The 72,089-nt window shown below is 43.6% G+C and overlaps 1 protein-coding gene and 1 long non-coding RNA gene across 2 annotated transcripts; both read right to left on the bottom strand.

Moving 5' to 3' along the window:
* Positions 1–22,789: 22,789 nt before the first annotated feature.
* LOC139155587 (fumarylacetoacetase-like) lies at positions 22,790–50,862 on the bottom strand. The gene is made up of 14 exons (XM_070730780.1): positions 50,693–50,862; positions 50,352–50,462; positions 48,657–48,778; positions 48,182–48,231; positions 46,491–46,581; positions 45,554–45,651; positions 44,941–44,993; positions 44,081–44,180; positions 42,445–42,575; positions 40,747–40,822; positions 39,492–39,538; positions 38,676–38,777; positions 34,583–34,700; positions 22,790–23,403 (listed from the first exon to the last, which is right to left on the bottom strand). The coding sequence occupies exons 1-14, from the start codon at positions 50,765–50,767 to the stop codon at positions 23,327–23,329; spliced, it is 1,251 nt and encodes a 416-aa protein (XP_070586881.1). The 5' UTR covers positions 50,768–50,862; the 3' UTR covers positions 22,790–23,326.
* Positions 50,863–51,975: 1,113 nt separating this feature from the next.
* LOC139155578 (uncharacterized) lies at positions 51,976–60,845 on the bottom strand. The gene is made up of 3 exons (XR_011557093.1): positions 60,806–60,845; positions 53,485–53,555; positions 51,976–52,066 (listed from the first exon to the last, which is right to left on the bottom strand). It is a non-coding gene; the product is annotated as an uncharacterized lncRNA (long non-coding RNA).
* Between the last annotated feature and the right edge of the window lie 11,244 nt (positions 60,846–72,089).

Raw genomic sequence — 72,089 nt, 5'->3', positions numbered from 1 at the left:
AAAAAAGAAGTGTAAGGAGGACACTCATAACATAAAATGTTGTGTGTGTGTGTGTTTTGAAATACTCCTGGTCGTCGGTGAACCGGTTGCAAAGGGAGTGTGAGGTTGGGAGGGAGGTTTGCTTTAAATTTCTTGGTAAGGCCCATGAAACCAATGAACAATTTATAAATGAGCCTTTATTGGACTTTTGCAAAAAGGCATGGAAAGAGAATTTCATCGTTCCTTCCTCCCTCCATTTCGCCTTCCTTCCTTCCTTCCTTCCTTCCTTCCTTCCTTCCTTCCTTCCTTCCTTCCTCCAGAGGCCGGTCACAGACAGTGGGCGGGCTGCATCCGGCCCCCGGGCTGCCCTTTGCCCAGGTCTGCCTTAGAGCTTTAGGTAGAGGAGAATTTTCTCTGCTTCCACAAGGTACTGTCGTGGGTTTCCTTTTCCTTTCCCCTCTTACCTTGACAGCTCTTTCCTCCTTTGGCTGGGGAGAATGGTCACCCTCACCTATCCAGCATGGATTGGAAGAAAAAAAAAGATTGAATTGAATTAGATACTTTATTTGGCCAACTAAGATTAGACATGGCAAAGAATTCATCCCCAGTGTACAAATTAGAAAATTTTACTTATACACATTTATTGTTGTTGTTATTATAATAATAATAATAATAATAATAATAATAATAATAATAATAATAATAATAATTATTATTATTATTATTATCATTATCATTATTATTATCATCATCATCATCATCATCATCAATGACCTACGCCAGGGTCCTCTTTGTGGACTTCAGTTCAGCATTCAATACCATGGTACCGGACATTCTCTTAACCAAACTAAGTCAGCTAGCGGTACCTGAACACACTTGTAAGTGGATCACAAGCTTCCTAACAGACAGGAAGCAGCAGGTGAAGCTAGGAAAAATCACATCAGATATATGTACAATTAGCACAGGTGCCCCCCAAGGCTGTGTACTCTCACCACTTCTCTTCTCTCTATACACTAATGACTGCATCTCATACGATCCATCTGTTAAACTACTGAAGTTTGAAGATGATACAACAGTGATCGGACTCATTCGAGACAATGATGAATCTGCATGCAGACGGGAAGTTGAACAACTATCCTTGTGGTGTGACCAGAACAATCTTTGAACTGAACACACTCAAAACCGTAGAAATGGTGGTAGACTTTAAGAGAAACCCTTCCACCCTTCCACCTCTCACAATACTAGACAACACAGTATCAACAGTAGAGACCTTCAAATTTCTAGGTTCTATCATATCTCAAGACCTAAAATGGTCACCTATCATCAAAAACATCATCAAAAAAGCACAAGAAAGAATGTTCTTTCTGCTCCAGCTCAGGAAGCTCAAACTACCCAAGGAGCTGCTGATACAGTTCTACAGAGGAATCATTGAGTCTGTCATCTGCACCTCTATAACTGTCTGGCTTGGTGCTGCAATGCAACAGGACCGACACAGACTTCAGAGGATAATCAGAATTTCAGAAAAAACAATTGCTGCCAATCTGCCTTCCATTGAGGACCTGTATAATGCACGAGTCAAAAAGAGGGTGGGTAAAATATTTACTGACCCCTCACATCCTGGACACAAATTGTTTCAACTCCTACCCTCAAAACGTCGCTACAGAGCACTGCACACCAAGACTACTAGAGACAAGAACAGTTTTTTCCCGAACACCATCACCCTACTAAACAAATAATTCCCTCAACACTGTCAGACTTTCTACTAAATCTGCACTTCTATTCTACTAGTTTTTCTCATCATTCCTATCACCCATTTCCTCCCATGTTGACTGTATGACTGTAATTTGTCGCGTACATCCTAAGATTTTTATTAATATTGCTTCTTCATTGCTTATTTGACCCCTATGACAATCATTAAGTGTTGTACCACATGATTCTTGACAAATGTATATTTTATTTTATCTACTTTGAGAGCATATGCAGCAAGACAAATTCCTTGTGTGTCCAATCACATTTGGCCAATAAAAATTCTATTCTATTCTATTCTATTCTATTCTATCATCATCATCATCGACATCATCATTATCATGCCAGACCCATTCTCGAATACAGCTCATCTGTCTGGAACCCACACCACATCTCAGACATCAACACTCTCGAAAACGTCCAAAGGTATTTCACCAGAAGAGCCCTTCACTCCTCCACTCGAAACAGAATACCTTACGAAAATAGACTAACTATCCTGGATCTTGAAAGCTTAGAACTGCGGCGCCTAAAACACGATTTAAGTATTGCCCACAAGATCACATGCTGCAACGTCCATCCGGTCAATGACTACTTCAGCTTCAACAGCAACAACACAAGAGCACGCAACAGATTCAAACTTAATATTAACCGCTCCAAACTTGACTGTAAAAAATATGACTTTAACAATCGAGTTGTCGAAGCGTGGAACTCATTGCCGGACTCAGTGGTGTTAGCCCCCAGCCCCCCACATTTCTCCCTAAGACTCTCCATGATTGACCTCTCCAGGTTCCTAAGAGGTCAGTAATGGGCGTATATAAGTGTACTGATGTGCCTTTCGTCCCCTGTCCAATGGCCTTTCCTTATCTCATATATCATATATTTTCTCTCCTTTCCTTCTACTTCTCTTCTTTCTTACTTTCTATCTTTATATATATTACTTAATGTGTATTCTCTTTCATATGTATTGTATATTGGACAAAGAATAAATAAATAAATAAATCATCATCATCATCAATATCATAATCATCATCATTATCATTATTAATTAGATTTGTATGTCACCCTTCTCAAGATATTTAAAAACATTGGACGTTTTTGTAGTAAATCTATTTTCCATTTCTTATTGTGCTCACACTCCATAACATAGCTATTTTAATGTATTGTTAATAACAGATCTTATACATCAGTCTTACTTCAGTATCTATTTTTCCTTATCACCAAGAAACATATATATATCTCAAACCGGAAGTCCAGTTCCCCCCACCATAGAGTCTCCTCCTACCTCAGCATCCTATTTCCTCCACCTGTCCTAACCAAAAGCCCTATCAATTGTGGAGCCGACTGGCGACAGGGAGCTGCAGCAGAGGGGTGAAAGAGCCACATACAGCTCCAGAGTGGGTTGCCGACCCTTGTCCTCACTATTAAACTCTCTTCAACTGCATTCACCAGCTTAGCACCAATTAGTCAGCAAGCATCTGAAGCTCCATTTCAATGTAAGATTGCAGTGCCCTGCCATGTGCTCAAGGGGGCAGCCCTGTCAATCAGAAAGCAAACTGCTCTAGACTCTTCCTACAGTTGTGGGTTTGGGCAATAGGAAAACCTTTAACTCTTCCTTTCGCCTTAGTCAATGCTATTCAACTGGCAAATTCAGGTTCGCGAAGCAGGAATTTCTCTGCGATTCGCTTGCAGTTCTCTAAACCTGAAGTAGCCCATATGGAGGGGAACTACTTCTTTGAGACATTACAAATTATCCAGAAACACAACTCGCATATATAGGTACATATCACTACTTTAACAGAATATGTAGAGAGGTTTTGTTTCAGAATTCAGCTGATAAGAATTGTACAAGGAACTTCTTCCATCCTTTCTGCGTACAGTGATTTGGGCCAGAATTCAGCCAGAGACGTCTACCACTAGCAGTAACAACAACGAGAGTAACATGTAGTGTATTTTACTAGAATGTGAATGGAATATGAAAACATTTTGGGCCTATTTTTCACTTTAGTTTAGTATTTTTTAAAAATTATCACTATAATGTATTCTGAAAGAAACCAACCACTAACTGATTATACAAATATATAGAGCCTGGGTGCAATTTGCTGGCTCTGTTATAAAAGTGCTTTTGCTAACATGTTGTAAGCTGCCCTTAGTCGAAGGAGAAAAGTGGCATCAAAATCGAATACATACATACATACATACATACATACATACATACATACATACATAAATAAATGCCCTCATCACCTCAAGGTTCGACTACTGTAACGCTCTCTACATGGGGCTACCTTTGAAAAGTGTTCAGAAACTTCAGATCGTGCAGAATGTAGCTGCGAGAGCAATCATGGGCTTCCCAAGGTATGCCCATGTTACACCAACACTCCGCAGTCTGCATTGGTTGCCAATCAGTTTCCGGTCACAATTCAAAGTGTTAGTTATTACCTATAAAGCCCTTCATGGCACCGGACCAGGGTATCTACGAGACCGCCTTCTGCTGCACGAATCCCAGCGACCGGTTAGGTCCCACAGAGTTGGCCTTCTCTGGGTCCCGTCGACTAAGCAATGTCGTTTGGCGGGACCCTGGAGAAGAGCTTTCTCTGTGGCGGCCCCTACCCTCGGGAACCAGCTCCACCCAGATATCAGAGTCGCCCCCACCCTCCTTGCCTTTTGCAAGCTCCTTAAAACCCACCTCTATCCTCAGGCATGGGGGAATTGAAATCTCCCTTCCCCCTAGGCTTATAGAATGTATACATGGTGTTGTGGTTAGCTCTAGCCCTGCTCCTGCCCCAAGGACTGTGGATGTGGGGGAGACATCCACATGCTGGAGGCCTGTTTTGCCCCCGGTGGAGTCTGCTGATGAAGACTCCTCTGACTAAGAAGACATGAGTGACAGGGAGGAGGAGAGTGTGGCAGACAGCTCAGAAGGAGGTCAATTATATAGCTCCTCCTTGGATTCAGAACAAGAGTTAATGATACAGCCACCCATGCCGAGAGCAATGCATAGGCAACAACAACTGAGAGATTATTATCAAAGAAAATGGGGCCACCTGTGGTTGGGTGGGGCTGTGGTAATTAGTGCAGTTGCTATAAATAGCAGCCTGTGAGTTTGGCCATTGTGGAGGATTATCTGATCATTGTGTTTCGTGACTGCTTTGCTGACTTCGATCTTTTTGTGCTGATTTTTCCCCACTTTGAAACTAAACCAGAGCAAAGTGTGTTTCACTTTGTGAAAGAAGGACTGTGAATTGCCTCACAGCTGCAATCTAAGTATCACAGAACTGATAAGGGACTTGTACAAATTACCAGTTTGTTTGGAGACCAGTGCTCTTTGCTATAAAAAAAGAGGGCTTAGTTTTAAGTGAATTTTAATTATAAAGAACATTGTTTTGAATTTTCAAACGTCTGTGTGTCTGAAATTTGTACCTGTGAATTTTTGGGAGGAGTGTACCAGAGAGCCCGACAGAACACATGGTATGCTTGTATGTACGAGTGGTTCTTTCAATTGGGGTTTTTAGATTGTTTTAATATTAGATTTGTTTACATTGTCTTTTTATATTGTTGTTAGCCGCCCCGAGTCTTCGGAGAGGGGCGGCATACAAATCTAATAAATACAAATACAAATAAATACATTTTATGCACAGAAATGCATTCTATTACCTATTCCATCCAGTCCGCTTTCGCAGAGGAATATGACATTCATGTCATCCACTTCTTTATTTCTCCGCTGAAAAAAAAAAGAAGTGTAAGGAGGACACTCATAACATAAAATGTTATGTGTGTGTGTGTGTATGTATTTTGAAATACTCCCAGTCGTTGGCAAAATGGTTGCAAAGGGAGGGTAAGGCTGCGCCCACTCACCCGGATGCCGCCATTTGGCTTCTTTTACCCTCTGCACATGCCCAGAATGCATTGCACATGTGCAGAGGGTAAAAGTCAAAGGAGGGGCTGCATCCAGGTGGGTGGGCGGAGCCTCACGTTCCCTTCACGACCGGCTCTTCGATGACTGACAGCCACGCGTGACCCAGGAGTATTTCACCCCTGGTGTCTGTGTGTGTGTGTGTAAAAACGTCACACACAGGAAGAATACAGTGGTACCTCTACTTAAGAACTTAATTCGTTCCGTGACCAGGTTCTTAATTAGAAAAGTTTGTAAGTAGAAGCAATTCTTCCCACAGGAATCAATGTAAAAGCAAATAATGTGTGGAAACCCACTAGGAATGAAATAAAAAGCTGCGAGGTTTTCTAAAGGAAGTGCAAGATAATAATACCTGATTCTTCCTTCTCCTCCACGGGAAGCAGCAGGTGAAAACATTTGTTTGATGTTTCTCCTATTTGCATGGGGATAAGAAAAAGGATCAGTTACAGCAATAGCACTTGGACTCTAACACTAACCTTTACTCTACCCGAACCCAAAGGAAGGGAGGGAGGGAGGGAGGGAGGACAAGAGAGGAAGGAAAGGAAGGAAGGAAAGAAGAAAGGAAGGAAGGAAAGATAGAAAGAAAAAAGAAAGAAAGGAAAGAAAGGAAAGAAAGGAAGGAAGGAAAGGAAGGAAGGAAGGAAGGAAAGGAAGGAAGGGCAAGAGAGGAATGGAAGGAAGGAAGGAAATAAAGAAAGGAAGGAAGGAAGGAAAGAAGGAAGGAAGGTCAAGAGAGGAAGGGAAGGAAGGAAGGAAATAAAGAACGAAAGAAAGGAAGGAAAGACAGAAAAAAGAAAGAAAGAAGGAAAGGAAAGAAAGAAAGGAAAGAAAGAAAAAGAAAGAAAGAAAGAAAGAAAGGGACGGAAGGAAGGAAAGGAAGGAAGGAAGGAAAGAAGGAAGGAAGGAAGGGCAAGAGAGGAAGGGAAGGAAGGAAATAAATAAAGAAAGGAAAGAAAGAAAGGAGGGAAGGAAGGAAGGAAGGAAAGGAATGGCAAGAGAGGAATGAAAGGAAGGAAGGAAATAAAGAAAGGAAGGAAGGAAGGAAGGAAAGAAAGAAGGAAGGTCAAGAGAGGAAGGGAAGGAAGGAAATAAAGAAAGAAAGGAAGGAAGGAAAGACAGAAGAAAGAAAGAAGGAAAGGAAAGAAAGAAAGAAAGAAGGAAAGGAAAGAAAGAAAGGAAAGAAAGAAAAAGAAAGAAAGAAAGGGAAGGAAGGAAGGAAGGAAAGAAAGGAAGGAAGGAAGGAATGAAAGAAAGGAAGGAAAGAAGGAAGGAAGGAAGGAAGGGCAAGAGAGGAAGGGAAGGAAGGAAGGAAATAAATAAATAAAGGAAGGAAAGAAAGAAAGGAAGGAAAGGAAAGAAAGAAAAAGGAAGGAAGGAAGGAAAGAATGAAAGAAAGAAAAGAAAGGAATGAAAGAAAGAAACAAAAGAAAGACAGGAAAGAAAGAAGGAAGGAAGGAAGGAAAGAAAGAAAGAAAGAAAGAAAGAAAGGCCCCCTGATGGAAGATGGGGGGGAAGCCTTACCATTCCTTGATGTCCTTTGATATCCTCCATTTTCTAGGATCTGCAGGAAAAAAGAGAGACAAAACTTCATGTCTTTTGGCCATTGCTCCAGTCCCATCAGTTTTAAAAGGAGAGAGGGCAACCTTAAACACCCACCCACCCAAACACTTGCACGCATACACACACACAATTAATTAAGGAATAAACACAGAACATCCATATACACACACACACACACAACTTGCTGTTTCAGCAACTGCCTTCAATCCTCAAATGCCCAACTGCGATATTTCAAATCATGGAACTTTGAGGTGTGTTCTAAATTGCAACTGCCATGGCACCAGCCCTGGCTGGAGTGGGTTGAGGCCATAGAGCAGCTATCTGTACAACTGAAGTCCCGAAAATATTATATTTTTACTTTCCTTTAAAAAAAAAAATATTTATTAAATGTTTGAATTATAATAAAACACTTGATTAACAAACATATAAACACATGTTGCCCTAATATTTTTTTTCATTTTTATTTTGTGATTTTGTATTCAACAAGCTTTGCTTATTACTAGCGGTTATTAGTAAAGATCTACTTTGGTTGGAAATGCACTTTTATCTAAGCACAAGTCAAAGGAATCAACAGCTTTAAAATATCCCCATCATCAACAATAAACAGTATAGTAATAATTTAAAACATCAGCCAACACTGATGTTTTAAGGGGTAACCAGTATATATGCAGCTTTCCTAAAATGGTCAAACATACTAACTCTGCCAATGAGCATCAGAAGAAGCCATAAAAATGAGATGTTTAAAGATCACAGGCTTCCAATGCTGCCCCAATTCGCTTCCAAAATCACCCCCCTAGCCACTTCCTATGCCGTCCCAAATCCCGTCCAAAATCAACCCTCTAGTAGCTTCCCAGGTCCTAACGAAGGCAAATGGAGTGAAGAAAGGGAGCGAGGAGAAGCGATGAATTTTGAAAGGAGAGGTGATTTTGGAAGATTTTGGAAGCAATTTTGAGTGGCGTAGGAAGCATCTAGAGGGGTGATTTTGGAAGTGATTTGGGGTGGCATAGGAAGCGGCTAGAAGGGTGATCTTGGAAGCAATTGGGGGCATCTTAGTGTCTGGAGGGGTGATTTTGGCAGCAGGATGGGGCGAAGGATGCAGTAGGCAAGGGGAGATTTTGGCAGCAGGGCGGCTGCCGGGAGCACCATTTTGGCCGCTGCTCTTTGCCACAACAGCAGCTGAGAGAGAAGCGAGGCTTTGTAAATAGAAAATGGTTCATGAGTACAGGCAAAACAGGCTTGAACACACGGTTCGTATCTCGAAAAGTATCTCAGGGACCGCCTTCTGATGCACTAATCCCAGCAACCAGTTAGGTCCCACAGACTGGGTCTTCTCCGGGTCCCATCAACTAAACAATGTCGTTTGGCGGGACCCATGGGAAGAGCCTTCTCTGTGGCGGCCCCGGCCCTCTGGAACCAACTCCCCCCAGAGATTAGAGTTGCCCCCACCCTCCTTGCCTTTTATACGCTTCTTAAAACCCACCTCTGCCATCAGACATGGGGGAATTGAGATACTCTTTCCCCCTAGGCCTTTACAATTTTATGCATGGTATGTCTGTATGTATGTTTGGTTTTTATAATAATGGGTTTTTAACTGTTTTTAGTATTGGATTATTATTACATGCTGTTTTATTATTGCTGTTAGCCGCCCTGCGTCTCCGGAGAGGGGCAGCATACAAATCCAATCAATCAATCAATCAATCAATCAATAAATAAATAAATAAATAAATAAATCGATCAATATAGGTGTCGTAAGAAGAGATTATTTTAAGTTCCATATTTTTTATTTGGTGCTTTACATCGCAGAACAACTGTAACTGTAACTCATCAATGTAACTTAGGATACAAAAATACAAAATAATTGTCAACAGCCGGGTTTTTATACCCGGCTTTTCAAATGGAACAATCAATCACACTCTTGCTTCATTCGCTTGTGATCAGCCATGTAGTGGACAACCGACACATTACCCTCCTTGCCGCTCAGATGGGTCTATGCACACTCTTTTAAGTAAGCAGGCGTTCGCTGGATTCTGCCAGATTTCCTGTCCTCAATTTTGGATTAACCTGGCTCCGGAGCCTCCCTGGATTCATTATTATTAGGTCCACTATTCCTTCTTGTTCATTCGGCCCCTGTCCTCTGCTAGATCCATCTGCTTCCAGCCACCTGTCTCTAAGTCTTGCTCCTAGAGTGGTTGCCCATTCCCCAAGGTCCTCAGTCTTCACTTGTGGACTCTATAGGACAGTGATGGTGAATCTATGGTGCGAGGGCCACAGGTGGCATGCAGAGCCATATCTGCTGGCACGGGAGCCGTTGCCCTAGCTCAACTCCATCATGCCTCTATGGGGGAGAACTGGACTTCCCGTTGGATCCAGAATTGAATGAGGGGTTAGGACCTTTGTGGCTCTTTGCGTGTTTAAGGTTGCTGACTCCTGGTCTAGATTCTTCCAAGGGTGAGCAGACTGTATGTGTTCTCAGCCATGAAGTCATGTTTATTTTTATTTTATTTATTCGGTTTTTATGCCGCCCTTCTCCTTAGACTCAGGGCAGCTTACAGCATGATAGCAATAGCACTTTTTTAAAAACAGAGCCAGCCTATTGCCCCCACAATCCGGCTCCTCATTTTACCCACCTCGGAATGATGAAAGGCCGAGTCAACCATGAGCCGGTGATGAGATTTGAACCGCTGACCTACAGATCTACAGTCAGCTTCAGTGGCCTGCAGTACAGCGCTCTACCTGCTGCGCCACCCCGCATGAAGTCATGTTTCTCTGTTTCCCAACCTTGGCAACTTGAAGATACTTGGACTTCAACTCCCAGAATTCCCCAGCCTGCATTTGCTGGCTGGGGAATTCTGGGAGTTGAAGTCCAGATATCTCCAAGTTGCCAAGGTTGGGAAACACTGACTTAAACTACTTCATTCGTTTCTCCCAGGTTAAACTGCTATTCAAAGTCAAACACATGGGCTTTCCCTCTTCAGTCATATGCAAAGAATAAAAAAGCCACCACAGAGAAGTCCATGAAGCTGGACAGTGTCTTAAAGTAATAATAATAGTAGTAGAAGCAGTAGTAGCAGCAGTAGTTTACCGTGAGCCGCCCAGAGTCCCAGGAGAAGGCGGCAGAGAAATCTGATTAATAAAACAACAACAACAACAGCTACATTTCTACACCTTCTTCCTTACTATATTAGTGAAACCCCAAGCATTAAAAAATCTGTAGTTCCCCAATAGCCTTGGTATTGTTGTTGTTCTTGTTGCTATTATTATTATTATTATTATTATTATTATTATTATTATTATTATTATTATTATTATTTATTAGATTTGTACGCTGCCCCTCTCCGTAGACTCGGGGCGGCTATTATGATATTAAATGGAGATTCTGAAAAGCATTTATTTGATGATGGATCTTGGAACTCACTACCGGACTCAATTGTGTCAACCCCTAACCCCCAACACTTCTCCCTTAGACTCTCCACGATTGACCTCTCCAGGTTCCTAAGAGGCCAGTAAGGGGCGTACATAAGTGCACTGGTGTGCCTTTCGGCCCCTGTCCAATTGTCTTTCCTTTCTTTCACCTATCTTATATATTCTCTTCCTTTCATATATCCTCTCCTCTAAGTTCACCTTCACCCTCTTTTTATATTATCACATGTCTATTTTCTTCCTATGTATTTATGTATTGGACAAATGAATAAATAAATAAATGATTACTTGTCCTATCATGATTTATGGGGGGTGTCAGGTGAGCCATCAATACAAACAAACCTCCAGCTTGAATTACATTTTTTTAAAGGTAGAAATTAGAATAGCCTCCCCTCTTCCCTCCCCCCAAATAATCCCAAGGTTTAAAAGAAAGGAAGAGAATATAAACTCTCTGCAAAGCTAAAGGAAGCCAGAGGGAAAGCAAAGCCTGCGAAAAATAGATGCTATTTTCAACTGGATATAGGAAACTGTCCCTCCCGATGGGCAGCTAGTTTTAGGAATTGATAAATTAAGTGATGGTGGAAGGTCTTAAGCATAAAACGTATCAGGAAAGACTTAAAGAACTCAATCTGTATAGTCTGGAGGACAGAAGGAAAAGGGGAGACATGATCAAAACATTTAAATATGTTAAAGGGTTAAATAAGGTTCAGGAGGGAAGTGTTTTTAATAGGAAAGTGAACACAAGAACAAGGGGACACAATCTGAAGTTAGTTGGGGGAAAGATCAAAAGCAACGTGAGAAAATATTATTTTACTAAAAGAGTAGTAGATGCTTGGAACAAACTTCCAGCAGATGTGGGTGGTAAATCTACAGTAACTGAATTTAAACATGCCCGGGATAAACATATATCCATTGTAAGATAAAATACAGGAAATAGTATAAGGAGATGGACCATGATGGACCATGATCTCTTTTTCTGCCATCAGTCTTCTATGTTTCTATGTTTCTAGGTTCACGTTGTGGATATATAGCTAACAGCCCAGCCCATTTTCATTCAAGGTATGGTGATGGTAGTGTGGAAAAGTTTGTGTACGTGGATTTATCATATTAAATTTGCTGTACCAGAGAACAAGGACACTATGATCCTGGAGTCTACACCTTCTTTGCTCCCTATCTGGCTTCCAGGCGCCCAGATTGTTGGGGGCAATATGCTGACATTGTAAAGCACATTGCTATTGCTATGTAAAGCACTCTGAAGCGGTATATAAGTCCAAGTGAACATAAGAATATAAGAACCTAAGAAGAGCCATGCTGAATCAGGCCAAAGCCCATCGAGTCCAGCATTCTGTGTCACACAGTGATCCACCAATTGTCCATGGGGACCATGAGCAGAAAGAGAAGGCAAGACCCTTCCTTTCCTCTAACCCCCAACAAATGGTACTCAAGGGAATCCTGCCTGCCTCAACCAACATAGAGGCAGCACATGGACATCCATTTCAATAACCACTAATACATTTGGCATCCATGAATCTGTCTAATCCTGCCTTGAAGCTATCAAGTCTGACAGCTGTCACGACCTCTTCTGGAAGTGAATTCCATAAACCAACGACCCTCTGGGTGAAGAAATATTTCCCTTGATTTGTCCTCACTTTCTTACCTATGAGCTTAGTCCAAGTATTGTGTGATAGAGAAAAGGATCCACCTTTTCTATCCCATGCATGATTTTATAAACTTTGATCAAGTCACCCCTTAAATGCCGTCTTTCAAGGCTGAAGAGACCAAGGCATTGCAACCCAGTTTCATAAGGGAGGGGCTCCATTTCCTTGATCATTCTTGTTGCCCTTTTTGCACCTTTTCCAGTTCCATTCTATCCTTCTTGAGGTGCAGAGACCAGAACTGGACAAGTGATATTGCAATAGGACAGAAGGGAAAGGGGGGACATTATCGAAACATTTAAATATGTTAAAGGGTTAAATAAGGTTCAGGAGGGAAGTGTTTTTAATAGGAACGTGAACACAAGAACAAGGGGGCACAGTCTGAGCTTAGTTGGGAGAAAGATCAGAAGCAACATGAGAAGAAAAATATTTTACTGAAAGAGTAGTAGATGCTTGGAATAAACTTCCAGCAGATGTAGTTGGTAAATCCAGCTTTGCTGAAGTCCAGATAGGCAATATCCACGGCACCACCTTGAGCCAACACCTTTGTGACATAGTTAAAGAAATCAATGAGATTAGTCTGACATGATTTGCCTTCAGTAAAGCCATGATGATTTGGGTCCAATAAGTTATTGTTTTTTAGGTACTGATTTATCCTCTGTTTGAGTAGAGTCTCCATCATTTTAACTATAACTGATGTTTTTTGTTGTTCAAAAAACCTAAATAATAATTTAAAAAAGATTTGGTTTTTAACAAACCATGGTTAACAATGCCCGGGGTATACCATCTGCATGTGAATCTAAGTCAATTACCTTTGCAAAAGATTTGACATAAAATGGTGTCATTGCAGGATCACACATTTAAAAGGAAATAAAAGGAAAGCAACAGCCAGCCTTAACAAGGATGCCATTCAATTCCTAAGAATCAATTTTCCTGAATTTTGGTGAAGCTGCCTTCCTCCAGAAACTGAGCAACAAAGCCCAAATCCAGGGTAAGTATCAAAGACATGCACTTAGAAACGGGACATTGTATTAGATATTAGTAATTATCCAGTCAAACACAGAGATTGATTGATTTGATTTGATTTGATTTATATTCTGTCTATCTCCAAAGACTCGGGGCAGCTTACAACATATAAAAGGACAGTAAAAACATCCTAAATCCAAATTTAATTTAAACTAACTAATCTAAAATTCCTATTCATTAAAAACCAATCACTGGAAGTTTTTAAACAGATGTTGGATAACCATCTGTCTGAAGTAGTGTAGGGTTTCCTGCCTAAGCAGGGGGTTGAACTAGAAGACCTCCAAGGTCCCTTCCAACTCTTTTGTTGTTGTTGTTGTTGTTGTTGTTGTTATTATTATTATTATTATTATTATTATCATTATTAGTAGTAGTAGTATCGTTCAAACAGTCAAACATACATTCCATTCATCAGCCGGGGGCTAATGTCTAATTGTCCCAGGCCTGTTGGCACAGGTGGGTCTTTAGGCTCTTATGGAAGGCGGTGAGCGTGGGAAAAGTCTGAATCTCTGGGGGGAGCTGATTCCGGACAGTCGGGCCCCCCACAGAGAAGACTCTTTCCATAGGCCCCACCAGGTGACATTGTCTAGTTGACGGGACCTGCAGAAGGCCGACTCTGTGGGACCTAATCAGTTGCTGGGACTCATGTGGCAGAAGACGTTCCCACAAGTAATCTGGTCCAATGCCATGTAGGGTTTGATAGGTCATAACCAACACTTTGAATTGTGTTCGGAAGCCAATCCAAAGGCAGGTTGCGGAGTGCTGGAGAGACATGGGCGTACCTGGGAAGGCCCATGACTGCTCGCGCGGCTGCATTCTGCATGATCTGTAGTTTCCGAACACTCTTCAAAGGTAGCCCCATGTAGAGAGCGTTGCAACCCGGTTTCATAAGGGAGGGGCTCCATTTCCTTGATCATTCTTGTGGCCCTTTTTTGCACCTTTTCCAGTTTCATTCTATCCTTCTTGAGGTGCAGAGACCAGAACTGTACAAGTGATATTGCAATAGGACAGAAGGGAAAGAGACGTACATGATCAAAACATTTAAATATGTTAAAGGTTTAAATAAGGTTCAGGAGAGAGGTGTTTTTAATAGGAAAGGGAACACAAGAACAAGGGGGCACAATTTGAGGTTAGTTGGGGGAAAGATCAGAAACAACATGAGAAGAAAAATATTTTACTGAAAGAGTAGTAGATGCTTGGAATAAACTTCCAGCAGATGTGGTTGGTAAATCCACAGTGACTGAATTGAAAAATGCCTGGTGTAAACATATATCCATCCTAAGATAAAATACAGTATAAGTATAAGGGCAGGCTAGATGGACCACGAGGTCTTTTTCTGCCGTCAGTCTTCTATGTTTCTATGTTTCATCAATATTGTCACTTCCTGCAGGTAAAAAAACCATGGTAGCAGCAGGAATTAACCCTAATGTGGAGAGACACAAGCAATGGAAGGACCAACTCCCGAACCCGCCTTTGTCGATGTGGATAAAGGATTAAAATAAAATAAAATAAATAAATAAATAAAAGGTGGCCTCCAAGCCCTCTGGACCTATGAACCGACCCATGGACTTGGCGCCAGAAAGCACAGGTCAAGTGGCCACCTTATCAGGATGAAAGCACTAAACAGGATTCCTCTTCACACCAAGATGCTTCCAGCAATGGAGATGTTTTGAGAGAACATTGGTTACAGTTCTGCCTGCAGAACTACTTGAATTCTTCAATTTGTCCTTCTGATTTATTGCTACTCTCTCTCTCTCTCTCTCTCTCTCTCTCTCTTTCTTTTTCTCTTCCAGGTTTTCATGAGAGAGGAACTATGACGGTTCTATTACATCAAGTAGCACAAAATTTTCTTTAGATACTACATCTCAAGTTTTCCCTAGAGCAGTGTTTCCCAACCTTGGCAACTTGGAGAGATCTGGACTTCAACTCCCAGAATTCCCCAGCCAGCGAATGCTGGCTGGGGAATTCTGGGAGTTGAAGTCCAGATCTCTTCAAGTTGCCAAGGTTGGGAAACACTGCCCTAGAGTAATCTGTACTTAGCAACGTTGGCTGCATTTGAATCCAATGTGTACAGCTTTATCCAGGCTTCTTAGCATTTGAGTAGGGCCTGGGGGGTGTCATCCTTCCCCCAAAGAGGGCAAAGGATGCGTGGGGCGCAAACGCAAATAATGTTGGTGGGTTCATGTCGATTTAGTATTTATGAGATTACATTAATTAGATCCAGCTAGTATGCTTATTCTCTTTGTATCTTTCATAGAATTAAAGACTGGTAGCAATAATACAAAACTCTCTTTAGGCCACTTTCAAAGTTTTACAGCTTCAGGTTATGTGCCTACGATTTAAATCATTATTTCCAATGAAACCATAAAGATTTCAGTTGTCATTTCAAGTGAAACCATAAATATTTCAGTTGTCATTTCAAGTGAAAATATAAAGATTTCAGTCGTTATTTCACATGAAAACATAAAGATTTCATTTATTATTTCAAATGAAAACACAAAGATTTCCATTGTCATTTCAAGGCGAATGATACTGCAAAATCTCCATTTCCTCCCGATCAGCTGGGACTTGGGAGGCAGATAGTTGGGGGCACAGCCAGTCAGAGGTGGTATTTACCGGTTCTCTAAACTACTCAAAATTTCGGCTACTGGTTCTCCAGAATTGGTCAGAACCTGCTGAATCCCACAGATCTGTTTTATTTCTTGGGCATCATTTAGAAAAAAAATCAAAGGGCCAGCAGAAATTTGCACACTTGACAATTGTAGCTCGGCTTCCATCCTGCCTATTAGTCATTTTATTGCCTCTGCAATAAAATGAGAGCTTGACCACATTCAAGGATAAGGGATGAGAGCTTGACCACATTCAAGGATAAGGTCTTTTCAGCTCACGAGGAAAGTTGGACGATGCACTTAATTTGATTTGCTGGATTAGGCCATTTTTATATCTTAGCATAATTGTGCAAAAAAAGTGGGGGGCATGTAGACCATAATCCACTGACACATGTACATGTACACATACTTTGTTGATCAATCCATGCAGCTAGGTGGCTTCTAGATTCAGAGGATCTGTAGAGATCTTTGCTTTGGTGCCATCTATTCCCTCCTGAATAAGGTCCTATCAAGAGCTGCAAAGATATTTGGTTTGTAAAATTCTGGAGGTAATTCTAGAATACTCTGAACTGACATTGTGGCACTTTCCATTACCGTACTCCCAAAAGAACAGATCTCCTTTGTTTATTTCATGGTTAAAAGATGGAATGCCTGAACAGAGATTTGCAAAAGCTCTAGCAATGATTGGATGTCTCTCATTGAAGAGAAGAAAGACAAAAGAAATGAACAAATCTTCAGCATTAAATGTATTGGCAGGAAAATGTTAATACCACTTAATAAGGCCTTGGCAAGGCCACACTTGGACCACTGCATTCAGTTTTGGTCACCACGATGTAAAAAAGATGCTGAGACTCTAGAAAGAGTGCAGAGAAGAGCAACAAAGATGATTAGGGGATTGGAGGCTAAAACATACAAAGAACAGTTGCAGGAACTGGATATGTTTAATTTAATGAAAAAAAGGACTAGGGGTGATATGAGAGCAGTGTTCTAACATCTCAGGGGTTTCCACAGAGAAGGTGGAATCAAACTATTCTCACCTGAGGGTAAGACAAGAAACAATGGGTGGAAACTAACCAAAGAGAGAAGCAACTTAGAACTAAGAAGAAATTTCCTGACAGTTAGAACAATCAGTGGAACAGCTTGCATAATAATAATAATAATAATAATAATAATAATAATAATAATAATAATAATAATAATAATTTATTAGATTTGTATGCCTCCTCTCTCCATGCTCCAACACTGGAAGTTTTAAGGAAGATATTGGATAACCATTTGTCTGAAATGGTGTAGGGTTTCCTGCCTAAGCAGGAGGTTGGACTAGAAGATCTCCAAAGTCCCTTCCAACTCTCATATTATATTAAAGTCTTTGTAATCCTGCAAATAAATCTAACTAAGATGATAGATAGCATCCTATGGGCATTCCTTCTATTTTGGGAAATGGGTATTTTGCCATTGGCCACACCCACCTTAATAGCCTTTTTGTGAGTGCAACCACAAGCTCTCAAGCATCCAGAGATGCCCTTGGACCAATGATACACAATTTGTTTGTGAAACAATCTGGCCAGCAAAAGAAATTTTATGACAGTTCAAGATTGATCGGAACATAAATCAGAAGGAGTCCAAGGTCCACCTGATCCTTGGTTAACCTGGTTTATATCTAGATGTCGGCTAAGATGTTGGGAACAAGAAGAGAAAAATTGGGTAATGCTTTTTAGAACTATTCAATACGTACTTTGTTTTAACTAACTTACATGGCTAAAGATGAATTCACATCTGCACATTTACAGTAGGGCGATATAATTTTTTAGAAACAAAATTATGAAAACCAGACCTAAGTGAAATGCAATGCTGAGAACCTGATGCACAACGCTTTGGTCGCATTGATGGATGATCTCTGGCGGGCCCGGGACAGGGGTTTATCCTCTGTCCTGGTGCTCCTTGACCTCTCAGCGGCTTTCGATACCATCGACCATGGTATCCTTCTGCACCGGCTGGAGGGGTTGGGGGTGGGAGGCACTGTTCTCCAGTGGTTCTCCTCCTACCTCTCTGGCCGGTCGCAGTCGATGTTAGTGGGGGGTCAGAGGTCGGCACCTAGGTCTCTCCCTTGTGGGGTGCCTCAGGGGTCGGTCCTCTCCCCCCTGCTATTTAACATCTACATGAAACCGCTGGGCGAGATCATCCAAGGACATGGGGTGAGGTATCATCAATATGCTGATGATACCCTGCTCTATATCTCCACCCCATGCCCAGTCAACGAAGTGGTGGAAGTGATGTGCCGGTGCCTGGAGGCTGTTGGGGCCTGGATGGGTGTCAACAGACTCAAACTCAACCCGGATAAGACGGAGTGGCTGTGGGTTTTGCCTCCCAAGGACAATGCCACCTGTCCGTCCATTACCCTGGGGGGGGAATTATTGACCCCCTCAGAGAGGATCCGCAACTTGGGCATCCTCCTCGATCCACAGCTCACATTAGAAAACCATCTCTCAGCTGTGGCGAGGGGGGCGTTTGCCCAGGTTCGCCTGATGTATCAGTTGTGGCCCTATCTGGACCGGGACTCATTGCTCACAGTCACTCACGCCCTCATCACCTCGAGGTTCGACTACTGTAATGCTCTCTACATGGGGCTACCTCTGAAAAGTGTTTGGAAACTTCAGATCGTGCAGAATGCAGCTGCGAGAGAGTCATGGGCTTACCTAGGTATGCCCATATTTCACCATCACTCCGCAGTCTGCATTGGCTGCCGATCAGTTTCCAGTCACAATTCAAAGTGTTGGTTATGACCTTTAAAGCCCTTCATGGCATTGGACCACAATATCTCCGAGACCACTTCCTGCCGCACGAATCCCAGCGACCGATTAGGTCCCACAGAGTGGGCCTTCTCCGGGTCCCGTCAACTAAACAATGTCGGTTGGCGGGCCCCAGGGGAAGAGCCTTCTCTGTGGCGGCACCGGCCCTCTGGAACCAGCTCCCCCCGGAGATTAGGACTGCCCCTACTCTCCCTGCCTTCCGTAAACTCCTTAAAACCCACCTTTGCCGTCAGGCATGGGGGAACTGAAACATCTCCCCCTGGGCATGTTTAATTTATGCATGGTATGCTTGTGTGCGTGTCTGTTAGTATATGGGGTTTTAAAATCTTAAATATTTTAAATTTGGTCGGATTATTTATGATTTGTTCCACGTGTTGTGAGCCGCCCCGAGTCCTCGGAGAGGGGCGGCATACAAATCCAAATAATAAATAAATAAATAAATAAATTGCTGTTGTGTATAGAGATTCTTAATCATCCAGATCACGGTTGCCCCTTTTTTTAAAAAAAAATATAATTTGTATTGATTTTTATAAAATGGTTACATAAAACAAACATGTAACAGTGCACAGTGCGTGTGCCCATCACCTAACAGACAAAAACACCCCCCTTCACCACCACCACCCATTACAAGGGTTTCAAAAATTTTCTGGTTTGTTTATGTGTATTTCCTTGGCTCTACCTTGCATTAGATATTACTAAGAGTGATTGCAGTTTATTTTTCACATTTACATCACAGATTCTACTCAACATATAATCTTTCACCTTATTCCATCGTACCATCAGCTTCTCCAATTTGTTTTCATCAAAATTGTTTAATCTTATTTCCATAATTTCAAAATGTATGTGATCCACCATGTACCAGTACCAATTCTGTAATGTCCATTTTGTAGAGTCTTTCCAACCCAATACCACTACTGCTTGAGCACTTTCCAATGCTGCAGTTTTTATTTCCTTGAATTCTCCTAATTTTCTTTGTTTAATTAAAATCGCTATTTCTTTTGTAATTATCCAGTTGATATTTAACATTTTATTAATTTCATTCTGTACTTCCTTCCAAAATGTCTGAATTTCTACACACTCCCAGAACATATGCATAAAGATTCCCTTCTTTTGGCAACCATGCCAACAATTACCCTTCTCTTTCCCTTGGAAGTGTGCAAGTTGTGCCGGTGTGTAATACCATTTGTGTAAGATTTTCCTTCTCATCTCTTTAACTCTTGTATTTTTAATCTTATATATATTTTCTACTATTTCTTTCATTTCACTTTCATCTATTTGTAATTCATTTTGCCAGCATCTTGTCAAACTTTTTGTTACTTCCTCTTCCACCTGCAATAACATTCTATATATGTTACTGGCTTGGGCTTTTGTCTCATTGATCTTTTCTTTTATTATTTTTTCTAATCTGCAGCCACTTCTGTTGACCAAGCCACCATTCCAACCGAGTTCTGCTAACTATTCTGTCCTTCTCATATAATTGTTCAATTCTCATTATCCCTTTGCTATTTAATACTTTTATAATTCTGCTTAAGTTAACATCGTAACCTGTATTCAATACGTGTAACGTTGATAATTTGGAATTTCTGGTTCCACATTTTCCCTGCCATTTGGACCATATTTCTAAGCATGCTTTCAGAGGGTCGGTTAAATTACTGATTTCTATTCTACTCCAATTTTTAAATAATAGCTCTTTATTATTTATATTATTAATTTCCTTTTCCAATTTCACCCACTTCTTTTCCCCCCATAACTGTAATTCCACCTGCTGTTCTGTTCGGGTCGTATGTGACCCGAAGCCAAGTTTGAGTCCCTGTAAAAAAATTTCCCTGCATATCTGAAACTTGAAATTTCATGACTTTTCATCATTTCAGGGGTTCTCTCTATGAGAATTTTTTTGGGGGGGTGGGGGGCTTAGTTTTTGCTGGGCAAAAAAAGTTCCTAATGTTATGTTCGGGTCACATACAACCCGGACCGAAAACACTTCATTTGAAGTGCTTATGTTTGGTCAATTTGAAAACTTTTTTCACTTGGAAAGTAGTCTGAACATTTCTGCACACAATGATATGAAAATTGAAATGAAAAAATTAATCCTTATTGGTTTATTTTGCACATAAATGTGCCGCCCCCCCCCGTTTTTGTAAATTTTTTTCAATTTATGGATAGTTTTGCTTGCAAAATCCATTCTATTTTACTGGAGTTGGTGTGGGATTGGTAGCTTGAACATTTCTGAATATAAGAAAAATATAAAGGAACTGAAAAAAATGATTCTTACTGGTTTTTTAACATCAGAAATAAGGCCTCCCCCCCCCCCTCGGCTGCTTGCAATCATTTTCAGTTTTTATTTTTTTATGCTCCAAATCCGAAATATTCTTTAAAATCTTAGGCATTCATTTACTCAATTTAACAATGCTGATCATCAAAAAATATTTTTGGGGTGATGGCTAATTGTTTTCTGGGCAAAACAAATTCATAACTTCAAATCTGTTTCTGTTCGTATATGACCGGACCAAAAATATTTTTTTTAGGTACTTGAATTTAATCTTTTTGAAAACTTTTTCAACTGGAAAACTAGTTTGAACATTTATGAACATAATGATATGAAAATTGAACTGGAAAAATTGAGACTTATATTTTTATTTTGATCAAAAAGCCCCTCCCCCATCCTTTCTGAATTTCGTGTCAATTTATATTTTTTTAGGCTACGAATCTCTAAGGAATATTCCCCCAAAAGTTTTGATATACTAAATTGAACAATCCTAAACATAAGAAAAATAGAAATGAACTGAAAAAAATGATTCTTATTGGTTTATTTTTGAATATAAGACCGTACTGTTTTATACTCGAGTATAAGCCTACTCGAGTATAAGCCTATTTGAGTATAAGCATGGGGGCCCATTTATGAGCAAAATAAACCAATAAGGATCATTTTTTTCAGTTTAATTTTCATATCATTATGTTCAGAAAGGTTCAATCTACCAATCCCACACCAACTTTAGTAAAATAGAATGGATTTTGCAAGCAAAACTATCCATAAATTGAAAAAAATTCACAAAAACGGGGGGGGGGCACATTTATGTGCAAAATAAACCAATAAGGATTAATTTTTTCATTTCAATTTTCATATCATTGTGTGCAGAAATGTTCAGACTACTTTCCAAGTGAAAAAAGTTTTCAAATTGACCAAACATAAGCACTTCAAATGAATTTTTTTCGGTCCGGGTCGTATGTGACCCGAACATAACATTAGGAACTTTTTTCGAACAGAACAGCAGGGTTAATCTTTCTATTTGAAATGCTTCTCTATATAGTACTAAGCACGGGCTCCCCCATCCCCCCTCTTTCTCGTGGGCAAACTGCCATTTTTTTCTTATTCTAGGCCTTTTGTTTCCTTCAATCCAAAAATTTAGTTTACTATCCCATTCTCTCAGTTTTGCCCCAGGGAAGGTGCCTGGTAAAACCTGAAATAAGTACATCATTTTTGGTATTATCATCATTTTAAGGGCTCTGATCTTAGCTATTCTCCCCAACCTTTTTCCCCTCCAATGTTTTATCTGCTTCTGAATTCTCTTCCATATTAAATTATAATTGGCTGTCGCAATTTTAATCGGATTCTTAAACAACCAAATTCCTAAATATTTCATTTTTTTACATAATAGTTTCAATCCTGATACTTTTTGTATCTCAATTTGCTCTTTAGGGCCTATATTTAAGCAAATTATCTCCGATTTCTCTATATTAACCATAAGTCCCGATTGGTCTTTAAATTCCTGGAGCAAGATCTTTATTCTTTTCATCATTTCAATTGGGGTTTCAGACATCACTATAGCATCATCTGCAAAGAGATTTAATTTCAATTCAAGTTTTCCTAGTTGATAACCTCTCCATTCCTTATCATTTCTAATTTTATTTGCTAAAACCTCAATTGCCAATGCGAATAACATTCGCAGATCATGGTTGCCCCCAAAGTTTTTTTTCCAAAAGGCAAAAATCTGTTAAGTGCCAAAAATATTTATTAAAAACCTTGACAAAAGAAAAAAAAAAGGGGGGGGGGGACGACTGTAACTGACATAATTCTTTATTTCTTTTTTTAAAAATAGTTTTTATTTGAATTCTTTAAAAACATAACAACCAAAAACAAAGAAACATACATTTACAAAATACAAAAAACAAAAAACAAAAACAAAGACAACCTTTGGTACAGTTCAAGGCATACAGTATCATTATGAATTATTATGTAACAATATTTTTTATTTTCCTACATCCTCTTGACTTTATGTACCCCTCTTCCCCCTTTCCCATTTCACCATTTGAAACTGAATAAACTATTTTTCCATAAGAAAAAACAAAAACAACCTTTTCTACAGTTCAAGGCATACAGTATCATTATGAATTATTATGTAACAATATTTTTTATTTTCCTACATCCTCTTGACTTTATGTACCCTACTTCCCCATTTCACCATTTGAAACTGAATAAACTATTTTTCCAAAAGAAAAAACAAAAACAAACAAGAAAAAGAGAACAACAACAGATTAGATTATGTGTATCATTTTAAAGGTAGAATTATCTCCAAACTTCTCCATTTTGTATGTATTGTCAAAGACACCCTCTTAGATCATTCTGGCAGGAAGGATTTTTCCAGAACATTCACCAAAACCAATCCGGTGACCTTTTCCCTGACAGTACCCTGAAAGAAAAGGAAAAAAATCATATTAGCAATCGTTAACCATTTTTAAAAAATGTCCTTGTCTGGTATGGACCGTTGAACTTACCTGAACGGTCTTCTCGATGCACTGCAAGGAGAGTCCAGGATGGGTAATTCTTCAGTCTGATTGGTAGGGACTGAGTTTAATTTAAATATTAGGCAGGTGCCGCCCCCTTAGCCCTCCAGTCTAATTAAAACGAAGGAGCAGTAAAGTCCAACACATTTATTGAACCATACGAAAAAACACAACAACTGTAAAGAAAGGAACCTTAAACCATAACATGCTCCCTGGTCCAGAACTGGGTGGGTCTGGACTCTCCTTGCAGTGCATCGAGAAGACCGTTCAGGTAAGTTCAACGGTCCTTCTCCAATGCACTTGCAAGGAGAGTCCAGGATGGGATATGCCCAAGAAAAACTCAAAGGGAGGGAGAAGGCTGGACCAGTGGCTCGGCAAAGGAAAAAACCTCCTGTAGGACCCTCCTCCCAAAAGCTGCTTCTGATGAAGCATATGAGTCTATACGATAGTGTTTTATAAAAGTTGAAGGAGCAGCCCAAGTGGCCGCCCTGCAAATGTCCTCTAAAGACGCCTGTGTCCTCCATGCCGCCGAGGTGGCAGCACTGCGAGTCGAGTGCCCCGTGATCCCATGTGGCACCGGCGAACCTCTAGCTCTGTAAGCCTCCGAGATACAGTCGCGGAGCCAACGGCTGATGGTCTGGGAGGAAACTCTGGACCCCATAGAACGTGATGAAAAGGACACAAACAAAGCCTCTGAAGCCCTAAAGGACTGAGTCCTGCGAATGTAGATTTTAAGGGCTCTCCTCACGTCCAGCTTGTGCCATCTCAACTCTAATCGGTGAGTTCCATGGGTACAAAAATCCGGCAGCACGATGTCTTGTGCCCTGTGAAAAGTGGTATTCACCTTAGGCAGGAAAGCCGGGTCCAGCCGAAGGACCACTCTGTCCGGATGAAATCGACATAAGTCCGGTCTTGTAGATAAGGCCGAAATCTCTGAGACCCTCCTGGCAGATGTAATGGCTACCAGAAAGGCAGTCTTCAGAGTCAACAGTCGTACAGAAACCTGTCGTAGAGGCTCAAAGGGAGGGGCTGAGATGGAATGAAGCACCAAGGACAGGTCCCATGACGGGAAGTGATGAATGACTGGCGGTTTAAGATTAGCCGCCCCTCTCAGGAAATCTCTTATCCATGGATGTTTGCTCAAGGGGCGATGACTGTCTAATGGAATGATACTGGATAAAGCCGCCACATGCCGACGAAGAGTATTCGGGGCGAGGCCCTTGTCCAGACCTGCCTGCAGGAATAACAGTACCATAGGAGGAGAAGCCCTCTGAGGCTCCACCTGTCGTAGTGCACAGAACTTAGAAAAGGCCTCCCAAGTGGCCTGGTAGACCCTCCTGGTAGAAGGCCTACGGGCAGCCTGTATGGTATCAATAACCGTGTCTGGCAGAGCGTGACTCCTCAGACGTTCCCGCTCAAGCGCCACACGGTTAGCTGCCACCACTGAGGCTCCGGGTGTGACATGGTCCCCTGAAAGAGGGAGATTCGGTGGTCCGGAATCCGCCATGACGGAGTAATTGAGAGTTGCATCAGGTCTGTGAACCAGATCCGACGAGGCCAAAAGGGGGCCAGCAACAGCACCTCTGCCCGCTCCTGCAATATTTTCCGAATTACTCTGGGAATGATGGAAACCGGTGGAAACGCATACAAAAGACCCGGAGGCCATCTGAGGCGCAGAGCATCCACTCCTTCCGCTCCCTGGGATGGAAATCGGGAGAAGAAGCGGGGAAGCTGGGAGTTGAGACACGTTGCAAACAAGTCCATAACTGGCACCCCAAACCTCCTGGTGATCTCCTGGAAGATCCCGGGTTCCAGTTGCCATTCCCCTGGATCTAGTGTCTCCCTGCTGAGCCAGTCTGCACAAACGTTCTCCACCCCAGAGATGTGTTCCGCTGAAAGCGATGCCAGATTGTTCTCTGCCCACCTGAAAAGAGACTCCGACTCTGCCATCAGTCTCCCTGACCGAGTTCCCCCCTGTCGGTTGATGTGGGAACGCGTGGCTACGTTGTCGGTCATAATTAATACGTGCTGATCCTTCACCAGGTGAGCAAAGCTGTGGAGGGCCAGTGACACTGCCTTCAGCTCCAAGAAGTTTATGTTGACGTTGCAAAGGTCCTGCTGCGACCACAGGCCCTGGGCTATTTGTGAGGAAAGATGTGCTCCCCACCCCCGCAGACTCGCATCTGTCGTCACCGTGAGGAATTCCTTGTCCAGAAAGGAGGAACCGCTGCTCAAGGCTGGAGACACCCACCACCGGAGAGATCTGCGAACCCTGGCATTGAGGAAAACCCTCCTGCGAGAATGGCTCGATTTCTGCTTCTGAAAGGGGAGAAGGAACCACTGTAATGGTCGAAGGTGGAACCTTGCCCATGGCAGTATGCCAATGCATGACACTAGCGTCCCTAGGAGTTGGGACAGGAATAGCAGACTTGGGTACTGCTGGAGGCTCAGCTCTCTCACCAACCTCCTGATTGTAGATTGCCTGTCCCGTGACAGAAAGACCTCGCCCAGTGCGGAATCTATCGTCGTCCCCAAATGGGCCAGGCGAGTCGTGGGCGTCAGGTGGCTTTTGTCCCAGTTTATGGAAAAACCATGGTCTTCCAGGGTCTGTATGGTCAAGTGTAGGTCCTTTAGTGCCCGATCCGGTGTTCTGGACAAAATCACGATGTCGTCCAAATACGCCATGAGGCGTACCGACTGACATCTGAGGTGCGCCGTAAGGACATCCAGCAACTTTGTAAATGCTCTTGGGGCTGATGATAGGCCAAAGGGCATCGCCCTGTACTGGAAATGTGCTCCGGCAATGCAGAATCTGAGAAATTGTCTGTGAGGAGGAAATATCGGGACATGGAGATATGCCTCCTTCAGGTCTATGGAGGACATGAGGTCTCTGTGGCGGATGGCTGCCAGTATTGATCTGAGAGAGTGCATCTTGAACCTCCGGTATTTTACATAGAGGTTCAAGCGCCTCAGGTTCAGAATCAGCCGCACTCCCCCCGACGACTTGGGAATGAGAAAGATCGCCGAGTAGAAGCCCCTGCCTTGCTGTGTCAAGGGAACCTCCTCTATAGCTCCAATGTCCAGTAAGTGCTCGACTTCTTTGAATAGGAGTCTTCGTCTCTCCCCATCTGATGGAACTCGACATGGGAGAAACCTGTGAGGTGGAGGGGAGAAGAATTCTATTCTCAGGCCCTGGCCAACTGTAGATACCGCCCAGGGGTCTGAGGACGTCGCCGCCCATGCTGCATGGAAGGACATCAGTCTTCCGCCCAGACAACCTCCGAGCTCGGAGTCACTTCGACTTCTTGAAGCCTCTGTTTCCTCCTCTAAAGGGGCGGCGGCCTTGATAAGATCTATTCCTGTCCGCTTGGAAAGACCTATCCGCCCGAAAGGACCCCTGGCCAAAGGAGCTCTGAAAATACGGCCTCGACGCCTGGGTTCCCAACGAGGAGGGCTCAGACCGAAAGGACTGCCTTCTCTGATAGGGAGTGAATCTCCTATCCTGCTTCCTGTTTGCCCTAGGCATGACCTTTTTCTTATCTTTATCCTCCACCAGGACGTCGTCCAGGACCTCCCCAAACAGTTTCTTGCCTTTGAATGGGGCAGATGCCAGGCTCCATTTGGACTTAACGTCCGCCTGCCAACTCCTGAGAAAATTAGCCGACGGGAGGCCACGGAGGAGGCCATTGCACGGGAAGTAAATTTGGCGGCGTTGAGCGTAGCGTCCGCCGAAAACTCCATGGCCGCCAGGAGCTTGTTGAGGTCTTGGCAGAGTCTAGTATCTTCCGGATCAACCCTAGATTGCAGTTCCTGGATCCAGAGCATCGTGGCCCTATTGAAGAACGATGCCGCCGAAGCGGCTCGAAGAGCCCAGGCCGCCATCTGGTGAGTCCTGCGCACCACATTTTCCGCTCTCTTGTCCTCTGCTCTCAGCCCCTCCTGAGATTCTGAGGGAACCAGGGCATTGGACACCAGGCTCGTCACCGGTTTATCCACCACTGGAAACTCCAGCAGGTCCTCCATCGCCTGGTCAAATGTATAGAATCTGCGATCCAGGTTAGATGGCCCTTGTGCGGCGGCTGGGTTCTCCCACGGGCGCTGGATAGTTTCTCTGAACAGGTGGGAAGACGGAATGTGGACCGTCTCCTGCTTGGGGAAGACAAATAGGCCCCCTGCCGGTTGGGCCGTCTCAGTAGCCGCTGCCTGGTCCCCCTCACCTGCCTGCTCGATGGTCATCTTGGCTTTATTCAAAAGAACCCTGAAAAGTGATGACTTAAAGAGTCCAGGAAAACTGGGTGGTTCAGGGGGCTGCTCATCACCAGAGAGTTCATCCTCAGCCCCACTGAAATCATCTCTAGATGACCGCTCCTCATCCATTGAGCCTTCCATGGAGAGGGTGACAGGGGCAGTCCAGGGGTCTCTAGACCTCATTGGAGGGAGTCCCACTGGAGACTGCTGATGTTGTTGAGTCCCCACCGCCACACCTTGGGTATAAACTGTGGCAATGAGGTCCTGCAAGGACTGAGGCATGCTCTGCCAGGCATTGTTGGAGCTGCGCAGGCCTGCAGCTGTAGGTGTAAAGGTGGCTGCCTGGCCAGGCTGGGTTGCTGGAAAGGCTGGATATGCAGACAGTCCTGCAGCACATTGTCTTTCAGCCCTGGGTGCTGGCAGCCTCACTCTCTCTGGAGACCAATCCCTCTCCGTGGCTGAGCCTACCACCCCTGGCAGGAACGTGGGGGAGGCCATCAAAGGACCGGGTTGACTGGCAGAAGGAACAGGGCCCATTACCTTCTGAGAAGCCTCCAATTGCTTCTCCAGGGCCCGGATGCGCTTTTCTGCTTCCCTCAGCGAGGCCCCTTGCGATACCTTAGCCTTCTGGGGCTTTTCCTTTGGAGTGCTAGGCCCTGCAGAGGGCTCCTCCACCAGCTGGCCCGCCTGATCTGCCATAATGCCACGAAACAAAAGGAGATTGCCTGAGACAGAAAGAAATCAAGGCCAAAACTCCTCAACTGCTCTGACCAGAAAATGGCAGAATGACAGGCAACTGCTCCACTGCGCCTGCGTGTAGCTAGGGCAGATTCCAGTTGTAACATTAGCTCGCCCAAACAGGCCGGCTAAGCCCCGCCTCGCTGTCAACTTTCCCTGAAGAAAATGGCCGCCGGCCGGTTGCCCTGGCAACCGCAAACACTTTGGGCGCGAAACCTCCGACCTCGGCCTCCAACAAACATGGCCGTCGGAACTGACAGGCAAACTGCCAGAAGGCTCCTTGCTCTGCCTCAGGCAGCGAAATCAGCCCGATTTCTTTGTAGTGAGCGGGGCGATCGGGGGGGCGGGGTGGGGTGGGGGCGCGGATGTCCTCCGAGGCCAGTTCTGCGCCCCCTCCCCTTGGTGTATTCGCCACGGGGGAGGGCGGACCCCCCCGCGGCGTCAACCGGCTCCTCTCCTCCGGAGTCTACCTCGGAGGTAGTTTCCCCGGGTGCTCACTCCTGAACCCACAAGCCAGGCCCTTGTGTGGGTTCACAGACAAGGAGGAGCTGCAGTCAACTGGATTAGACCCACTGGAGGTCTGAAACCAGAGCTGCCTGAGGAGAAACCCCCAGCTGCACCTAAGAAAAAAGGAAAAAGAAAGAGACAGATTTAATAATAACAAACACAAATACCAATGTAATTAATACATCAAAAAAACATCAAATAACATTTAAAGCCTAAACCTCTCAAACCAATACTATTGGTAGAGCAAAAACTCAAAGTCCCTTTACTGCGACTGAGTTTTTAAGACTGGAGGGCTAAGGGGGCGGCACCTGCCTAATATTTAAATTAAACTCAGTCCCTACCAATCAGACTGAAGAATTACCCATCCTGGACTCTCCTTGCAAGTGCATTGGAGAATCTCCGTGACATTCTCTCCTTTACATGCATTTCCCTTCCTTCCACCTCAATTCTGACTTGTGGTTTTTTCTTTGGGGGGGGGGGGGTATTCCTCCATCTGAAAGATGATAGATATTATTATTATATTGGTAAAAGTTCTGAATTAGCCGCCCAGTGTCTCTTGGGATTTGGGTAGCATACAAATTTGAATAAATAAAATAAAAATAAACTAAATTTCCTCAAATTGCTTTTAGAATAGAATAACATAGAATATAAATCTGAATAGAATAGAATAGAACAGAACAGAATAGAATCCTGAACAGAACAGAACAGAATTCTTTATTGGCCAAGTGTGATTGGACACACAAGGAATTTGCTACTACTACTAATAATAATTAAATAATATAAATATTAATATAAATCATAAAGATACAAGCAACAAGTTACAGTCATACAGTCAGAGGTGGGAGGGTGATCGGAACAATGAGAAAATTAATAGCAGTGCAGACTTATTTATTTATTTATTTATTATTTGGATTTGTATGCCGCCCCTCTCCGAAGACTCGGGGCGGCTCACAGCAAGTGAAAAAACAATCCAAAACGTAATTCAATTAATTAAAATATTATAAATTTAAGAAAATCCCCTATACTAACATACACACACACAAGCATACCATATATAAATTCAACGTGCCCAGGGGAGGTGTTTCAATTCCCCCATGCCTGACGGCAAAGGTGGGTTTTGAGGAGTTTACGGAAGGCAGGAAGAGTAGGGGCAGTTCTGATCTCCGGGGGGAGTTGGTTCCAGAGAGTCGGTGCCGCCACAGAGAAGGCTCTCCCCCTGGGGCCCGCCAACTGGCATTGTTTAGTTGACGGGACCCGGAGGAGGCCCACTCTGTGGGACCTAATCGGTCGCTGGGATTCGTGCGGCAGAAGGCGGTCTCGGAGATATTCTGGTCCAGTGCCATGAAGGGCTTTAAAGGTCATAACCAACACTTTGAATTGTGACCGGAAACTGATCGGCAGCCAATGCAGACTGCGGAGTGATGGTGAAACATGGGCATACCTGGGTAAGCCCATGACTGCTCTCGCAGCTGCATTCTGCACGATCTGAAGTTTCCGAACACTTTTCAGAGGTAGCCCCATGTAGAGAGCATTACAGTAGTCGAACCTCGAGGTGATGAGGGCATGAGTGACTGTGAGCAATGAGTCCCGGTCCAGATAGGGCCGCAACTGGTGCACCAGGCGAACCTGGGCAAACGCCCCCCTCGCCACAGCTGAAAGATGGTTCTCTAATGTGAGCTGTGGATCGAGGAGGACGCCCAAGTTGCGGACCCTCTCTGAGGGGGTCAATAATTCCCCCCCCAGGGTAATGGACGGACAGGTGGCATTGTCCTTGGGAGGCAAAACCCACAGCCACTCCGTCTTATCCGGGTTGAGCTTGAGTCTGTTGACACCCATCCAGGCCCCAACAGCCTCCAGGCACCGGCACATCACTTCCACCGCTTCGTTGACTGGGCATGGGGTGGAGATGTAAAGCTGGGTATCATCGGCATATTGATGATACCTCACCCCATGTCCTTGGATGATCTCACCCAGCGGTTTCATGTAGATGTTAAATAGCAAGGGGGAGAGGACCGACCCCTGAGGTACTCCACAAGGGAGAGACCTCGGAGTCGACCTCTGACCCCCCACTAACACCGACTGCGACCGGCCAGAGAGGTAGGAGGAGAACCACTGAAGCACAGTGCCTCCCACCCCCAACCCCTCCAACCGGTGCAGAAGGATACCATGGTCGATGGTATCGAAAGCCGCTGAGAGGTCAAGGAGCACCAGGACAGAGGATAAACCTCTGTCCCGGGCCCGCCAGAGATCATCCATCAACGCGACCAAAGCGGTTTCCGTGATGTAACCGGGCCTGAAGCCCGACTGCTGGGGACCTAGATAATCGGCTTCTTCCAAGACTTACTAAATAGTTTGACAGTGTTTAGGGAATTATTTGTTTAACAGAGTGATGACATTTGGGGGAAAAACTGTTCTTGTTTCTAGTTGTCTTGGTGTGCAGTGCTCTATCTGTAGCATCATTTTGAGGGTAGGAGTTTTAACAATTTATGTCCAGGATGTGACATAAATATTTTCCCGGCCCCCTTTTTGACTCATGCGGTATACAGGCCCTCAATGGAAGGCAGGTTGGCAGTAACTGTGTTTTCTGCAGCTGATCTGCCTTGAGTAGAGTATATTATGCTTTGGCTACACAACAATAATCAAAAGGAGTTTGTACCTATTGGGAATCAGGTGACTTAGCAATGAAGAGTTAAGCTTGTTTCACCAGCGAACAAGATCAAAGAAGCATAAGCATGTGGAACAAATCAAACACCTTTTCCCCCATTCCCTGCAACTATATTATCTATTTGAGTGAGAAGAAAAATGGCAATCCGGCTCAGCCTTTGACTCACTATGTCAGCAGTGCCTGTGAGAGAGAACAGACCCACCCCAAGCTGCACCCGGAATCAATATTTCCAGAGCACAAAATCAGGTACAGTGGTACCTCGGTTCTCGACCACAATCCGTTCCAGAAGTGTGGTTGAGAACCGATTTGGTCGAGAACCGAATTAATTTATCCCATAGGAAATAATGGAAATGGATTTAATTGGTTCCCAGCCCATTGACTTGTTGGGAACCAATTAAATCTACAGTATTTCCTCTATTTCCTATCGGATAAAGATCTGAGGGGACGGGGTGAGAGGGAATGGGTGCCGTAATCCCAACACGCCCCTCCTGGCCGCCCCCTTAACAGCCTCCCAGTCTCTACCTTGTAACTGCTCCAAGCTGCAGGAGGGGTAGGGCTGGCTGCAATACCGGAAGCTTTAGGGGGCTCCTTTCCTCAGCGGTTCATTACCTCCAGGCAGCTGCCTCAACCTTTTCTTTCCCAGCGGCGGCTCTGGTGGCTTCCCTTCAACACGTGACGTTCCTGACGCTGCTGCTGCTCCTCGAAGGGAAGCCGCCGGAGCCGCCACTGCTGCCGGGAAAGAAAAGGTTGAGGCAGCTGCCTGGAGGTAATGAACCGCTGAGGAAAGGAGCCCCCTGAAGCTGCCGGTATTGCAGCCAGCCCTACCCTTCCTGCAGCTTGGAGCAGTTACAAGGTAGAGACTGGGCAGCTGGAGGAACAGCAGCAGCGCCGGGAACATTGCGCAGTTCAGTTGGTTGCCTCCAAGCAGCTGCACGAACTTTTTCTTTCCTGGCGGCGGCGGCAGCTTCCCTTCATCACGTGACGTTCCCGGCCACCAGGAAAGAAAAAATTTGTGCAGCTGCTTGGAGGCAACCAACTGAACCGCTGAGGAAAGTAGCCCCCCGAAGCTGCTGGTATTGCAACCAGCCCTACCCTTCCTGCAGCTTGGAGCAGTTACAAGGTAGAGACTGGGAGGCTGTTAAGGGGGTGGCCAGGAGGGGCGTGTCAGGATTCCGGCACCCATTCCCTCTCACCTTGTCCCTTCTTACATTTTGTATAGTAAACAAAATTTTCTGTTCAGTATCCGAATTTTTGTTTGGATACTGAAGCAAATTTTTGCAGAAAATTTTGTTCGGTATCCGAAATGTACGAAAACCAAAGCGTTCGAGAACTGAGGTATCACTGTATTTGTTTTCACCCCATTCGGACCGGTTTAGGCAAACCGATAGTAATGACCTGCGGATGGGCTGGTCCACCCCATCCCAAGTGCTATACTGTCCTATTTAGGCACATGTTCAAGCCACTCATATGAGCATAGCTCATTTGTGCTTACACTGAAGTGGCGCATGTGAGCGAAATCAGCACATGTGCGCACTCATATTTGTGAATCGGTAGCGAAAGTAAGTTAATACCACCCCTCGACAAAATGTATGAATATTTATTTACAGAGTCAACCGTCAGCCCAATGAGACCTTGGACAGCGAACAACATAAAAAGTACCTGTTAATGACTACTTCACCTTCAACCGCAACAACACACAAGCACGAAATTGATTTAAACTAAATGTCAACAGCTCCAAACATGACTGCAAAAACTACAACTTCAGCAACAGAGTAATCAATGCCTGGAATGCACTACCTGATTCTGTGGTTTCTACTCCTAACCCCAAAACCTTTAACCTTAGACTATGTACAATTGACCTCTCCCCCTTTCTAAGAGGTCTGTAAGGGGCGTGCATAAGTGCACCACTGTGCCTACCGTCCATGTCTTATTGTCTTCTTTTGTTACTTTTTATCCTTACTTATCTAATGTTTTATTTGTACAAACTATCACCCTATAATTGTTTGACAAAATAAATAAAATAAAAATAAATAAATAAAAACACGAATAAAAGCAAATTTAGGTGTTCCAGGATAATGTTGCAAGATCGGATCTGAGTCCGTTTTTCTGAGCTTCTGGACTTATGCTGGAGCCCATCCTCGGGAAATTTCTCTGTGTTAGAATAATTGTGGGAGCTTCATCATTGGAGGCTTTCAAGAAGAGATAGGCGTGCCATTAGTCAGAAATGGTGTAGGGCCGTGATAGCGAACCGATGGGATGCGTGCCAGAGGTGGCAGGCAGAGCCCTCTGTGTGGACATGCGTGTTGTTGCTAGCTGGTGTTTTGGTTTCCAACGTGCACATGTGTGCCAGCCAGCTGGTCTTTGAAGGTACTGGAGCACTGGAAAACAGCTTGAAAACAGCCAAAAGCCATGCTGGTTTTGGGGCTGTTTCTGGGTCATTTTCAGTGATCCAAAAACATCCCAAAAAGAGCCTGAAAGGGGCCCAAAACAAGGCATGTTTGGACTGTTTTCCATGCCAAAAATGGCCCCGAAAATGGTCTGAAAACAGCTCCAAAAATAGCCTGAAAAAGGGCCCCAAAACAGCCTGAAAATGGCCCGAAAAACAGCCAAAAAACAGGCATGTGTGTGTCAGCCAGCTGGTCTTTGGTTTTCTGGTGCTCAGGCGCATGCACATGTGCCCTGTATCCAATCCATATCCAGGTTGAAGCCCGTTAAAATCTCAATTCCCCAAATATTTCAAGGACATGCTCCAGAATTCCCATGAATTAACATCCTGCCACCAATATTAATGAATAAACAATTCCTATGATTTCATATCAGCTTGTGTCTTCCCGTCCAGGTGTTTCTTCTCTTCCAGGCCTTCTCCAAATCCAGCCTAGGCTAGAGATGCACCGCTGTTTTCACCGCCTACATTGCCATCTGCTTACCTGTCATAATGACCTCATCCCCATCCTGCAGAAATGTTCGGGACTGACCATGCCCAAGATCGATACTTTTTGTACCATTCCAGGACAGCTCCAACATGGACCCAAAATTCTCAGGTTCCTTCAAAAGCAGAAATCCAAAGAAGAAAAGTCAGCAGCGATGGACTATGTAAACTATTGCCCTGGCCTCTGTTATCCAGAAATTAAGACCACTGTGAGATTTGAAGAAAGAAACTTCACCTTCACCATAAGTTAATTTTATTATCTGGAAGGGGAGAGAGCTGAGGGAACTGTTGGCATTGTTATTTTTAGCTAAATAAAATCTCAGAATCATGATAGAATAAATGCTACCAAGGAGAATCCTAATTAAGGTACAGTAGAACCTCGACATACGAGCTGCTCTATATACGAGCATTTCGAGATGCGAGCTAGGAGGGGAGAGATATTTTTATTCTACTTACGAGCCCAAATTCGGGGTACGACTGTTCCTTCCGCCGCCGCCAGGCTCCGCCCAGCTGTCATTTTGCAGAGAAGCAAGAAGCGGAGGAAGAGCTGGATGCTGACGGCGGCAGAGGAAGGCGAATGCGGCTTGGAAGCTGGGAGGGGGGCGGAATATGGGAGGAGAGAGGCAGCCTCCACGCTTTCCTTTCGGAGGAAGAGCTAAGTGGCCAAAGACGTTCCGCCCCCCTCCCAGCTTCCAAGCCGCATTCGCCTTCCTCCGCCGCCGCCAGCCGGAGCGAGCTGCTGGGCTGCGCGTGGCGGGAGAAGCCCGGACAACACCGGAGCGCTGGGCAGCACTACCGCCGCCGCGGGGAGAGACGGGCATGTGGGCTGGCGTCATTGGGCTTGGTGGAAAGTCCGGGGGCAGCTCCAGCGACTCCCCTCCCGTGGCTGCTCGGTGGAAGGCAGAGGGCGCGAGGAGGAGGAGGGGGGGCGAAAGCCGACGCAAGGAGAAAGTGGAGGGGTGGCGGGGAGGCATAAGAAGAGAGGAACCCCCCTCCCCGCACTCACATTCTCTGACTAGCTAGAGGCGCACGCGCGCGCACGTGTGTCGGTGTGATTGCGACTCCCCTCCCGTGGCTGCTGTTGAGGCGGCAGCGGCGTCCGCCTCCGGCGCGCGGCTCTCTCTCCATTCTTCTCTTTCCCCCTCTCGGGCTCCGAATGCGGCGGGTGGCGGGAAGAGGAAACGAGGCAGTCCCGGATCGCTTGCTTCCCCAGCCAGCAAGCAGCCACGGGAGGGGAGTTGCAATCACACCGAAACACGCGCGCAACTCCCCTCCCGTGACTTCTGTTGAGGCGGCAGCGGTGGCGGCGGGCGGCGGGAAGAGGAAATGAGGCAGTCCCAGATCGCTTGCTTCCCCGGCCAGCAAGCAGCCACGGGAGGGGAGTTGCAATCACACCGAAACACGCGCGCAACTCCCCTCCCGTGACTTCTGTTGAGGCGGCAGCGGTGGCGGCGGGCGGCGGGAAGAGGAAACGAGGCAGTCCCAGATCACTTGCTTCCCTGGCCAGCAAGCAGTCACAGGAGGGGAGTCGCAATCACACCGACACACGCGCGCGACTCCCCTCCCGTGGCTGCTGTTGAGGCGGCAGCGGCGGCGGGCAGCGGGAAGAGGAAACGAGGCAGTCCCGGATCGCTTGCTTCCCCGGCCAGCAAGCAGCCACGGGAGGGGAGTCGCAATCACACCGACACACGCGCGCGACTCCCCTCCCGTGGCTGCTGTTGAGGCGGCAGCGGCGGCGGGCGGCGGGAAGAGGAAACAAGGCAGTCCCGGATCGCTTGCTTCCCCGGCCAGCAAGCAGCCACAGGAGGGGAGTCGCAATCACACTGACACACGCGCGCGACTCCCCTCCCGTGGCTGCTGTTGAGGCGGCAGCGGCGGCGGGCGGTGGAAAGAGGAAACGAGGCAGTCCCGGATCGCTTGCTTCCCCGGCCAGCAAGCCGGCTGCCTGGGAAAGCAGCGCATTTGAAAAACGCTTTCCCAGGCAGCCGGCTTGCTGGCCGGGGAAGCAAGCGATCCGGGACTGCCTCGTTTCCTCTTCCCGCCGCCCACCGCCGCTGCCGCCTCAACAGCAGCCACGGGAGGGGAGTCGCAATCACACCGACACACGCGCGCGACTCCCCTCCCGTGGCTGCTGTTGAGGTTTCAGCTCCCCAATCCTCCACGTTACTTCGCTCCTGTCCTGGCTAAATCGTGTGGCAGCAAACATGCTTTGGGGGTTTGGCTGGGGGGGAGGGAGTTAGGAAGGTGCTACTTCTCCCCCCCAGCCAAACCCCCAAAGCATGTTTGCTCCCACGGGGAAGGGAAAAGGCGGCGGCTTAAGCCCTTCCCTGTGCTTTGGAAGCCGCTGATGCGCCCCTCTGACGGCGTTCGGCGGCTTCCGAAGCACAGGGAAGGGCATTGAAAAGGCGCGATGCTTTTCCGGGCAGCCGGCTTGCTGGCCGGAGAAGCGAGCGATCCGGGAATCCAGGAGGGGGGAGAAAGAGAAAGAGAGAGGGGGGAGAGAGAGAAAGAGAGGGATAGAAAGAGAGAGAGAGTGAGAGATGCTCAGTGAGCCTTTCTTTGAAGTTGCCTTTCTTTCTTTCTTTCTTTCTTTCTTTCTTTCTTTCTTGCTCTTTTTCTTTCTCTCTTTTACCTTCCCTTCCTCTATTTCTTCTTTTCTTTCTCCTTCCCACCTTCTTCCCTCCCTCCCTTCACTCATTCCTCTCTTACTCTCCCCTTTCATAAGTTTCCTTGCTTCCATCCTCTGTTCCTGTCCCTTCCCCCTTTCTTTCTTTCTTTCTTTCTTTCTTGCTTTGTCTTGCTCTTTTTCTTTCTCTCTTTTACCTTCCCTTCCTCTATTTCTTCTTTTCTTTCTCCTTCCCACCTTCTTCCCTCCCTCCCTCCCTTCACTCATTCCTCTCTTACTCTCCCCTTTCATAAGTTTCCTTGCTTCCTTCCTCTGTTCCTGTCCCTTCCCCCTTTCTTTCTTTCTTTCTTTCTTTCTTTCTTTCTTTCTTTCTTTCTTTCTTTCTTGCTTTCTTGCTTTCTTTCTTGCTCTTTTTCTTTCTCTCTTTTACCTTCCCTTCCTCTATTTCTTCTTTTCTTTCTCCTTCCCACCTTCTTCCCTCCCTCCCTCCCCTCATTCCTCTCTTACTCTCCCCTTTCATAAGTTTCCTTGCTTCTTTCCTCTGTTCCTGTCCCTTCCCTCTTTCCTTCCTTCCTTCCCACCTTCCGTCCATTCATTCACCCATTCCTCTCTTGATCGCTTAAAGCCGGTCCCTGGTGCAAAAAGGGTTGGGGACCTCTGTCCTACAGGATTGGGTGGCAGAGAAGTTGAACATATGTAAATTTAAAAGTTTAAGAAAGTTTACAAGTTAAGTGAAAGAAACTTCATTATTCATTTATATGTACATGTACATTTCTTCATTAAAAACATGTCTTTCTGCATAATTTAGACTAACTTTGTGAGTTTTTTGAGGTCTGGAACCAATTAAAATTATTTACATTAATTCCTATGGGGAAAAGTCGTTCGAGATAAGAGCTGCTCGACTTAAGAGCCCAGGTCCGGAACGAATTAAACTCGTATCTCGAGGTACCACTGTATATCTAAATTCTACTTTTCCTGGGTGCCTACCAGTTTTTCTATTTTTCATCCTTTATGTTATCTTCTCCAAGCAGAAAATGAAGAATTAGCAAGGACCCAACCTTGATAAAGCACATAGAAGGATCTTCAGCAATGGCTGTACTTACACATATACTGCAATTGGGGATACTGGAAATGAAGAACTACATGTCCCATGGTGCCATCTTGCTTGATATACCACTAAGGCCTTCAAGTACGACTATAGTCATAACAAGTAATGACACTTTCTCTCTTTCTCTACCATACTTCGGTGGAGCAGAAAACAACCCAATTCCTTAATTCCTCATGCTGAAAGTTGCGATTCCCAAGTTCTGCTTTGCCCCAATTTGGAGATTATAAAGGATCTATCGAAATGCATTTTGAAATAATTTTTAAACCTGCTTTAAAAACCTGGTTTAGTTCTACGGCTATTGCAGGTTTAAGTTTAATACAAATATTTTGATAACCGTACGATCAGTTCCATACTTACTGGCCCGCTAATAGTTCCAGAGGCCAAAAGATCTCCAGGTTTGAGGTTGCAACCGTTAACAGTGTGGTGAGTTAGCTGCTGTTTCATGGTCCAATACATGTGCTGTGTATCAAGAAAGAAAATGATAGCCATGAAGATGTATGAACATACTGTACATCCGTTTTCCATAGGTTGTATGAGAAATTTAATTTGATTTGATTTAATTGTATTTCTATGCCACCCAACTCCCGAAGGACTCTGGGCATCTTACAACAGGATATAGAAAATACATTTTTAAAAATCATAAAAAATTAAAAAACCATTAAAAATCACATACGTGCATATCATTCAAGCCGGATCTCACAAATTGCAAGATCAACAGCCCCACGCCTTTCAAAAAACCCAGGTCTTCAATGCTTTCCAGAAGGCCAATAGAGTGGAAGCAGTCCAGATCTCAGGGGGCAGTTGGTTCCAAAGAGCTGGGGCAGCCACAGAGAAGGCCCTTCCCCTTGGGCCCACCAGCTGACACTTTTTAGTTGGTGGGACCTGGAGGAGACCAGCTCTGTGAGATCTTATCGGTCACTGAGAACTATGAAGTAGAAGGTGGACTCGGAGATTGCATTAGATAGAGTCCACGGAGAGGGGCAGCATGCAAGTCCAATTATTATTATTATTATTATTATTATTATTGTTGTTGTTGTTGTTATTATTATTACATAATAGTAGTAGTAGTAGTAGTAATAATAATAATAATAATAATAATAATAATAATAATAATAATAATAATAGATTATAATAATTTATAATAAATTAGATTATAATAATTTTTTCTCTTACCTTAAAGTTAGACCTACAAATATTTACTGGCTCGTTCACACCATCTCCTAAAAGAAAGCAAATGTTATTAAGGAAAGCAAAGAAAGTCTGTATCACCCTACATTTTGAACATGATCAAACACTCGCACCAGGGAACTTTAATCTCCTTAAGCGCAAATTAATTATATGTACAGGGTGTTTTGCTTTTCGTAAGTACAGGGCACCCCCTTTGTATGACTTCCATCTGATATTCACATAATGCCTACAATATATTTAAAGGTATGTGGGGATTAACTTGGAAGACAAGAGGAAGGGCCATAGACAACCAGCTTGTACTGATGATGCTCCCTAGTTGAGTAATGAAAACATCTGAAAGAAAACAACCAAGTTCAGAGAGCACCAAGGATGGACGCCTCATTTCAACCCTGCACTATAATATTCTCCTTCATTGAGACTCGATAACCATCGTGCAAAAGGACTCTCTCAATCCAGAGAAGAATAAGGGGCATGGGAAATGCTCCCTAGTTCTCTAGGAAGTAAAAAGAGGGGAGAAACATTTTCAGTCTTGCAAGATTCTATCATTGTAGCTCTACCATAAAGCTGTAGACCAGTGTTAGTGATGATGGCTTCTGCTACTTTTAATAACACCACAACAGCAGCCAGGTGGCACAGTAGTTAGAGTGCAGCACTGCAGGCTACTTCAGCTAACTGCTAGCTGTAGACCAGCAGTTCAAATCTCACCACCGGCTCAAGGTTGACTCAGCCTTCCATCCTTCCGGGGTGGGTAAAATGAGGACCCAGATTGTGAGGGGCAATCTGCTGATTTTGTAAACCGCTTAGAGAGGGCTGTAAAAGGACTATGAAGCTGTATATAAATCTAAATGATATTGCTAAAAATGCAATAACAACAACAACAGAGTTGGAAGGGACCTTGGAGGTCTTCTAGTCCAACCCCCTTCTTAGGCAGGAAGCCATACACCACTTAAGACAAATGCTTATCCCACATCATCTTAAAAACTTCCAGTGTTGTCTGAAAACCTGTCTGAATTACATCAAAGGGCTGGGAATAGGGCAGAGCTAGCTGCCATCAAGAAACTTGACCTCTGAGGTCAAATTAACTGATTGGATAGAGGACAGATCCCTCCACTCTTCTCAATAAGAAAGTACATAGATTCAAGTCATGTTTTCAAGTCACGTGTCATTATCATGCTCTCATGAATTTGCTCCTTGGGAACTCCCCAAGTTAGAAGCTGACTTGGACCCACAACATACATACCTTTTATAGCAACAGAGAGGTTTATGTCAAAAGTATAAGGCTGGTCATCACAAAGGTAAGGCAGGGGTTTGGGGTCCTTAAAAGAATATAAGAAATATCACCCAAAATAATAGGAAACTGGGAAGTTAGACTTTTAATCATTTATGTTTATGCAACACAGAAGTAGAAACCAGCCAAGCACTTCCACCCCTTTATTATTTATATATTTATATATATTAATTAGATAAATAGATGGATGGATGGACGGACGGACAGGCAGATATTCAAAGATTTTCACAGGTATAGGTATGTAGGTCTTGGCATATTCAGGTCTTTTCCCATGTAAGATTGATAGAATCCTGGCGACATTTCAACAAGGTCCCACTTGTCATCTTCAGGCAAGATGATGAGTGGGACTTTGTCGAAACGTCGCCAGGATTCTATCAACCTTACACTGGAAAAGACCCGATGGTTGCTTTTATCTAGTGCTGATTGTTAATTAGATTCTTAACGTGGGCAACAAATCAACTTAACTAGAACATAATAGGTGGTCCTGAATTTTTGTCTGACAATAAAACAATTATAGATAATTATATTTCTATTGTTTAAAAAGCTTAGAAGAGCACCATGTTAAAGGTTTGTCAGTATTAATTATAATTTAGGATGTCAATATTTCAAGCATAGAATTATATAGCTTTCCATCCAAAGTTAATATTAGAGAAAGAAAAAGAAATGATACAATTCATATCCAAAGTTTTAATTACATGTTAATAGTTTCACTTAAACTGATTACAGAATATTGAAATCTCCATTGTATTGTGCACATGTACCATATTTTTCAGAGTATAAGACACACCCTTTTCCTCCCTAAAAGAGGCTGCTAATTTGGGTGCATCTAATACTCTGAATGTAGCTTTATTTTTCCAGCTCTAACTAGCTGCTAATGATCTTTCCAGCACTTACCTTGCAAGCTCTTTCATTGTTTCTCTCTGCAAAGAATCTTTTTCAAGCCCTAAGTCTTTGCAGGGTTGTTTTTCCATTCAGCTACTTGTTCCAAATGTTTCTTTCCAGGTGCTAATGATGTTCCCAGCTCTTACTGGCTTGCAAGCTCTTTCATTGCTACTCCCTCTCCGAATAAGGTTTTTTTAAAAAAATAATGTGTTGAAGCTGACTAGACTAAGGACGCCAGCCAAATGAATATATAGTAAGCAGATTCTTTTCGTGGACAGTTTCATTTACTTGGAGTTATATTGTGTTGTTTAAGTGTTCCCTTTATATTTTTTAAGTAGTGTACATATGTAGGAATACATTTGGGGTGTTTGTATCAGTGGCAGACTGCACTGGTTTAACAACCAGTTCGGTGATTGCGCGCAGCATTCAAAATATAGCAATTTGAAGCTCAGCTGCTTATCTTCTAAGGCAGCCGTGCTAAGTAAAGCAGTGGAAGCATGGAAATCAGCTATGCCACGTGAATCAGCTGTGCCAGAGAGAAAGAAATATAGGACAGGGTAGGGCAGGGGCAGGTGAGTGGGACTACCAGCTGATCGTTGGAATTACCAGTTTGCCCAAACTGATTCAAACTAGCTGCAGCCTACCACTGGTGTGTATAAAGCTAAATTGAATTTTGGAGAGACAGTATCTCCCCAAAGTGGTAGGGTCTGGTAACTTGACTACTTTAAGTTCATAAAGGTGTGCCTTGTGTTTACACTTTGTACCAACCTGGATAGGATTTGGCAATGCAAAGGGCATCAGTGCTTCCATAGTGACCACCCATGGAGAGATAGAGGTGGCAAAACTCTTGCCCAGGAATGGACCTAAGGGGACATACTCCCACTTCTGCACATCGCGAGCTAAAGGAAGAAAAAACAACAACAGAGAAACCTTCAGGATGAAATCATTTCCACATCACAATTGCATCCAAAAACTCTTAATTTGTTTATGAGCAACTGAATTCTGGGTTCCATAAGTCCAATTATATCAGAAAAAGAACATGAACATGGATTCACACGGAGAGCAGTATCATACAGGTTACACATGTTTGAAGATTTCCAAATCTCTTACCTAGATCCCTAAAAATTGGTTCCACTTAATCTGGTAATACTTGCTTCTGAATGCATAGATTAAAATCCAGGGTAGGCACAGTTGGCTCTTCTATGACTTGTGGACTTCAACTCCCAGAATTCCTGAGCCAATCATGCTAGCTTAGGAATCCTGGGAGTTGAAGTCATAGAAGAGCCAACTTTGCCTACTCCTGATTCAAATAATTAGTGGAACGATTGTTTAGAAGAGAAAATTTATTTTTGGTAGAATGTTCATTTTGATTGTTGCTATCCTTCCAAGAAAAGATAGATGTAATTTATCCCATTTCTTTATATCTTTTTAAATTCTATTCACCAGTTTGTCATAATTATCCTCTTTCAGGCTTGTGACCTTCGCTGATATGTCGATCCCTAAATATTTAATCTTTTTAGTTATTTGGATATTTAATTTTTTGGAGAGGATTGTTTTTTGTAAATTATTATCAGATCAAGTAAGATAAAGTTATGATTTATTAAGTTAGACCTTTATTTGTATTTCATGTTATATTTATGTTTGCTTCTATTCTTTTTTGCTATTCACAAGAGCTAAACAGATTTTCGAACTTAGCCATAAACGGGCCAAAGAAAATGTATATAGTTCAGAAGAATATTCAGACGTGTCTTGTACTCGCCTACATTTTATTCTGCTTTTTGATGTATTGATTCTTGTTGTTTTTTCTTTTTTTTTCTTTTCTCTACTGTCTTTGTATGGTTTAGTGTTTTTCTTTTTCCTCTGTATCCATAATTGTAAATAAAATTTTATATTAAAAAAAAATCAGTGGAACGACTTGCCACCAGAAGTTGCGGATACTCCAGTCCTAGAGGATTTTAAGAAGAGATTGGATATCCATTTTTCTGATATGATATATAGGGTCTCTTGACTGAGCAGGGGGTTGGAGTAGAAGACCTCCAGGTTCCCTTCCAATTCTGTTATTCTATTAGTTATTAGATGCATGTTAAGCTCTGTCAGCCAGTAGGATAAGGGCGGTGCATCGGGAGCGAAAATTGAGCTGCTTGTGCAGCTTCGTTTCTGCTGTGGGTGCACATATGCGTCCCAGCAATATTTTGCTCCTGCGCATGGGCAGGAAGCGAAATCTCATGAGGGGATGCATACGCATGCGAGTCTACGGAGAGGGGCGGCATACAAATTTAATAAATAAAATAAATTTTGGCGCATGCACAGAAGCAAAGAATACCAAAATTTCAATGAAATCTAGATGGTTCTGGAGCAAATCTGGAGCAAAATCATACAAGGAATAAGATTAATGGTGCATTACCGCTCCAGTCGTTCATGAGCACCATTCCAAAGATGTGCTTGTGAGCTTCGCCAATGGGGATGGGTTCTCCAAGCTCATTTCCAGGTCCTACGAAAAACGCCTGAGAAAGAGAGAAGGAAGCTTGGTCGGGTGTATCAGAAAAGCAGATCAAAAGCAGATGTTCCGACCAGTGACCTGGGGATGGAATAATGAATAGAATAGAATAGGATAGGATAGGATAGGTTTTTATTGGCCAAGTGTGATTGGGCACACAAGGAATGTGTCTTGGTGCATATGCTCTCAGCGTACATAAAAGAAAAAGATACATTTGTCAAGAATCATGTGGTACAACACTTAATGATTGCCATAGGAGCCAAATAAGCAATGAAGAAACAATCAATATTAATAAAAATCTTAGGTTATAAGCAACAAGTTACAGTCATACAGTCCTAAGTGAGAGGAAAAGGAATGATGAGAAAAAACTAGTAGAAATAGAGGTGCAGATTTAGTAAAAAGTCTGACAGTGTTGAGAGAATTATTTGTTTAGTAGAGTGATGGTGTTCAGGAAAAATCTGTTCTTGTGTCTAGTTGTCTTGGTGTGCAGTGCTCTGTAACGACGTTTTGAGAAATGCTCCTAAATCAATTATTGTATTAGCTGAAGGCTACAACAAAAATTGTTTCGTGTGTATATATATATATATATAGATCTATCCTAGTCTCCCTTAATTTTCAAATTCAGCTTAAACATGTGACATATATATATATATACATACATACATACATACATACATACATACATACATACATACATACACACACATACACAAGGGGATGTTGATAGTGGCAACGAAAGAACAATCTGTAAGAAAATACAACCTCACCATTTCTAATTCAATGTCCAAGCGTTTGGAAGCAGCAAGAAGTGGACTTGTACCTGAGATTTAAACAGAATTTATAAATATGAGGGGGGGGGGTTTCATTAAATCAAGAACAATTATCATATTTATCAGAGTATAAGGTGCACCTTTCCCCCTGCTAAAAGATGGTGAAAATCTGTGTGATTCATGCACTGAATGTAGCCCTGCCCAGCCTCTCAAGTGGAACTTTGGAAGGCTGAAAAAACAGCCCCTGAAATGGAGATTTGAAAGGCTGAAAAAGCAACCTCTCAAGTGGAACTTTGAAAGGCTGAAAGCAACCTCTCAAATGGAGCTTTGAAATGCTCAAAACAACTTCTCAAACGGAGCTTTGCAAGGCTCAAAACAACCTCTCAAATGGAGCTTTGCAAGGCTGAAAAAACAGCCTTTGAAAAGGAGCTTTGCAAGGTTAATATACGGTACCTGTTCCGAGCTGTTTGCTAAGGATGCTAGCCAGATGGATGCTGGTAGGCAGAATATATTTTTTTCTTATTTTCCTCCCCAAAAAGTAAACTCCGAAAAATAGTCCGAAAAATATGGTAAGTACCCAAATTTGCAAGTAGAGATCTAAAAGACTCACTGTCATTAGGACAGATTTGGCCCACCGGTCTTCTGATTGGTGTCCCAGATATGACAACAGAAGAAGCACGTCCATGGTACCCAACAGGTAGGTGCAACCTTGGAAAACATGAATCATGTGTTAAAAGCACATCTTGCTTCTAATCTCTGGAGGGATATAAGTCAGTGATGGCAAAACTTTTTTGGTTCACGTGCCAAAACGTATGTGTGTGCTAGAATGTGTGCAGGTGCCCACACCCCTTCCCTTCCCACATGTATATGCACTCTCCCTTACACTGCCCCCCCATTTGCTCACATGCTTTTCTGAAGCCTGGTAGGCAGTGGTGGGTTCATATTGGTGTGGTCCAGAGTGCCGCACCGATATGAACCCACTGATGATGAAATTTTTGGTGATTAAGGTGGGCATTCAGATGAGGGCAGGCAGGAAGGCTTCTTCCGACATGAAGACGCCAGGAAAAAATCACCAAAAATTGCATCGTCAGTGGGTTTATACTGGTGAATCACTCCAGATGCATAAAGAAGGCAACATGGAAACTAACAACCCAGACCGATAGATAACTCTTGGGTCCTGCGACAGATAACTAGACCAAGCTGCACAATTTTGTGGACCACAAAACCCTAAAATTTGGTTCCCAAATTTTATTTATTGCTTCATTCCTAGATTTATTTTTATGGTCCACAAATTGGACAGCAAATTGCCCACCCAACTGACATTTTCAGAACGTTAATTCGGTCTCCATTCAATTAAGTCTGAATAACAATTGCATGAAGCTTCTTCCAAGGTTTGTTCTGGCCCCAACCAAAGGTCAACCCCCTCAAAAATGCAGCATTTACTCTAGAATGCAGACAATAAATTACTGCAGATATTCGCCCAAATCAATCCGATAAATCAGGTCCCCCGTATCTTCTTGTTCAGAGAAAGAAAGAAAGTTACTGACCAGTTGGGCATCAGCGCATTCGCCTTTCCTCTAAACATCATCCCAACGTTTGTAGCATGTTGTCGAGAGGAATAGAAATCTGTGTAATCTCCTAGAAGGAGAATGAATGAATGAATGAATGAATGGATGGATGAATGAAGATAGATAGATGGATAGATAGATAGATAGATAGATAGATAGATAGATAGATAGATAGATAGATAAAACCAGCTGCTCCCCAAGGTCTATACTGCCCCCACCCTGCTGGCCTTCCTGAAGGCTGTGAAGACCTGGCTTTGCCAGCAGGCATGGGCCATTGAGCAACTTGATACCAGCTTGATCTGGCCATTAAATGAGATGAATGGGTTTTAATGGGTTTTAGACTGCTTTTTATACTGTCTTTCCAATGTTGTATGTCACCCAGAGTCCAGAAGGAGTTGGGCAGCCTATAAGTGTAACTAATAAATAAATAAATATACATGGGAAAGAAAGGTAGGCAGACAGGCAGATAGATACATGAGGTCGTTAGATAAAACAGACAGACCAACATATAGTATACATACATACCAATCCTGCAAAAGGTTGCGGAAAATAAGAAAGCTAAGCTCCTATGGGACTTCCAGATACAGATAGACAGCAGGCAGGTATTGGCTAATCAATCAATCAATCAATCAATGTCTTAAAATGAATTTGGATTTTTACGCATGTGAGATTATGCTTCTGGCCCATGTGCAGAAGCAAAATTTCATGGGGTGTGTCCGCAGGCACATCGGGGATGTGGAGCATGTGCCATTTTCCCTACCGTAACACCACCACCACCACCACCACCCCTCCCTCCTGGAACCCATTATTGATTGTAAGTTGAGGATAACCTTGTGTTTGCTTTTAAAGGAACTTTTGATAAACGCAATTCTTCTACTGCCCTCTGGTGTTCTTCAATGGAACCTCTTGCTTATTCTTATATTTGTGTTTATGTTTGCATCCATGTCCGTGCATCTCCCTCCCTGCCCACCCCAATTCTCTTCTTTTTGATTGACATTACCGGCTGTAAAAGTTATGCAGGAAAGTGCACCATTTTTGCCACCTTTAAAATTTGGTCTTATCAAGTCAGATCTGAGAAGCAGGTCAGAGCAACAGAGTTGGAAGGGACTTTGTAGGTCATTTAGTCCAGTGAATGCTGTCTGGGGAATTCTGGGAGTTGAAGTCCAGATATCTTCAAGTTGCCAAGGTTGGGAAACACTGATCTAGTCCAACACCCACCCTCAGGCAGGAGTCCCTACACCATTTCCGAGAAATGGAAGTCCAATTTCCTCTTGAAGGGTCTCCACAACTGGACACAACACACTCCAATAAATTTTCCCTGCGAGCCAAACGCTAACCCCACAGGAATAAGGTCACGTTCAAGTCTCCTTTTATACAGAGGAAAGTATACTGCTCAAAAAAATAAAGAGAACACTCAAATAACACATCCTAGATCTGAATGAATGAAATATTCTCATTTGCACAACTATTCCATTTGCACAACTGCATGTGGAATTGACTGTCAATCAGTGTTGCTTCCTAAGTGGACAGTTTGATTTTACAGAAGTTTGATTTGCTTAGAGTTATATTCTGTCATTTAAGTGTTCCCTTTATTTTTTTGAGCAGTGTAGTTTATCCTTTCTTTTATAAAAGAGTTTGAATGGCAGAGAGGCTCCACAGTCAGAACCTACCAATTTCAGCTGGAAGATGCATTACTGCAGACGCTTGAGATATAAAAGCTCTGGGGAAGAAAGGAAAGGAAGCATGATAAACATTTGATTCCCAAGAAACAACACTTCTGAAGTGGCCTTCACTAAGGGGTTGCGCAGTGGTTAGAGTGCAGCACTGCAGGCTACTTTAGCTAACTGCTAGTTGTAATTCAGCAGTTCAAATCTCACCACGGGCTCAAGCTTGACTCAGCCTACTCCAAGGTGAATAAAATGAGGACCCAGATTGTTGGGGGCAATGTGCTGATTACAGAGGGCTGTAAAAGCACTATGAAGTGGTATATAAGTCTAAATGCTATTGCTAAGGGCACATTCCAACTAGCTAACAAGCTAATTCTTTGATTCTGACATTTTGGAAACCATTAGCACGGCACTCCCACTAAATCGCACATCACTCATACATGCACCAAATATACCCTCTAGGTCTGTATCCAAGTACCTTTTGCATAACTCTGCGTTATCTCTGAGTGTTGGCTCTTTGTCAGAGAGAATCTTTTGCAGCCATGATCTGGCCTCAGTCCAAGCTTCCCAGCCCAATGCCATGAAAGCATTGAGAGTTGACTGCAACAAAAGTAAAAGGAGAGAAATGTTTTTCCTGGGCTCTGATATAGGATACTAGTAGATGGATACCCATGCTTTGCTAAATAACTATGTGATGATCGGGCTTGATAAATTGACAGTTAAAGCTTGAAAATCTATGTAGAATGTTTAACAGCATCAGAGCATGTTAATATAAGGTAACTGGCAGTTGGAACAGAGTTCTTTTCAGATGGAGAGGGGAGTAGATATCTAACTGGTTTAGGAAGACTCTGAAAACTCACCTCTGCCAGCAGGCTTGGGGCTGCTGAGTGTTACGCCTAGCTCCGGCGAACAACTAGAATGTATATGAGATGAATCTGGATGATTGTTTTTAATGAACTGTGGTTTTAGAATATAATTTTAAGTTTAGATTTCTTATTCGTTGTGTTTTTGTATTTATTCTATTTATTTATTCTACGCGGAGAAGGGCGACATGGAAATCTAATAAAGAAATCTAATAAACAAACAAATAACCATTGTGTTTCAACTACTATGATTTTCAGAAGAAGCAACATCATCTTTCGGCTGTGGCGAGGAGGGCGTTTGCCCAGGTTCGTATGGTACAACAGTTGCAGCCCTCTTTGGATAGGGAGTCTCTGCTCATGGACACTCATGCCCTTATCACCTTGGGGTTCGACTACTGCAATGCTCTCTACATGGGGCTGCCTTTGAGTAGTGTCCAGAAACTGCAAGTTGTGCAGAATGCAGCTGCACGAGCAGTCATGGGCTTGCCCAGACACTCCGTGGTCTGCATTGGCTGCCAATTGGTTTCCGGACTCAATTAATCCCCTCCCCTTCTGACTAGTAACATTTGAGGGTGGTGTGATTGTGTAGCATTGATTGTTTTTGGTAATAATGGGTTTTAACTTGTCCTTTTTAATATTAGATTTGTATTATATTGTATTGTTATTGTTGTGGTGAGCCGTTCCAAGTCTTCGGAGAGGGGTGGCATACAAATCTAATATATTATTATTATTATTATTATTATTATTATTATTATTATTATTATTATTATTATTTCAAAGTGTTGGTTATTACCTATAAAGCCCTACATGGCATTGGGCCAAAATAATTGCGGGACTGCATTCTGCCGCACGAATCCCAGCGACCGATCGGGTCCTACAGAGTCGGCCTTCTCCAGGTCCTGTCAACTAGACAATGTCGCTTGGTGGGTCCTAGGGGAAGAGCCTTCTCTGTGGGGGCCCCGGCCTTCTGGAATCAGCTCCCCCCCGGAGATTTGCACTGCCCCCACCCTCCTCGCCTTCCGTAAGAGTCTTAAGACTCATCTATGCCACCAGGCTAGGGACGATTAGATACTTGCCCTCTGGCCAATGAATGATTTGAGAGAAAGTGGATTGAATGAAACAACTGGTTTGGGGGGGTTTTTTAAAAATTTTTTAAAGTAAATAATTGGATTAAGATATGTTATATTGTTTTATTGTATGTTGTGAGCCGTCCCGAGTCCTTGGAGAGGGGTAGCATAAAAGTCCTTAAAAATCTAAGAAACCCACCAATGGTTAAATTTGACTGAAGATGATGAAAAAAACCCCAATACCTGCTCAAAGACATGCCGTTGCTTAGATAGGACAGGTCCATTAAAGAGATCTTTAACCGCGTTGAGGTCCAGCACCTGATCCCCAATGGCTACACCTATTCTGTGCCTGGGCTGCGAGAGAGAGAGAAATATACAGGAGAAAGATTCTTTTCATAAGCATCTTCCCTTAAAATCAACAGCGGGGTTGCTGACTGTTCTCCGCTGATCGTTGGACTTAGCGGTGTTGCAATTTCCCAAGGCAGAGTACCCGAATTGGACTCCTAGGATCCATCGGAATCAACAGACACAGAAGGAAAACAAGAGAGATGAACTCAAAGTTTAAAGTAAATTTGTTCGCTTACCTCCTCTTCGGTGGAAAAGATTCCATAAGGGAGATTTTCAATTGGGAAAAGGGAATTCTCATCCACCTTAAACATGCTGCTTTGATCTATCAGGCACAAGGGAGAGAAAGAGAGATTTTCCAGATGTCCTTGCGTTGCCAAACCCCTGGTTGGCCCCTCCTTTTTCCCCCCAATACAAAACAGCCAATCAGTCTCCTTTCTTCTATCCCACCCTCCCTGAATTTTCAATCTACAAAACCAGGAAGTTAAACATACACAGATTTGCACATGACATCACAGCAGCTCCAGCTGCAAATTCCCTCCCTCCTTCACTCAAATTCTCCTCAGCAGATTCAACTCAGAGCTGCTGGATTAGTGAGTCAGGCAGCATAGGAATTAACACTCAAGGGGCCCCCATGCCTGCCTGCAAATTTTATCTGCATAAAATTCCCGGCCCATGTTATGAGTGGCTAATCCAATTGGATGAATGTGGATAATTGTTTTTTGGGCAAATGGGGACTTTTTGAGAATTTTTTATTAAAAAATTAATATTAGACTTCTTACACACTTTGTATTTTTTATTTATTTCTGTTGTAAGCCGCCCTGACTCTCGGGCGGCATAGAAATCTTAATAAATAAATCTGATAGATAAATAATTGTTTTCAGAAATACATTCCATTACCTATTCATTCTAGTACACAAATCGGGGGATTTGGGGGGGGAGGGAAGTTAAATAATGTCACATCAACACTCCGCAGTCTGCATTGGTTGCCGATCAGTTTCCGGTCACAATTCAAAGTGTTGGTTATGACCTATAAAGCCCTTCATGGCACTGGACCAGAATATCTCCGGGACCGCCTTCTGCCGCACGAAATCCAGCGACCAGTTAGGTCCCACAGAGTTGGCCTTCTCCGGGTCCCGTCAACTAAACAATGTCGTTTGGCGGGACCCAGGGGAAGAGCCTTCTATGTGGCGGCCCCGACCCTTTGGAACCAACTCCCCCCAGATATCAGAGTTGCCCCCACCCTCCTAGCCTTTCGTAAGCTCCTTTAAACCCACCTCTGTCGTCAGGAATGGGGGAATTGACATGTTCCTTCCCCCTAGGCTTATAAAATTTATGCATGATACGCTAGTGTATATGATTGGTTTTAATTGTGGTGTTTTTTAAAGTAATTTAAATATTGGATTTGTCTTACATTGTATTGCTATTGCTGTGAGCCGCCCCGAGTCTGCGGAGAGGGGCGGCATACAAATCTGATTAAACTTGAAACTTGAAACTTGAAGTTACTCACAATTACGGATGAGGAGGAGTTTCTCCTATTCCTCCACTTTCTCCTCCTGTTCTTCGTCTTTCTTCTCTCCCTTCACTTTCTTTTCCTGTTCCTCATCTTTCTCCTAAAAAAAAAAAAGAAGTGTAAGGAGGACACTCATAACATAAAATGTTGTTTGTGTGTGTTTTGAAATACGCCCGGTCGTCGGTGAACCGGTTGCAAAGGGAGTGTGAGGCTCCGCCTACTCACCCAGATGCCGCCATTTGGGTTCTTTTACCCTCTGCGCATGCCCAGAATGCTTTGCACATGTGCTTTGTACATGTGCAGAGGGTAAAAGAAACCTAAAGGGGCTGCAGCCAGGTGGGTGGGCGGAGCCTCACGCTCCCTTGGGGAGGGACTGGCTCTCCGATGACAGACAGGCACCCGTGACCCAGGAGCATTTCACTGCTGGTTTGTGTGTTTGTGTTTGTCTCTCTGTGTGTAACAACAGCGCACACAGGAAGAATACAGTGGTACCTCTACTTAAGAACTTAATTCGTTCCATGACCAGGTTCTTAAGTAGAAATGTTTGTAAGTAGAAGCAATTTTTCCCATAGGAATCAATGTAAAAGCAAATAATGTGTGCAAACCCGTTAGGAAAGAAATAAAAGCTCGGAATTTGGGTGGGAGAAGGAGGAAGAAGAAGAGGTGGAGGACAGTTGCTGCCCAGAGCGAAGGGACCATTTCTTTTCTTTGGGGGCTGGCAGAGATTTATTCCCTCTCCAAGCGCCCAGAGAAAGGAAAATGCTTTGTTCGCTCTAGACTGCCAAAGCCTCCTTAAACACCACCGAAAGGCTCCTATGGCAGCCCAGATGGTATTTAAGGCCCTGCGCTCAAATACACCAAATTACTTGGCAACCCATTTATCTTGGTATACATCATCAAGGGAGGTATGTTTGGCAGGGAAGATTCAATTTAATTTAATTCAATTCAATTCAATTTATTAGATTTGTATGTCACCACTCTCCGTAGACTCGGGGCGGCTCACAACAATAATAACACAATATATGACAAATCTAATAATTAAAAGTCATTAAAAAACCCTTATTTAAAAAAACATACACTCAAACATACCATTCATAAACTGTATAGGCCTGGGCGAGAAGTCTCTGTTCCCCCATGCCTGGCGGCAGAGGTGGGTTTTAAGAAGTTTACGAAAGACAAGGAGGGTGGTGGCAGTTCTAATCTCCGGGGGGAGCTGGTTCCAGAGGGTCGGGGCCACCACAGAGAAGGCTCTTCCCCTGGGTCCTGCCAGATGACATTGTTTAGTCGACGGGGCCTGGAGAAAGCCAACTCTGTGGGACCTAACCGGTTGCTGGGATTCATGCGGCAGAAGGCAGTCTCGGTTGACTGTTCCACAGACAAGTACAGCAACATCAAAATTGCAGGTCTTTCAAGATCTGTCCCCATGTCTCTCGATCAGTCTTCTCTTAGAGCTTCAGGTAGAGGAGAATTTTCTCCACTTCCACAAGACACTCTAGTGGGTTTCCTTTTCCCTCTTACCTTGACAGGTCTGTTTTTTGCTTTATATGGACTAGAATATACACCGTCGCTTATCCAACAGGGACTGGAATCTTAAGGGTGGAGAGGGAAGAAAAAAAAAGATTGAATTGAATTAGATACTTTATTTGGCCAAGTAATATTAGTCAATGCAAGGTATTTGTCCCCGGTGTAGATGCTTCTTTTAATTAGAAATTTATTATTATTATTATTATTATTATTATTATTATTATTATTATTATCATTATCATCATCATCATCATCATCATTATCATTATTAATTAGATTTGTATGCCGCCATTCTCAAGATATTTAAAAACATTGGACGTTTGTGTAGTAAATCTGTTTTCCATTTCTTATTGTGCTCACAATCCATAACATAGCTATTTTTAATGTATTGTTAATAACAGATCTTATACATCGGTCTTACTTCCGTATCTATTTTTCCTCATCACCAAGAAATATGTTTTATTTTCCTCTTTTTAAAATATATATATTTATATCATATATCATATATATATCATATCATATATCATACATATATATATATCAAATCCCAGTAAGGGTATTGCTAGCTGATGAGGTCAGAACAAAGCCGAAATAGTGCTATCCTAGTCTCCCTTAATTTTAAAATTCAGTGAAAACATGTGATACATTTTCCTTTTTTCCAACCAATAACAGAACTTGCCCCAACAGTCATAGTATTCTGGATCTTAATTTAATTCCAATGCTAATTTACCCATCTCCACTCACATTAATATTTTCTCTATTACATCTTCCTCAGTTGGTACGTTTTCATTTTTCCAATATTGAGCAAATATCATTCTTGCTGCAGTTGTTATGTGCAAGATCAAATATATCTGACTTTTTTCAAATTTTTCACGCATTATTCCCAGTAAAAAGAGCTCTGGGGTTTTTTTCCCTATTTTTCTTTATAAGATTTCTGATAACCAATTTTTCATTTTTTCCCCCAGTAGCTCTTTGCCCTTTTACAATGCCACCATAAATGGTAATAAGAATCAAATTTTATTTTACACTTCCAACATCTGAGCGTAAATTTTTATCTATTTTGGCTAGTTGAACAGGTGTTACATGCCTTCTATAAAATATTGTATATCAAATTTCTTTATAGGTTGTGGCTGGCGTCAATTATTTGTTTATGTCCCATAACAGTCACATAGTTTTTCTTAAGTATAAATCCAGGCAAGTCCAGTTCCTCCCACCATAGAGTCTTCTAGCGGGACAGCCTTTTTCCCCTGCCGACCGGAAGTCCGGTTCCCCCCACCATAGAGTTTCCTCCTAGTGCAGCATCCTATTTCCTCCACCTGGCTTAACCAAAAGCCCTATCAATTGTGGAGCCGACTGGCGACAGGGAGCCGCAGCAGAGGGGTGAAAGAGCCACATGCAGCTCCAGAGCGGGTTGCCAACCCTTGTCCTAGCTATTAGACTCTCTCTTCAACTGCATTCAAAAGCTTAGCACCAATTAGTCAGCAAGCATCTCAAGTTCCATTTCAATGTAAGATTGCAGTGTTCTTCCAGGCCCTCAAGGGGGCAGTCCTGTCGAGCGGAAAGCAAACTGCTCTAGATTCTTCCTTCAATTGTGGGTTTGGGCAATAGGAAAACCTGTGATAGGTTGACTTTTAACCCTTCCTTTCGCCTTAGTCAATACTATTCAACTGGCAAATTCAGATTTGCAAAACATGAATTTATCTGCGATTCGCTTGGAGTTCTCTAAACCTGAAGTGGCCCATGTTGAATCCCTATGTAAATGCCTGTATCTAACGGAAAATAGTTAAAAATAGAGGTCGCGCCTGATTGGCTAAGGCGTGACAGTTCGGTTTTGGCGGGAGCCTAAAATGTATATAAGGAGCGCTTTTTCCCTGTAAACCTTAGACGCGTTCCAGCTGAAGTCACTTTCTAAAAGACCTGAAAATAAAGGAACCATCTGTGCTACTCGCTGCCTCAAGACTCTTCACCTGGCGACGACGTACGTACGAACCTTCGCTTCCTGCCATGGACAATCTGCCTGTCGGAAGAGCTCCGGAATTCTTCGACCCGGAACAGTCCGCCTGGGACGCCTACATCTCGAAATTAGAGATCTTCCTCGAGGCTGCCGGCATGAGGGACGCCGACAACGATCGGAAGAGAGCGATCTTCCTGAACTACTGCGGCTCGGAGATGTATGATCTCGCCCAGACCCTGACAGATCCGCTACCAGCCAACTCTGTCGCCTGGGACGCCCTAAAGACCAAACTAGCCACCCACTTCAAGCCCACAAAGCCTGCCATCGTTTTCCGGCATCAGTTCTCGAGAATGGGCCAACTCGACGCAGAAACCATCAACCAGTATGCAACGCGTCTTCGAACGGTTCTGTCAAAATGTAAATTTGACAACCCAGAAGCTCGCCTAATAGATGCCCTCATTTCCGGCATGAAAAATGCTACCGTCAGAAACAAGCTCCTCACCGAGGATGAGCCTTCCCTGCAAGCTGTCATCAAATTGGCACAGACTGCTGAAGTCGCCGAAGCTGCTGCCAAAGAGCTTAAAAAGAATGACAAGCAGGAAGTCGTCGCTCAAATCGACTCTCAAACTTCCCGCACCGAGTCCCCAGACGACCTCTGTCAACCGGTCTCCTCCGATGACAGCTGTTTCCTGCTCCAGCAAGACCACTCCAGACCACTGAGGCAACCTCGCCCCATCGTTCCTTGCTCCGGCTGCCGAGGAAACCACACACGCCAACGCTGCCCCTTCCGGGACGCCATCTGCCGCCGCTGCAACCGCAGGGGCCACATCGCCGAAGCCTGCAGAGCCCCCATGCCGGAGGAATCGTTCTCCACACAACGTCCTCCCCGGTTCCAGAACCAGCCAGCACAACCACGCGACAACAGGGGTTTTCGGTATTTCGGCCGAAGGAACAACCCCAACTTCAACCGCGACTACGCAAGAGGTAACGGGGATCTTTCCATCAATAGCACGGTAACGGCTAACAGAGGCAAGATTGTTGTATCTTTCCTACTTAACTCTAAGCCGTGCCAGATGGAACTGGACACTGGTTCAAAGTATACCATCATGCCTTGGGGGAAGGTCAAAATGTATATGCCTCATCTCACTGAGGCTAATCTCAAGCCTACTGACTTAATTATTAGAGATTTTCAAGGAGGTTTAATTCCGGTATTGGGGAAACTGTATGTACCAATTTTGTTTAAAATTTTTAAATGTAACCTTCCTTTAATTGTGGTCTCAGGAGCTAGGCATTCCCTTTTGGGTCTAGACTGGATGGCTCCCCTGGGTATAGAAATCTCTGGTATTTGCCATGTAAGCACCAAGTGTAACCCAAACTTCTTAAATGAGTTTCCGGAGGTCTTTAGCTCCACTTTGGGGTCCTACAAGGGGCCACCACTCTCCTTCTCTCTCGACCCTAAAGTTCCCCCTGTACGTCTCAAACCAAGGAGGGTTCCCCTGCCACTTCTTCCTAAATTAGATGCCCAGCTGGACAAGCTCATAAGTCAGGGCATTCTGGTCCCAGTAGACCAAGACCCTTGGGAAACACCTATAGTTACTCCTCTGAAGCCTGATGACTCACTGCGAGTCTGCGCCGACTACAAATCGACGCTCAATAAGGCATTACAGCACCATCCATACCCTATACCAGTGGTACAACAGCTCCTTCACTCCCTGGGGGAAGGGAAAGTATTCGCAAAGATTGATTTGGCACAAGCTTGTCAACAGCTCCCTGTCGATGAGCCAACTGCCCTCGCGCAGACAATTGTCACCCATAGAGGGGCATTTAAATGCACCCGATTACAGTTTGGGGTTAGCGTAGCCCCTGGTATTTTTCAAAGTCTTATGGAAGATTATTAGCAGGAATTAAGGGCACCATTCCCTACTTTGATGACATCTTAGTTTCAGGGGAGAATCAAACCCAGTTAAACCAGAGGATAAGGAAGTATTGACTAGGCTGCAAGATAAGGGTCTCAGAATTACACCAGACAAGTGTGTTTGGGGAACCAGCAGTGTGGAATTTTTAGGGTATAGGATTGATGGAGATGGCATCCATCCAACCCCTGAGAAAGTAAAGGCCATCAGGGAAGCCCCAGAGCCACAGAGTAAGACAGAATTGCAGGCATTCTTAGGCCTTCTAAATTTCTATTCTGTTTTTTTAAAGCAGAAAGCAACAGCAGCAGAACCTCTACACCGGGTGCTACAGAAAGGAGTTCCTTGGACATGGGGGAAAACTGAGCGTGAAGCTTTCTCACAAATAAAGAATTTATTAACTTCTAAAAGTGTAGTCGTACAGTATAGCACTTTGCTACCCGTACGTCTTACGTGCGATGCGTCCCCTTATGGGATCGGGGGTGTCTTGGCCCATGTCTTGCCTAATGACACAGAAGCCCCAATGGCATTCTTTTCAAGAACTTTGTCCAGCACAGAAAGGAACTACAGTCAGTTAGATAAAGAGGCCTTAGCATTAGTGGCCGGGGTTAAAAAGTTCCTCAACTATCTTTTTGGCAGGAAGTTTGAACTGATAACCGACCACAAACCATTGCTTGGCCTTCTGGCCCCCAACAAACCCACTCCTCCTTTTATGTCACCACGGTTAATTAGATGGGCTATATTCATAGCAGGTTACAATTATGATCTGAAGCATAGAGAAAGATCTGCGATAAATCATGCAGATGGCTTGAGCAGGTGCCCCATGGCAGAAGCAGTAGAGGACCCAGCCCCTTCTGCGGATGTATTGATTATAGAATTGGAAGACAACCCACTAACTATAGCCAAAGAGGTAGCTGAACATACCCAGCAAGACCCTGTATTAGTAAAAGTAATAAATTGTGTATTAAGGGGGTGGCATAATGCATCTTTGGGGGAAGACCTGTCAGATTTTAAAAATAAGAGACTTGAACTGTCATATGTCAAGGGATGTCTATTGTGGGGAGACCGGGTAGTAATTCCTGTAAGTCTAAGAACCAAGGTTTTGACTATGTTACATGTGGGGCATCCAGGCATCGTAAGGATGAAAGGTTTAGCTAGGGGGCACTTCTGGTGGCCTGGTCTAGATGCAGAAATTGAAAAGTGGGTGGCCAAGTGTGACCCATGTCAGGAGTCAAGGCCAAAACCCCCCAAAACCACAGCAATGGATTGGGAGCAACCCAAGGGGCCATGGTACAGAGTGCATATCGATTTTGCAGGCCCAATTGGGTCACAATACTTCTTGATAGTGGTTGATGCATATTCCAAGTGGGTCAAAATAATTGTTATGAATAATATCACCACGAGTGCAACTATTAAAGCCCTGCGCCATCTCTTTGCCACCCATGGCTGTCCTGACATTTTAGTTTCTGATAATGGGTCCCAATTGACTGCCAGACAATTTGAGTTATTTCTAGACCAGTTGGGGGTCAGGCATGCCCTCATCTCGCCTTACTCGCCATGGGCTAATGGATTGGCAGAGAGGTACGTTCGTGTGGCAAAAGAAGCATTGCGTAGGTCTGGACCTGGAGAGGTACAAGAGCACCTAGACAAATTCCTTTTGGCCCAGCATATCACCCCTAACGCAACCACCCACAAAAGTCCTGCTGAAATCCTGATGGGGAGAAAACTTAGATCCCCACTTGATAGACTGCACCCCATGTATTGTACAAATAATTACATGTCTGTAAATCCTGAAAGACACATGTATTTGGGGCAATGTATTTTTGCTAAGAATTTTGATGGGGGTCTGAACTGGCTGAAAGGGACTGTTGTACAACAAACCGCGCCTAAAACTTATCTTATATGTTTAAACGATGGCCGAATATGGACTAGGCATATCGACCATTTGCGGAGGTGCCCAGAAAGAAACTCTGGGCAAAATTCTAATACGGACTCTTCCCCCTCGCTAGACGGCGACGCGCAACCAACTTTTATGGACTTAAACATGGACTCACCGCAACGGAGAACTTCAGCCAGCAAAGCCAGACCATCTTCGTCAGCAGAGGTCGGTGTTGTGCCAGCCGACTCGACCCTGGGGGCCGGGGCACAGCCTCGGCCCTGGACTACCAGTGGAGGTACCAATGAACCGACCTGCTCTTCTGCCGACGGCGACGACTCGACTGATCTGCGCAGGTCGGAAAGGACTGTACGCAGACCCAGCCGATTGGAGGACTTTTATCACATGGCTTTCTGACTAAATGTTTTTTTGACTAAGGAGGGAGGGGTGTTGAATCCCTATGTAAATGCCTGTATCTAAGGGAAAATAGTTAAAAATAGAGGTCGCGCCTCATTGGCTAAGGCGCTGACAGTTCGGTTTTGGCGGGAGCCTAAAATGTATATAAGGAGCGCTTTTTCCCTGTAAACCTTAGACGCGTTCCAGCTGAAGTCACTTTCCAAAAGAGCTGAAAATAAAGGAACCGTCTGTGTTACTCGCTGCCTCAAAACTCTTCAGCCCATATGGAGGGGAACTACTTCTTTGAGTCATTACCAATTATCCAGAAACACAACTCACACATATAGATACATATCACTACTTAAACAGAATATGTAGAGAGATTTTGTTTCAGAATTCAACTGATAAGATCTGTTAATAACTAGGAAAGGTCAGCATTCTTTAATAGAATTGTACAAGGAACTTCCTCCATCCTTTCTACGTACACTGATTTAGGGCAGAAATCAACCTGAGAAATTTACTACTGGCAGTAACAACAACAATAATAATAACATGTAGTGTATTTTACTAGAATGTGAATGGAATATGAAAACATTTTGGGCATATTTTTCCTTTTAGTTTAGTATTTTTTAAAATTATCACTATAATGTATTCTGAAAGAAACCAACCACTATCTGATTATACAAATATATCGAGCCTGGGTGCAATATGCTGGCTCTGTTATAAAAGTGCTATTGTTAACATGTTGTAAGCCACCCTTAGTTTAAGGAGGAGGGTGGCATAAAAATCGAATACATAAATAAATAAATGAATGAATAAATAAATAAATTTTATGCAGATAACATTTGCCGGCAGACATGGGGGGCCTTGAGTGTTGAGATCTAACTCCGGCCGATGTTATGAATGGCTAATGCATTTGGATGAATGTTTTTTTAGGCAAATGGGGATTATTTAAGAATTTTTAGAATTTTTTTTAAATATTAGACTTCTTACATGCTTTATATGTTGTACTTATTTCTGTTGCAAGCCGCACTGACTCTGTTGAGAAGGGCGGCATAGAAATCTTAATAAATAAATCTGATATATAAATAATTGTTTTCAGAAATGCATTCTATTACCTATTCCTTCCAGTGCACAAATCGGGGTGGAGGGGGTTTGGGGGGGAGGGAAGTTACTCACTATCAAAGACGAAGGTGACTTTCTTCTGCTCCTTTTTATCTTCCTGCTAAAAAAAAAAAAGAAGTGTAAGAAGGACACTCATAACATAAAATGTTATGTGTATGTGTTTGTATTTTGAAATTTTTTTGTTTGTTTGTTTGATTATTTATTGCCAAGGTTGAGAAACACTGCCCCAGACTGTTTTCCAACTCATGATCTAGAAACTCCCAAATTTTCTTCAGGAAGTCCAAGGTAATAATACTTGAGTCTTCCTCCTCCTCAACCAGGGGAAGCAGCAGGTCCAGCGTTTTGGCCTGTGATGCTTCTCCTATTTCCATGGGGGTTACAAAAATGATCAGTTACAGCAATAGCACTTAGACTAACTCTAACACTAACCTTTACCCTACCTGAACCTGAAGAAAGGAAGGAAGAAAGGAAGGACGGAAGGATGGAAGGAAGGAAGGAAGGACAAGAGAGGAAGGAAGGGGGGGAAGACAAGGGAGGGAGGGGGAAGGGAGAGAGGAAAGAAGGACAAGAGAGGAAGGGAAGGAAGGGAGGGAGGAAAGAAGGAAGGACAAGAGAGGGAAGGAAGGAAGAGAGGGAGGGAGGAGAAGGGAGGGAGGAAAGAAGGACAAGAGAAGAAGGGAAGGAAGGGAGGGAGGGAGGAAAGAAGGAAGGACAAGAGAGGGAACGAAGGACAAGAGAGAAAGGGATGGAAGGAAGGAAAGAAGGAAGGACAAGAGAGGAAGAGATGGAAGGAAGGGCACGAGAGGAAGGAATGAAGGAAAGAATGGGGAGGAAGGGGTGGGAGGGAGGGAAGGAAGGAAGGACAAGAGAGGATGGGAAGGAAGGAAGGAAAGAAGGAAGGACAAGAGAGGGAAAGAAGGAAGAGAGGGAGGGAGGAGAAGGGAGGGAGGAAGGAAGGAAGGGAGGGAGGGAGGAAAGAAGGAAGGACAAGAGAGGGAATGAAGGACAAGAGAGAAAGGGAAGAAAGGAAGGAATGGATAGGAAGGGGAGGGAGGGAAGAGAGGAAGGAAAGAAGGAAGGACAAGAGAGGAAGGGAAGGAGGGAGGGAAGGAAGGAAGGAATACAGGAAAGAAGGACAAGAGAAGAAGGGAAGGAAGGGCAAGAGAAGAAATAAGGAAGGAAGGAAGGAAGGAAGGAAGATATGGAGAGGAAGGGGAGGGAGGGAAGGAAGGGAGGAAAGACAAAAGAAGGGAAGGAATGAAGGAAAGAAGGAAGGACAAGAGAGGAAGGGATGGAAGGAAGGAAAGAAGGAAGGGCAAGAGAGGAAGAGATGGAAGGAAGAGCACGAGAGGAAGGAATGAAGGAAAGAATGGAGAGGAAGGGGAGGGAGGGAGGGAAGGAAGGAAGGACAAGAGAGGATGGGAAGGAAGGAAGGAAAGAAGGAAGGACAAGAGAGGAAGGGATGGAAGGAAGGAAGGGCACGAGAGGAGGGAATGAAGGAAAGAATGGAGAGGAAGGGGAGGGAGGGAAGGAAGGAAGGAAGGAAGGACAAGAGAGGAAGGGATGGAAGGAAGGAGGAGGAGAGCAGGAGGAGGAAGCAGGGGAAGGAGAAGAACAAAAGAAAGGGGGAAAGCAGAGGAGGAGAATTCTAGTAGGAAAACGTTGCACAGAGCCATAACCTTAAATTTTTGCAACGCTTCATGTTGTGTGTGTCCATCTACTTACTCTCCGTTGTAATATGTGCCTGGTTTTTCCCTGCACTTCCAACATAGAAGTGACAGATTGAGGTACATTTTAGCAAGTCTAGCTGGTGGCAGGTGCCAACTGTAAAACATTTTATAATGAATCCGGTACACAATTATTAAAAGAAATAAAACAAATTGGAAAAGGGATTTAAAATTAATAAAGTCAAGACAAAAATATAAACTAAAATCTTACCAAAAAATCTGGTAAAAGACTTAACTGGGAAAACAGAATTACAGATCACAACAAAAAACAAAAATTTAGGAATTTGGCTTATAGTAAGATATTCATCACTCAAGGAAGATAACGAATAATAATAACAGAGTTGGAAGGGACCATGGAGACTTTCTAGTCCAACCCTCTGCTTGGGGAGAAGACCCTACCCTACTTCAGACAAATGGTTATCCAACATCTTAAAAACGTCCAGTATTGGAGCATTCACGACTTCTGGAGTCAAGCCCTTCTACTGATCAATTGTTCTAACTGTCAGGAATTTTCTCCTCCGTTGCAAGATGCTTCTCTCCTTGATTAGTTTCCACCCATTGCTTCTTGCCCTGCCTCAGGTGCTTTGGAGAATAGAGGGAGGGGAGGATGAAGGGGAAGGGGGGAGGGGGAAGGGAGGGGAAGGGGGAGGAGGGGAGGGGAAGAGAAAGGAGAAGGGAGGGGAAGAGGAAGGGGAGGGATAATGGTGTGGAAAGGGGGAGGGAGAGGAATGGGGAAGGAAGAAGGGAGAGCAGAGGGGGAGGGAAAGAGAGGGGGAGGGGGTAGCAGGAAGGGAAGGGGAGGGGAAGGGAGGGGTGGGGGAGGGATAGGGATGGGGAGAGAGGAGGAGTGGAAGGGGAAGGGGAAATGGGGGAGGAGGAGGCACCTACTGGAAGCTCCAGGCCGATGGAGGCTCGGGAGCTCTTCTTGTGTCTTCCTGGTCTCCTCCGTGTTTCCTCAGTGGGAGCTTCATCTGAAAGAGAGACCAAGATGTGAGAGCAGCCGGGAGAGGGAGGCTGTCCAGAGACTTCTGCCCTCCATATCTTCACACACCCCACCCCCACCGAGGGTTCCCCCCTTTCAGACTACATGGGAGGAAATGAGGGACATCCTGTGCCCCCTCAGTCAGGGTTGCCATCTGAGGGTTCCTCACCTCCCCTTCAGAACTCTGAGGGCTCCACAGCATGGAGGCCTTCTGCTCCCTGAGCTGGGGGTTGGTGTTTTGCTTTTCCTCCAGAGTCCTGTTCAGGTCCACCCTTTCGGCCACCATGTCCTCTAGCAGACAGGAATTCTTGTAAATTATGAAGAAGAGACAGAAATTAGCCCTCTCATGATAGATAGATAGATAGATAGATAGATAGATAGATAGAAGATATAGATAGATAGATAGATGATAGATAGATAGATAGATAGATAGATAGATAGAAGATAGATAGATAGATAGATAGATAGATAGATAGATAGATAGATAGATAGATAGATAGATAGATAGATAGATAGATAGATAGATATGGATGGAGAGAATGAGAGAGGGAGGGAGGAAGGAAGGATTTGAAAGAATGTCAGAATTCATCTATAAATATTTCTCACTTCTCCAGTTGTTGTTTTATTTTCAGGTTCTCCAAGAGGAGCTCCTGACTCCGGCCAGTTTGCTCCAGAACTCTGCAGAGGAGGCTTCGATATTTGTCCCTCTCAACATTCAACTTTATCTGATGATGACCAATTCTGCAAAAGAGAAAGACAAGAGCAAAATTAGCCCAATCAGGTTTTCATTGAAACAATGCAACTTGTTTCAAATTAAAGCTACCTAAAAATACCTGGCAGTTTCTGAGCTTTACTTTCTCCGTTATTGACTTTTGCCCCTTTGCCCAAGTCAGCATTGTTGTCCGAGAATTGCTCCCCTCCTCTCTTCCGCCTGCAGCTCCCTGCAGAGTTCCGAGTTCTCCTGGGCAAGCTGGGCGGCTTTTGCCAGGAGCTGCTCATTCGGAGAGCTCGGCTGGGGGGTCGTGCTGTAAATTCCAGGATCAGAGAGAAATTAGTGGGTTTTTACTAGAATCATCAAACTTTTTTTCAATTGAAAAATATTTCTTGTGTTTGTGTGTATAACTTCAGTGTTGCTACTACAACTCCTCCCTCTGGCAACCCCAGGAATCATTTTAATCGCCACATACACGTATTGATCCAAACTATATTGTGTGGTTTCTCTGTGTCATAGAACATCGGTGAGTATAAGGGTATATGTATAATATTTATTTATTTAGTCATGTTTGTGTAATGAATATTGGAGGGGGCCACCCTTTCAGAACTGTATGCAACAAAATGTTGTTTTAATCTATGCTGATTAGTGTACATTGAAAGTTACAATAAAGTTATTATATCATATTCTATTCTACATTTTCTCCTATATTCTGTGCTATGGCATACATGCAATGCCAAGCTATCCTATCCTAGTTTTTTCTATCCTATCCTATTCTATTCTATTTCCTCTTTCCTCTATTCTGTTCTATTTATCCTATCCTAGATCCTATCCTATTATTCTGTTCTGGGGTTTGGGGTTTTATTATTAGTTGAGAGCTTTTCTTGCTTCCCTCAGTGGCCTCTTCGGACTGAGCCATTTGGACAGGGGGATTCTGCACAGGCAGAAAGTCGTTGGAATGTACCAACTCCTGGAATCCTTAGGGGTTGTTATCTGTGGATGATTTGGGTCTTCCTGAGGGAGCAGCCCAGACAATGGGGGAGGGGTTGTGCCTGAGGCCTCTTGAATGGAGCAGGATATACTAGAGCTGGAAGGGACCTCGGAGGTCTTCTAGCCCAGCCCCCTGCTATCCCCCCCCCAGACAAGGGAATCTTGAAGGCAAGCGGTTCCACTGGCTAATTGTCCTCGCTGTGAGGATAATTTCTCCTTCATTCCAGGTGGCTTCTCTCAGTCCTTAGTTCCCATCCATCGTTCCTTGTGCTGCCCTCTGGGACCCTGGAGAATAACGTGTCCCCTCTTCTGGATGGCAGCCCCTCAAATACTGGACTGCTGCCAGGACCTCACCCCTAATTCTTCTTTTCTCCAGACTAGCCATGCCCAAAACCTGCAGCCGCTCTTCGTATGCTTCAGCCTCCAGGCCTTTGGTCACCTCAGTGGCTCTTCTCTGGACTTTTTCTTCCAGGGTCCCAACCTCTTTTCAGTTGCACTATTCCAGTATTCTGCGGAGGGAAGGAGCCTCTGCTTGGGCCCAACTGGATCCCTTAGCTCCTCTCCCCAACCATGGACCTTCCTTGTCCAAAATGGGGGTCTCCAGTCAGGGATTCCTTTCCTTTGGGGCTCCTTTCCCACTTGATCCCATGATGGCTGGGAAAGATGGGAGGATCCTCAGGACCCCCAGGATGGGATCCCAGAGAAAAGGGGGCAGGAAGGACCTCCGAGCATCTCCAGGGCAATTATCAAGGAGGAGACCAGAAGAGACTCTGCTTCTCTCGGTCTGCAGCGGGTGGGAGAGGGTGAATGTCTGAATGTCTGATTTCGATCCAAAGATCGTTTTCCGACACCACCACCCCACACACACACACAAGGCTCACTTGTCTCACTGCTCTTACGAGATTCGGGAAAGGTTGGCTAGGACTCCTCATTACATTATTAGATGAATTTAAAAAGGAATTTTTTAAATATAATTTTCCTTTTCTAATTTTTCTAAATTGCTAATTCCAATATTCCAATATATTCTGATTTTTAATTAGAAAAGAAAGAGTGAGACGTCACCTGACCCTGACTTGCAGCCTCCCCCATTGGCTTCCCCATTGATTTTCTGTTGGAAGCCCCTGAGAAGATTGCAAATGGTCACCATGTAACCCTGGGATGCTGCAGCTGTGGTCAAGGGGAGCCAGCTGTAAAGGGCCTGGATTGCAATCGCACGACTGCAGGGACACCGTAAAGGTCTGCTTCTAAGTTGCGTTTTCCAGGTTTGTCATGATTTTCAACTGTTTCTAAATGACTGGTCATAAATCAAGGATTACCTGTATTACAAATATTCAGAGAATCACAGAATATAAGCTGTGAAAGGCACCTTCATGGTCATCTAGTCCAACCCTCTCCTTCATCCAGGAACCCAATGCCACAAATACACCGTTTACACAGACGGATCTCTCATTCTTCCATTTTGATGGTCTTTTCTTTATTTTTATCAGGGAGTTGATGCAAATTATTCAGAGCCATATCTGAACTCCTTGCAAGGAATTGGATGTGACCTGGAAGGGAATTCATGCCCAGCTCCATTGGGACCTCAAACGCCTGAGGAAGAGCAGCCAGACGGGCAAGAGGAGAAGCCATTTCAGTGCTCGATGGGTGGAAAAAGGAAGAGGAGATCCCTCACTTCCCATCATCCTTCGATGACTATCATCTCAATGTAGGGAGTATGGAACTCTACCATAGACTTCTGTCGATCTTGAATGGCTTGAACAGATTCTTCCAGGCATTTCTTCAGGCACTACTACTACTAATAATTAAATAAATAATATAAATATTAATATAAATCATAAAGATACAAGCAACAAGTTACAGTCATACAATCATAGGTGGGAGGGTGATTGGAACGAAGGGAAAATTAATAGCAGTGCAGATTTAGTGAATAGTTTGACAGTGTTGAGGGAATTATTTGTTTAACAGAGTTCGGGGGGAAAGTGTTCTTGTGTCTAGTTGCCTTGGTGTGCAGTGCTGTGCAGTATCATTTTGAGGGTAGAAGTTTTAACAATTTATGTCCAGGATGTGACATAAATATTTTCCCGGCCCCCTTTTTGACTCATGCGGTATACAGGCCCTCAATGGAAGGCAGGTTGGCAGTAACTGCGTTTTCTGCAGTTGATCTGCCTTGAGTAGAGTATATTATGCTTTGGCTACACAACAATAATCAAAAGGAGTTTATACCTATTGGGAATCAGGTGACTTAGCAATGAACAGCTAAACTTGTTTCACCAGCGAACAAGATCAATGAAGCATAAGCATGTGGAACAAATGAAACACCTTTTCCCCCCATTCCCTGCAACTATATTATATATCCGAGTGAGAAGAAAAATGGCAATCCGGCTCAGCCTTTGACTCACAATGTCAGCAGTGCCTTTGAGAGAGAACAGACCCACCCCAAGCTGCACCCGGAATCAATATTTCCAGAGCACAACATCAGGGATTTGTTTTCACCCCATTAGGACCGGTTTAGGCAAACCGGTAGTAATGACCTACGGATGGGCTGGTCCACCCCCTCCAGTGCTATACTGTCCTATTTAGGCACATGTGCAAGCTGTGCGCATGCAGCACAAGCCACTCACATGAGCATAGCGCATTTGCGCATGCACAGAAGTGGCACATGTGAGCAAAATCAGGACATGGGGGCACTCATACTTGTGAACAGGTAGCGAAAGTAAGTTAATACCATCCCTCGACAAAATGTATGAATATTTATTTACAGAGTCAACCGTTAGCCCAATGAGACCCTGGAAAGCGCACAACATAAAAACTACCTGTTCATCACTACTTCACCTTCAACCGCAAAAACACGAGAGCACGAAATCGATTTAAACTAAATGTCAACCGCTCCAAACTTGACTGCAAAAAATATGACTTCAGCAACAGAGTAATCAACGCCTGGAATGCACTACCTGATTCTGTGGTTTCTACTCCTAACCTCAAAACCTTTAACCTTAGACTATCTACAATTGACCTCTCCTCCTTTCTAAGAGGTCTGTAAGGGGCGTGCATGAGCGCACCAATGTGCCTACCGTCCCTGTCCTATTGTCTTCTTTTGTTACTTTTTATCATTACTTATCTAATGTTTAATTTGTACAAATTATCACCCTATAATTGTTTGACAAAATAAAAGAAAAAATAAAAATAAATAAATAAAAACATGAATAAAAGCAAATTTATGCATAGCAGTATAATGTATCAAAGTTAAAAAGAAAATAAATTTGTTTGCTTACTTCATCTTCGGAAAAAATGGGGATTTTCTGCTCTTCTTCTACATTCTCGTCCGGTTCCTCATGTTTAACTTCCTCAAATGCCCTGTCTTTAATCTCTTCCTCTACTTTATCCATGTACGCTGAGAGCATATGCACCAAGACAAATTCCTTCTGTGTGTCAATCACACTTGGCCAATAAAAATTCTCTTCTCTTCTATTCTATTCTGTGGTTTCTACTCCTAACCTCAAAACCTTTAACCTTAGACTATCTACAATTGACCTCTCCTCCTTTCAAAGAGGTCTGTAAGGGGCGTGCATAAGCGCGACACTGTGCCTACCGTCCCTGTCCTATTGTCTTCTTTTGTTACTTTTTATCATTACTTATCTAATGTTTCATTTGTACAAATTATCACCCTATAAATGTTTGACAAAATAAAATATAAATAAATAAATAAATAAATAAAAACATGAATAAAAGCAAAATTATGCGTTCCAGTATAATGTTGCAATATCAAAGTTAAAAAGAAAGTAAATTTGCTTGCTTACCTCATCTTCAGAAAAAATGGGGATTTTCTGCTCTTCTTGTAAATCCTCCGGTTCCTCTTCGTTCTCTACTTCCTTCAATGCCTCGTCTTTAATCTCTTCCTCTACTATTTTAATGTTGTCATCTTTCTCCTAAAAAATAAGAAGTGTAAGGAGGACACTCATAACATAAAATGTTGTTTGTGTGTGTTCTGAAATACTCCCGGTCGTCGGCTCCGCCCACTCACCCATAAGCCACCATTTGGGTTCTTTTACCCTCTGCGCATGCCCAGAATGCTTTGGACATGCGCAGAGGGTAAAAGGACTCAAAGGGATGAATACAGGTGGGTGGGCGGATCCTCACGCTCCCTTCATGACCGGCTCTCTGATGACAGACAGGCTCGTGTGACCCAGGAGCTTTTCACCGCTGGTTTGTGTTTTTGTGTGTGTGTAAATACAGTGGTACCTCTACTTAAGAACTTAATTTGTTCCGTGACCAGGTTCTTAAGTAGAAAAGTTTGTAAGTAGACGCAAGTTTTCCCACAGGAATCAATGTAAAAGGAAACCCCATTCGGAAAGAAATGAAAGCTTGGAATTTGGGTGGGAGAAGGAGGAAAAAGAAAAGTGGGTTTCCTTTTCCCTCTTACCCTGACAACTGTTATGTCGTTTACTTCCTCCAGCTCATTACTTGTACTCATTTCTTGTCCTTCCTCCACCACTTCCTCATTATCTTCACCGTCATCTACGACGTAAAACTTAACTAAAGCTTAAGGGTGGAGAGGGAAGAAAAAAGAAGATTGAATTTACTTCCTCCAGCTGCTCATCCTCTTCATCGGAGGAAGACATGTCGCCATCTATGATGTAAAATCTCACAGAAGTTTAAGGGTGGAGAGGGAAGAAAAAAGAAGATTGTATTGTATTAGATACTTTATTTGGCAAAGTAAGATTAGACAAGGTATTCGTCCCCGGTGTAGAAGCTGCAAGCAACAGAATTCAGTATCGTCATATTTTTCTACTTCATCATCATCATCCCAATAAGAGGAAGTAGTAAGGAAGATAAGAAGAAGAATAAATAATAATATTACTGCAATCGTACTACATGGATAAAGATCCCTCAACACTGTCAAATTATTTACTAAGTCTGCACTACTGTTATTATTAGTTTTTTCTCATGATTGCTAACACCCATCTCCTCTCACTTATGACTGTAACCTTGTTGCTTGCATCTTAAGATTTTCATTAATATTGATTGTTTCCTGATTGCTTATTTGACCCCATGATAATAATTAAACTTTGTACTTCATGATTCTTGACAAATGTCTCTTTTCTTTTATGAAAGCATATGCACCAAAGACAAATTCCTTGTGTGTCCAATCACATTTGGCCAATAAAGAATTCTATTCTATTCTATTCTATTCTATTCTATTGACATTAGGCAATATTGTGAGAATTAGGTTATCAGCAGAGTGGGTAGCATGAGTGGGGGGAACAGTCCTTTCATCTAAACGTCTATGGAGATTCTTGATAATCCAGATCACAGTTGTTTCAAAGTTGATTTTTTTTTTCAACTGTCAACTGTAGTCCTGTCAAGCGGAAAGCAAACTGCTCTAGACTTTTCCTACAGTTGTGCGGTTGGGCAATAGGAAAACCTGTGCCAGGTTGACCTTTAACTCTTCTTTTCTCCTTAGTCAATACTATTCAACTGGCAAATTCAGGTACGTAAAGCAGGAATTTCTCTGCGATTCGCTTGCAGTTCTCTAAACCTGAAGTGGCCCATATGGAGGGGAACTACTTCTTTGAGTCATTACCAATTATCCAGAAACACAACTCGCATATATAGATACATATCACTACTTAAACAGAATATTTAGAGAGGTTTTGTTGCAGAATTCAACTGATAAGATCTGTTAATAACTAGGAAAGTCAGCGTTCTTTAATAGAATTGTACAAGGAACTTCCTCCATCCTTTCTGCGTACGCTGATTTGGGCCAGAATTCAACCAGAGACATCTACCACTGGCAGTAACAACAACAAGAGTAACAGGTAGTGTATTTTACTAGAATGTGAATGGAATATGAAAACATTTTGGGGCCTATTTTTCACTTTAGTTTAGTATTTTTAAAAAAATCATCACTTTAATGTATTCTGAAAGAAACCAACCACTATCGAATTATACAAATATATAGAGCCTGGGTGCAATATGCTGGCTCTGTTATAAAAGCAATCTTACGTGCTGGCTCTGTTATAAAAGTGCTATTGCTAACATGTTGCAAGCTGACTTTAGTTGAAGGAGAAGGGTGGCATAAAAATCAAATACATAAATAAATGAATGAATGAATAAAATAAATAAATACTTTTTATGCACAGAAGTGCATTCTATTACCTATTCCGTCCAGTGCACAAATCGGGCGGAGGAGGGTTTGGGGGGGATGGAAGTTGCTCACTTTCACAGATGAAGATGACTTTCATCTGATCCTCCTCTTTATTTCTCTGCTAAAAAAAACAAACAAGTGTAAGGAGGACACTCATAACATAAAATGTTATGTGTGTGTGTGTGTGTTTGTATTTTGAAATACTCCCGGTCGTTGGCGAACTGGTTGCAAAGGGAGTGTGAGGCTCCGCCCACTCACCCAGATTCTGCCATTTGGGTTCTTTTACCCTCTGCGCATGCCCAGAATGCTTTGCACATGTGCAGAGGGTAAAAGAACCCACAGGGGCTGCATCCAGGTGGGTGGGAAGAGCCTCATGCTCCCTTTGCGACCGGCTCTTTTACGACTGACAGACACGCGTGACCCAGGAGCATTTCACCGCTGGTGTCTCTGTGTGTTTGTGTGTGTGTGTGTAAAAACAGCGCACACAGGAAGAATACAGTGGTACCTCTACTTAAGAACTTAATTCGTTCCGTGACCAGGTTCATAATTAGAAAAGTTTGTAAGTAGAGGCAATTCTTCCCACAGGAATCAATGTAAAAGCAAATGAAATAAAAAGCTGCACATACCCCGGAAGCAAAATCTCGCAAAAGGATGCGCAGGCGGGCGAACCTTTGGGCAAACTACCAATATCTTGCAAGATCGGCAAACCGGCAATATTTTGTGAGTGTGCACGTCCCCTCGCGAAATGTTGCTCCCTATCCATGCGCAGGAGCAAAATCTCG

The sequence above is a fragment of the Erythrolamprus reginae genome, unplaced genomic scaffold (genome assembly GCF_031021105.1).
Source record: "Erythrolamprus reginae isolate rEryReg1 unplaced genomic scaffold, rEryReg1.hap1 H_30, whole genome shotgun sequence".
Lineage (NCBI taxonomy): Eukaryota > Metazoa > Chordata > Lepidosauria > Squamata > Dipsadidae > Erythrolamprus > Erythrolamprus reginae.
This window is presented reverse-complemented; position numbering and strand designations above follow the sequence as displayed.

Coding starts and splice junctions, on each gene's coding strand:
- LOC139155587 (XM_070730780.1), bottom strand. CDS start 50,767: ATGTTTAAGGTGGATGAGAATTCCCTTTTCCCAATTGAAAATCTCCCT. Junction 46,582..48,181: donor GCATCTTCCAGCTGAAATTG/GTAGGTTCTGAC, acceptor TTCTCCTTCTAG/GAGATTACACAGATTTCTAT. Junction 44,994..45,553: donor CCAAATCTGTCCTAATGACA/GTGAGTCTTTTA, acceptor TTTAAATCTCAG/GTACAAGTCCACTTCTTGCT.